General features: G+C 37.2%; 1 long non-coding RNA gene across 1 annotated transcript; it reads left to right on the top strand.

The window, feature by feature from the left end:
* Positions 1-38,035: 38,035 nt before the first annotated feature.
* Positions 38,036-47,308, top strand: LOC135298224 (uncharacterized). The gene is made up of 4 exons (XR_010360236.1): positions 38,036-38,166; positions 38,281-38,355; positions 39,892-40,104; positions 46,555-47,308. It is a non-coding gene; the product is annotated as an uncharacterized LOC135298224 (long non-coding RNA).
* The last annotated feature ends 24,781 nt before the right edge of the window (positions 47,309-72,089 follow it).

Raw genomic sequence — 72,089 nt, 5'->3', positions numbered from 1 at the left:
ATCTTTCATTTTTCTTCAGCAGAATCTGACATAATGCTGTTGCTATTTTATATTAATTTCTTCTATTTTTTTCTAAAAATAATGAAAATGAAGATTTACATTCCCCTCTTCCCTAGATTTGGACTTCTTAATTGTTTCATATTCTGAAATTAAATGGGGAATCACATGTTCTGTGCTTTTTTTGGGAATTAAATTCCCTAACACAAGGCTATATTTTCTATTTGTTGAGTAACTGCCTACTCACTTAGGGAAAACATAACAATAGAATAATAACACAAAGCTGTTAGAAGACAGTCCATATATGCTGTATTTGGGCACTCATTATGCTGCATATACTAAAGCATAATTGTTTTCATTTTAGTTTGCCCTATGTTTATACGTATAGGGAGGGAAGAGCCCACGTTTCTGCATCTATAGCAAATGCATCTCTGTAAGTCCAGGTGAAGGCTGGATGGTCAGCCAGGAACTTTGCTCCTCTACCTTTGTATGATGTGGCCTGGTAAAAGTAATCTAGGAGAACTTCCAAATCTGAAAAAAAAAATCTGTCTCTGAAAAAACTCAGTGAATCAGGATTACCAAAGTGCATGACTATAAAAGAAAATCAGGGGAGAAGGAAGTTGTTTAAGTCATTGGAGGAGAACTGTGTTGAAAGCTCTCAAGGTTTCCTCAGTAATTACAGTGGCAAGACCCCCTTTATATTCTTCTAGGGCATGTAAATAAAATTTTTGCATGATCTCTTGGTTCCAACAAGTGGTTCCTTGAGAGGTACATAAAATATCTCTGGAGTAATGGTAGGTAGAAAACAGCCTGTGGTGGGATACAAAAAATAAGAAGTAAATCTACTTTGGGTAAGCTAAATCTTGTTTTCCATAAAAGTGACTGTTGAATGCTACTTATTATCTAAATAGGTTATCTGAGTGCAGCAACTTAGGTATAGTGCTGTTGTGGCAAATCCTGGTTTTCAATGAAAGATAAGATTGTGAGCCCTATAGGGGATCTCAAATGTACTTTTCCTGAGCTGTCAGCATCCTTTGAGGTGAAAATAATTTCAGACAGCTAAATGCCTTCATGTATGTGAGGACTGTTACATTTTGGCCCAAGAGAAAATAACACTGGTAACTAAAAGGGGTTTTTCTGTGTATTTGTTACTTAATGTTGCTATAGGACTCAACACTGTCAGTCTTTAAACATATTTATTTTCTGGTTTTTTCTCTCTTATTTCTCTTTCCTCCTTTGACCTAGTTTTCATAACTGCTCTTCCCACCAAGAGAATCCTTCTACCTGCTTCAGCACTGTGATGAAAGTCATGTTAAGGTACTCCTGACATCTGTCCCTAGTGGCTAAGTACCAAACACAATTGTGCACACATTTGATCATGTGTGATAAAATGCTATGCCTTTTCTTCAACTCCAGCCTCAGGTTTGATTAAGGTCAAAGTTAAATTTAGGAGAATACTGCAAAGAGGAAAATCTATTTACAAAGATTCTGTCTTACAGTAAAATATGTTAAATGTGATAAAAAATATATGTGATGCATCTTGGTTATTTTCCCAGGGAAATGTAAAGTAAATTGACCCTCATTACTCTTGAGGGCTTGTGTAAATTCCTGTTGCCAGGTCTTGGCTGCATGGAGTGCTGGCATTGTCATCTTGTATGATATATCAGACAAGTTCAGTGGTAGTGATGAAAACATATAACAACATTACCTGGCAAAAAAAATTCTCTCTCTTTTCTGAGATTTCTGTTTTTAATCATAGCTCTTATCACACCAGTGATGTGTCTGTGTGGATTATAATATTGCAGTACCAGAATTAAATGAAAGAGCAGGCTCAGTACTGCGGCACATTCAGGGAAGCAAGTCCAGATGCTGGCTGGTTTCTTTCCAATTTTGATATATGCAATTTCTAGTGAAGAAATCAGGACCATATTCAAGACTCTGAATGTCTTCAGTGTTCAAAGAGGCTACTCAGGTTTTCATCTTATGCGTGCCTTTGGTTATACAATCTTGACTGAGTTACTTTTGAGTCAGTCCTTTCAAAAAATTAAAATAAATAGAAGATGTTTGCAACTCTGAGAGTGAAGATATGTCTTCACAAAATTATAGAGGCTAGACATATTTATATAGCTTTTTATAAGTAAGCACTAATAAAGAGTACAAGGAAAGATAGATATTCTAAAGAGTGTCTGAACTGCACATGTTTACTTTGATGAAGGGTCTGACATCCTTGGAAGAAAAGTGAACTAGAAACTGAATGTGACCACAAATTATTAGCAAAACTCCATTCAACCAAGAAAGTATTTCAGCCATGCAGTATAGTAATAGCTTCCATGACTACTCTACATTTAGGGGAGAAGGTGCTTGACATGTTTAAAGAGTTTTGGGTTTCTCATCTGAATTTTCCATTACACTTGATAAAAAGTTGACAGATGAATTTTTTTTAAGGAATAAGTTGTACAGAATTTCATTGGAAATTACTATGAGAAATTCTTTTATTAGGCAAGAATACTGTATATTGTGAGAAATTCTGAAAGTACTGCACATGACAAAGAGACTTGGTTGTTTTCTACCATTCTGTAGCAATTGCATGAATATATACTGGGCTATTGCTGTCACATTTAAGACAAGAAAATAGCTGTCTGGAACCAATGAGAAAAAAAACTTATTTGGTTTGTTATTGGGTTTTTGTTTTTCTATCTTTGATTAAAATAAGAAGACGCAATACATTAAAGGCTAGATGAGAAGTTTTGTTTCTAAAACACATTTTTGTACACATTTGTCTTTTACAACTTAAAATGCTCAGCCCGGCCTTTTGGTGTTTTGATTGCCTCTTGACTTTGTCAGGTCCAAACAACCTAAATGACACTGAGCTGTCCCTTCACCCTAGTGATTATGTCATATTGCTGAAAGTTAAGGGTACCAAAATCTCTCCTTTGTACATCAGTTTGCCAGTTTGGTTGTTATTGCTATATTATCCCTATCTATCTATTCAAAACAATGTCCAGGAATCCCATCCAAACTCAGTGATCTTGTAACTCTGTACAAAATATGTTAGCTATATAAGAAATGGGTTGTAGTGGAAATGCTAAAAGAGATATAATGTCCTCCAAGTACTTGAAGAAACCAGAGCAGAAATGTACTTGTCAGACTCTGAAGAAGCAATAGGAAGACACCAGCAATATAATTTCTGCAGAAAAGGAAAATATTCTATGCAATTCTGTTTTGATGTTAGATGAAATCACCTCAGAAAGATAAATACAAATGAACTGACTTGCATTAGGACCTACAAGACTTCCTGAGCTGTATGGCTTCGTGATATTGATAAACAACTCTGAAAAATTCATTTCATGCTTATCTACTGTAGCAAAATCATTGATTGAATTGCTACGAAAAAGATAAAAACTGGGTTACAGGAGTGCCAATACAACATGAGGTGCAGATACACAGAGGTTTGTGTATTCTGATATTGTTTTATCTGTGACCTTGTCTTGTGGTTCCTTCCTCATGGGAGCAGGAGCTGTGATCTCACACTGATTGCCAGATGGCAACAGGAAGCCCAGAGCACATGTACTGACAAACAGTGGGGAAAAAACAGCTGCACAGAGTGATCACACACTGCCAGCAAAGAGGCACTGAGCTGGAGCCCAGAGAGAGCATTGAGATACCTGCCAAGTCTAAAAACCCAGGTGGGAGCAAGGGTCTGCAGTTCTTTTCCAAATGACACTAGAAAAAATGAACAAGCTTTGACATGTGCTCATAACAAGGACAAGTAGCTGTGAACTTGCTGTGCTCCTTATTATTCTCTGTAATAGAAAATTTCCAAAGAGGCTAAATATGGAAGTTATATGATTTTGTATGCACATGCGTAGGGCTTCATTTTCTAATAGTTAAATGAACCCCAGAGAGCAGCAGGGCTCATTTGTGAAGTAGTGAATAAATACCTAACAATCTCCTGTCTGTGAAGTGAAAGTCACTTTCTTAACAGGCTTTGGTCAGACAGTAACTTTGTCCTATCAGCTGACACTTCTGACAGGTGACTGTTGGTTTATTATATCAGGCATTCCAGGAAGATAATGTTTGTGAAGCTCAAAACAGGCCTGGCAAAATAGAAAAATGTCCTTATTTCTCCTAACAGGGCTGCTCACAGTCATGAATTACTATTGGATGTAGCCTTTTCCTTTTTTGTGGACTTTGTCTTGCTTCTCCACAAATGTACAGAGAAAATTAAGAGAACCAGAGAAGTCAAAGGGAAAGCTTTCAGCCATTGTGCACCCTTTTCTGTGTTTCCATTTGGTTATCCACATCTTATTCTGATGTCTTGAATCCTCACTGCTGTTGTATGTGTTAGTCCCCTGTTGCTCCTGCCTCCAGGAGCATCCAGATGATGTGCTGTCATGTGCAAGACTATTTTTCTTATTGCATGTTTTGGTAGTCTGTTATGTTTTTGCAGACAGCAGTTCCCAGAGTTTCTAATTGGCTTCTTCTAACATAAAGGATATGTCTTTCCTTGAGCTGCTCAGGTATTTCTGTTTGGTTCTGCAAATGTCACCAGGTTTGATCAAGCAGAAAGAAGCATGTGACACTGGAGTGGTATTGCTGTCGTCTGGAGGGAAGACTTTGTTCCCTGGAAGATGTGGTGCATGAAGATATTACAAATTTTTTTTTCTAAATCTGCCGGTACTTGACACCTGCAGTCTGTCTGGAAACAAATCTTTAATGCTATTAGAGAAAAGAGACTTGTTTTTACTTTATTACTTTTTAAAAATGTGAGTTTTATACTGTTGGAAAAACATCACGCTAATTCCATTATAGCTAGAGAAGAAGCCTGGGATAGGGCAGAGGAGGGAAAACGCAGCCATCCCAGAGCTTCTAGAAAAAGCGATTTAGGAATGCTTTGGGGAGGTCATTTGCCTTCTGGAAAATTTTCCAGTTTCACTATGCTCATTTACCTAGTCTAGAGTGGTCGATTTCCCCTTGTCTTTTACTTTTGGGGCTGACCTACAGGTTGCAAAGGATCAACCCCAAAAGATTATGTGCTTGGTCAGATACAAACTCCTGCTGCATGTGTTGCTGTGAGAGGTCAGCACTGCACAATTGGGAGAGCACACCTGTAATTGTCCATCTGTGGCCAAGGAGTCAGCAGTCAGGAAAACTGTTGACTGCCTGAAGCTTTCTCTTTGTTCATGAGTCAGATCCCAGGTTTCATTTTTCTGATGAGAGAAGAAGCAGAGAAAGAGCTCCCACTGCTTTTGTGCCCATCCCACTTGACATCATCCTAAAGTTTTATGTTATTCTAAGTGCTGATTCAGGCTGGATTTCAACCCATCGCCTAAAGGAAAAAAAATTGTTTCTTTCTAGTACAAATTTTTGGAGCCTTTTCTTTTGTTTTCCTTTTCTTCTCACTTAGGCAGCCAATACAACTTGAGATAAGAAATTAAGAATTGCTTTTGCCGAGAATTTGCACATTTCTTTAAAACTGAACCTACACATGTGAGAAGAACCAGACTGCTCTTATGCTTGTAAAATTTGTAGGCACAGTCTTCATTGGCTAAAAACTAGGTGCATGGAAACTTTTTGATCACCAGCAGTCTAAACTCAGTCCTTACATTGGATATCAGAATGGATTATTTTACTCATAAGTACTACAATCATACTCTACCTTGCACATGTGTAACCCCCACAGACTTAGCTACATTTCTTCAAGTGTGTCCAATGGAAATTTTCACAGCAATGCTGTTGTTCCAAAGGACAAACCATACCTAACTTTTCTATTATCTTATCTGATTCTGCAGGATTAGCCAGATAGGGCTTTGCCCCTAGGGCAGGATTACATGATGGGATGTACATCTGGCAGGGTTTTGATGAGAAAAGCAATTTCGTTTTGTGTTGGTCATTTACTTGAGTTCCTAATAGTAGTTCAAATTGTTCAAATTTTTTCAGGTTTGAAGCTCAGTTGTTTGGAAGTTGTTTTCCAGCACTGAAAAACTGTACCAGTACAGTATGATCTTGTCAAAGAGATAACAAGCCTCTTTGCTAGCTGATTGAAACAGAGTGAGGCTGCAGGAGTTGCTTCAAGACTTCTCAGTATTCTTTTCAATGTTGCTTTGCCCAGAAAATCAGCAAAAGTAGCTTTTGTTGAAATGGAATAATTACAGCTTTCAAACTTCACGTGTCTTTTAATAAGACTTGTCATTTTCTTTCCTAATAAGCTGAAAGGAAGAAACCTGTGGTGCTGAGGGAAGCAGGGCCAAAATGGGAGCAGTTGTTGTCCCCTATTGCCCGTTTTCCTGTCAGGATGTTAAAGGCAGAGACAAGACAGGAAACATGTTGCTTCAAAAGTGAGCAACTAGTGACAAACTCATGGCTCCCAGGAGTGGGACTCCAATGTTGGAGTGAAGAGTATCTTTTACAAGGACTTCAGTACTTGGAGAGCACCCAGGGTTAATTTAAGTGTTCATTATAAAAGACTGCTGGTTAAAATAACTTTTTTTTTTTCCTTTTAAATAAGTAGTGGAAAAGCTAATGTAAACTAAAAGAATTAATCCTCTACAAAAGCCACTTCAACAGTGCTTTAGCATGATTGCTCATTTGTTAGTAGATTAACATTAAAATTGACATAACTGAATTCAGTTACAGAGCCTGGGCTTATATTTTGCATTTTTTTTCTTGGTTATTTTTGTGTCTGTTTGTCTAATTATATCTAGTTGGATTTGTTGGTGGGGTTTTTCTGGGATTTTATTTTGTGTTTTTTTTGTTTTTTTTTGATAAAGAGAAAATACTTCTTTTAGACTGTATTTGTTATTATTTTAATCTCCCTCCAAATCCTCCCCCTTCCATTTATAAGTCTTATGCCAGAAGAAGCCAAACAACTTATACAAACAGCTTTCTCATACAGACATTTTCTTTGGCTAAATAAAAGGAAGCATTTTTACAGTAATCAGCAACAAATTGGATAGCAAAATTCCCTCTGTTATTGAATTGCACACCCCAAATGTCCAAGGACATCTGGTACAATTAACACCTTCCTTCTAAGAAGAAGAAAGTGCTACCTCCAGCTCAGTGTCTCTTTATTGCTCCTAGCTACAAGGACATGTGTGACAACTTCTCATATCCCCTCATGAAGATGACATGCTTTATCAGAAAAGCCACCAGAAACCCAACAATCTATACTGTGTTATACCCAAAATTATCTAGGTTGCACAATGAACCACTAATCTCAAACTGCCCTTTCTTGTTTTTCAGTGCATTACCAGTGCAGAATGCCCTGCATTTTCTCACCAACTCAAATGTTATTTTAACTGCATTAACTGTAAAAAATGCACTTCTCATATTAAAAGGAGAAATTCAAATGCCAGAGTTTAATTTTTTCTTTGGGGGGAGTGTTGACACACTTTTGCCAAGATATGCTCCCCCATTCTTCTCTTCATCCTGAAAGCACTGAATGCAAATGAATTTCTAGCAAATTACTATTTATTTCTCACTGCAACAGCTTTGTTTGTCCTTACTGAACATGTGTACACAGAGATTGTTCCTCAGTTTATCTTCCATAACTTTGTATCGTGCCCATCAGGAGTACAGTTTTGGAAGGGGATGAAAGGCAATCATCCCTGTCATAGGAAAAGTGGAGAGGACAACACTGAGTGAATTTCAGATCTCCTCCTTTCCCCACTCACTGGTGTATCTAGTCAAGGGTCACCACGGCACAAAGACAAGGTAGATGCTGGCTGATGGTTTGTTGGATTAACACGGATCTCTGCTGCCTTCAGCATCCTGTTGGAGGTGAGTGTCAGGGGGAGAGAAAAGCCATAGTCTTGCTTTATAGGTTTGTTAATTAACTATGAGGGGTTTTGCTTGATTTTTTAAAATGTGTTGTTTTTTCGGGTTTGTTTGTTTGGTTTTTTGTGGGTTTTTTTGTGTTTTATTTTTGTGGGTTTTTTTGTTTGTTTCGTTTGGGGTTTTTTTTTTTTTTTTGGTTTTTTTTTTTTTTTTTTTTTTTTTTTTTTTTTTGTGGTGGGGGGGGAGTGTTCTTTAGTTGTTGGTTTGTTATTGTTTTTTTTCCCCCCCAAATTTTAAAGATATGCAGGAACTACTTCCACTAAGTAAACAAGCAAGCAGGACCTCCACACATCCACTTTAGGACAAGGAGAGTGTTTTACTCTAGACCTGTTTTAAGAAGCTGAAAGTGGAGGGAAAGCTGTGACACATTAAGTTAATGCAGCCTAGGAGTTATCAGAAAATTTACTTTTCATTGGCTTTATGAAACTAGGGTGTCCCTTGCTGAAAAATTCATCAGTAGCTCTGTATTAGTACAAATGAAAGCCTGTTGAAAAATCCTTCCAGATATGTATACAGTTTATATTCCATCTTCTTCCCAGTTTAAAGCAATTAAAGGAATTTAGTTCTGTACAAAGTTAATGCATACTGAGAAGCGTGGGTTTCTCATAATCTTAATCATATTTATTAATTATTGATTTTGAAAATTCTCATGGGACATAAAAGGTAATGGTATTTCATCTAAGAAGAGTGTAGATATTATGACACTGCAGAAGGCTTAAGTACATGAGCAAGAGTTCAGCTGTTAACAGATTCTACTAGTGTCTGAGAAAATGAAATTGATTGGCAAGTTACCAAGAAAAGTCTGTATCTGTAAGTCAAATGCAAAGACTAAACAGAATCAAAAAGAATTTGGCATTTTCTTCTATCTTACTTGTGAATATACTAAGAGCTGGATAAGTTATCATTTAATCTTTTATAAGTGTATTTTGAAAGATATTTTAATAAGCTGCCATTATAAATGATAGGAAACATGAGATAGATAGGGATTGCTACTTGTTGATGGTTATTGATGGGCCCAGAGGACTTACATACACAAATGATTGTGAGCAAGATTTAAACAGGCTCTAAATTTAGAGGTATAACAGAGTAAACTGAAAATGGTATCTCATACTTAATGTCTTCATATGCAAGAGTAAATATAATGCTGACAAAGTGAACCTTGCTATTCTTCTGTTCATTGATGAAAATTCCTTGGATCAGATTTATATCTGATTGATGCCAAACCCCAAGATACAGGTCTTCTGAGGCATGGAGAGGGATGCTTGCTTTCCCCTTTAGTGGAGCTGGTTGCAACAGTCACGCTCCATGTTTTGTTGTACAGCTGATTAAACGTGTCATTGCCTTACTCAGTATGAGGCTGCATCCTGCCTTCTGCTCCATTTCTTCCAGAAATCCAAGATTAATACAATGTACTGAGAGGAGATAAAACCTGAAATGATCAACGGTAAGATCAGAGGTATTATCACATAGGCAGTGGAAGATTTTATGCCCAGAGGACCACTCTGATTTTGTCACCAGACTGCACAGCACAGACAATGCAACTCTCTAAATGGCTGAACTAGACTTGCTGTGACGTCTCCAATTTATATACCCATTAGTTATGCTTTCTTCTTCAGGCTTAGAAATTTTTTTCTCGGCACCACTTGAATTTTCTTTATCTTTAATATTTGTTCCCCAATTTGCTTTGACAGCCTCTGATAGATAAGGGTTTTAAAATACAGTGCTATTGTATATATGAACTAACCCTACAGCCAGGTGGGATTATGGATGAGACTTCTGGTTTGTAAACTCCATTATTTCAAGGTGTGTTTGCAGATGCTATGGAGAAGTAAAAAATGTAGAGAGATGAATGCCAACAACTGGAAATGCTGATGCCATTAGGTTGGGGCAGGCAATACTTTTTTCTCTTTTTCACTCTGCCAAACACTTTTTGAGGTAGGCTGACTTTAGTCTGAAGCTGACTATTACTAAGAATGTTCTGAAAATTCTCCAAAGAGTAACCAGGTTTCTGCCCCTTTCTTAATCATCTCAGTCTTTGGAAAACTCAGTTAGTTGATTACACCTTTCAAAGGTAAAAAGCCAGGCCTCAAGCATGTGGCAAACCTTAGTTCTCACCAAAAGGCTTCTACTTATGTTCCAGGGGACAGCTGAAATTGAGTTCTACTGAACATGTTTTCATATCTAAATTGAGGCCTGCTTGATCATATTTTCATGTCTAAATATTACTTAGGTATTTCTCCTGGAATTTACCCATTTTTGATGTTCAAAGATGAATGAAGTAATCACAGAACATATAAATGCTTTCTTTTTCCTTATTTCCCAAACTGCTTAGATGATACTAAGCTTGTTAAAAAACTTTGGATGGTTCCCTCCTTCAGTACCTGATCTTGAAGGCAGAACTGAGCATCTTTTCATAATGTTCTCTTCTGCACTCTATTAATAATAAACAATGATTTTTCACTCAGCTTCCATTTCTAAATTTTGCGCTGTTTCCTCAGTCATACTGGAAAAATGCCTCATTTTTTTATTTTCTTAGGCTCCTTTTAATTTTTTCTGGTGTTTTTTGGGTTTTTTTTTGTTTGGTTTGGTTTTTGTTTTGTTGTTGTTTTATTTTTATCTGTATAGCATTGGAGACATTTCTCATGAGCTGAATTCTGGTAAAAGCTAAAGTTAAATCAGGCTAAAATTCTCTTTAGGTAGTACAGTTTCTTGTGGAGTTATTGTAGGTAAAATTCCTCCTGCATTCTTCAGCTACTCTGAGTTTTTAATGACATTTTTCTGTAGACAAGTAGCTTTATTATTCATTTTTTGGGGGAAACCTGAGACTGGGGGGAATGTTATGAAAAAGACAGCAGCACACAAGAATTAAGGAAATCACAAGAAATTAAATTCTCTGTAAGTTATAGTGTGTTAGTGTATGTGTCTTTCCTTCAAGCTGAGTTTCAATGTTCAGTCTAAAGGAGAGTTCATTTTTCCCTCTTTCAACTGCATCTCCAGAATTCCTGAAATAAAAGTCTTGTTTTCACAGCCTGAATGCAAGTGACTGCTTTTGTAATCAGTTTTCCTGCCAGTGGGCTATGACTGGCCCAGTTCACTAAATTTTATTGGTATAAATTTTATTGATTTCAGTGTGAATGTCCACGTGGGCCAGGGCTGTAGATCAAAGCATAAAAATCCTGTGTGAATGGGGTATGCAGCCTGTTCAATGCCCTCCTATTTGTTCCCACACGCTGCTTGACAATTCTTGATCTGGTCACAGATATTAAATACCGGCAGTTTTGCATTGTGCTGGAGTTGTGCTTTAAGGTTTGATGAAAATCAGTATTGAGCAGATTGGAATACTGTTTAGGAATGGCATTGTAGTTACTCCTTTCTCCCTTCCCTGTACTTCCCAGTGAGTTAATGTCTCTTCAGATGCTTCAGCATACGGTGTACAATTTTGAGCATATGTGGGAAACTGATGTTTCATATGTACTGGAGTAGTGATTTTTCCCTCTGCAATGTCTTTATACATTCATTATCACCTGATGTGTGTTTTATTGATGTAAGTGATAATTTTGCAATGGAGAGATACAGCAAAATGCAGAGAAAAAAAATCTATCAACTTTATGTCCCTGTGTCTCCCTCATTCATCTCTTATCCTAGGATTTCCATGAGGATTGAGAATAATAATGACATCTAAGAATCTAACATAAACAAGACTGCAATAGTGCTTTGTTCCCTCTTTGTTTTACAAAGAGAGAGTATGTAATGGCTGAGCTGAAAGATCCTGAGAATGGAGGAGAATTGGTTTGTTCTTGGCTCCTTAGATTATTTCAGCAGCTGAATTTCTTATGAGTGCAATAAAAACTGTAATTAAACATAAAATGGGAGGAACAATTCAAGCTGTTGTAATCTTGTAAAAAACAATCCTAATTATCTTACTGTTCCTGGCCTCTCCTTGGCTGCAAATTTCCTTTTCTTGTTTTTTCTACTCCCCCCACCCCCATTTCCTTCTCTCCTTCCCATACATACTCTATATTACACTCTAATATTGTTTTGCCTTTCTACAGTGACAGAAGCACACAGAACTTCAGATCTCAGGGCTGCCTTGGAAGGTTTAATATTAATTGCACAGATCATTGTTACTCAGAGCACAGAGCAGCATGACTGACAAATCTGGCTCAAGAGCGATTTGAACAATTTCTTGTTGCAGTGGTGATTATGGCATGGAACATTATGTAGCTCATTTAGGATGCTCATATTTAGGAGAATTTTATTATTGTTTAGAGCAGTTTTTAAAGTGTTATAGAAAGAAAAAATAGTTCTCATTTCTGGATTTCAATTAGACTAAAAAATGTTAATGGTTTACTTTTCTCCTCTTCTAGCCACCATTAAAACTGGTGCCCCATTTCTCACAGGAGAATGGGATGGTTTTGTTAAATATCTTCCTTTTTTAGGTATCAGAATAAGGATTTTCCTTAGTTTAATGACCAGCCTAGGGATAAATTCTCTTACTAAGCCCAGTCCAAAGAGTTCCCAGTTCTTAGTTCTGAATGCTTAAACCTTGATTTGAATCTTAATTATATTTTGGCTTGAACTTGAGGAACACCAAAGTTGCAAAAATTAAGTGTCTTTGGGGCATCCTGAGGATGCTGAGACTTGGCTTGTGGATAAGAAATGAATGTCTGGAGATCAAATGAAGGTCTGGAGATAATTTCCCTTGTTTTAATAAAGTCTGATGATCACAGCATGCAAATACCACCTTTCAGGTGGCTTCCAGCCCTTCCACTTTTACCAGAGTACAAATCAACTCAGCCTTTAGGCTGTCCTGGTTACCTATTTTTTTTCCCCCTGGCTCTTTGACTGCTGTTGTGGCCAGTAAAGACAACACTTTAGCCATACATTTTCTTTTTCTGCTTGTAGTCCTTATCTTGGTGGTTGTGATTGATGGACCAGCTCTGGCTCCCTGAAAACTATCCTGTACACTGGGTTTGAAGGTTTGCTGAAACAGGTGCTAAAGAATATTGAGACTGTATTAAAAACCTGGATTGATGATACAGTAAATTTGCAGAGTCTTAAAATATCTCCTTGCATGCTGTAGATTCTGTGTTCAGTAGTTCTGTCTTTGCAGCTTGTCTGTCTGAGGGGCCATCCACATGGGGATGTCTGACAAGGGAAGTCTGAAACGTATCAATACGTTTTGAAGGGGCCAGCATATTGAAACCAATGAAAATGAAATCTTGCTGAAGACCACAAAGAACCATTTAGTTAAAAGCATATCAGCCAGAGGGGAAAAAAGATTATGTGACAAGGTTCTCTAGAAGGAAACAGAATAAGTAAGGTCAATTGAAATTGCAACCAGCAATGTTGGTACAAGCGTGGACCTTATGCACAGGTAGACTGTCTAAAAGTTAATATTCTAATGGATTTGTGGGATACCTTATTGAATTTGCAGTGGATTTTTAAACTGAATGTTCTTTTCCAGCCTCATGAATAGAGTGATAATACAGCTTCTGCAGTGCTGACCGTCATCTTTGCTTATTCATATCTTATGCTTTCTGGGTGGTATTTTCAGGCACTTGAAATTATCCTTTTTGGAAATATTTTTAGAGAAAACAATGGGCTAACCATTCTTGTTTACAATATATAATAATTAATACATTCATCTACATATTTAATCTCTACAGTATAGAATAGGTGTTTACAGCCAAACTTAAAGGGTATTTAGATCATGAAACCAGTGATAAATACTTCACTGTGTGTTAGAGGATATATCCATTTTTAAAAAGATCAGGCTGACCCAGCTATAAATTATTAGCTCCTATGAACCAAAGGTTTAGTAGATTTGCATGATCTCTCTGTAGTGGATGTTACACAAAGCACTTTTCATTTAAAAATATTATTCCTGGTGCTTCTTGAAAGGAATCACAGAATCAGAGAGTGTTCTGGTTGGAAGAGACTCACAAGGATCACCAAGTCCAACTCTGAAGTGAATGGCCCGTATGGTGATCAAACCCAGAGGCTTTATTATCACCATGCTCTGATGACCAACTGATCTGTGAGCACAGTACAGCAGTTTATGAACACATTAGCCCAGTGAAATGCTGGTGGAGCACTTGCACTCTGAACATTAATGCATCTGATACAATGAAGCTACTTTACATGTTTCATTCCAGCTGCTTTATATGCTGTTCTTCCTTCTTTACCTTTCCTAAGTGTTGGAAGCATCTGGTTTTATGCAGCTCAAATATTGATAATGAATTTTGGGTTAATATTTTAAAATTTTCATAGAAGTATAGAATTTTAATTTCAAATATCATGTGATGAAGAAAAGACTAAAGTCAGGAAACTCTTGATTGTTTTTTACATATTTATATCTCAATTGAGAAAAAGTTTCTCATCTAAGGTTGTGGGTTTTGTTTTCTTTTTGATAACTTCAATTAAAAGAAATTAAAATGCACACACATGCACGCACACACACCTCCTCCCCATCCCCATTAGCTCTAGGAAGCTAAAGAAAATGAAATTAGATTTCTAATTCTCACTAGGAAACTCTAGATTGGCTGCTTCTCCCTCTCTCTTTTTCTGTCGTTTGTGCTTAGAACACTTTCCTTCCTTCCTTCTTATGGTCTTTTATTTCCTCTAGTACTAAATAATGATAATGTATTTTTGTGGTTTTTTTTGTTTGGCTGGTTTTTTTTGTGCGTGGGGTTTTTTTTTGTGTATTTTTTTTTTTTTTTTAAAGAAATATTCATGTAGTCCATTAAAGTTAATGGTATTTTTTAATTTATTTAGAATACTGGGCTGATGACTACATTTTGCATGTGAAGGGTTGCAGTAGGTATGACTCTCTTTGTGGGAGTGGCTTCTCCCCTTAGAATTAATGGTGGTGGGACATTCAAGGGTCACTGCTATCTTGCCTTACTCATGGATCAGAATGAGCCACAGAGCAATGACAACATCACAATAAGTTGACTTTCTCTGCTTTTGAGGCTTCTGGAGAACAAGTATTCTTGTGGTAATTTCTTGATAATCTTCACATTTAAAATTATTTTTCCCTTTCAGAATGCGATGGAGTATATATTTTTTTTTCTTTAAAGTTGTATTTTTATTGTCACTGAAAAACTCTCTTTAGCTGACATAAATTCCACCACTGCTTTTTTCTCCTCCCTTTCAGAATTGCTGTATTCACAATTTCTCCCTTTTCTTTTGACTCAGAACTAAAACTATCAAAAAATCTCAAACTCCTGACAAAAAGGTTGGAATTAAATTTTGGAATGTGATCTGTATGTGGAGGTCTTACTGTGTTGCCATAAATGCAAGGGAAAGGAAGTCAAAAGAGGACCCTTATGCCAAGCTGCATGTAGGTCAGCTTTAAGGTTTATTTTTGGTTCTCTGAAAGGGATGACAGAAAACAGTGTTGTCCTAGGAATAGGAGGTCTGGATAAAGATTATAACTTGGAGGGACATTTCTCCTCTCTGTCCCATAGAAAGAATGATGCTGACAATAGGCAGAGTTATTGGTTATTCTCTTCTGCACTTTTTTGCTATTCCATGAGTTTTGGTTGTTTCTTTACAAGAGGAAGTTCTTTCACTGTTGTTTTCAGGAAGCTGAGTGAAAATGTGTGAACTAAAACTTGCAGGGAAACTCAAGATCCCCTTCTGTGCTGCAGGTATTTGTAGAAGCCTGTGACAAGACCACTGTGTTTCTGGTTCCATGTTTTAGTCTGTTTCCTGCTGATTGTCTCATGTCATTTTGTAATCCTGAGATGCTACTTAATACATCTCATAAGAGATCCCTATCTTGAGCCTTTACCTTATTTTTAACGTTCTCTGTCAGTTGTTATAAAACTTTACACTACAAGAAGGCTGTGACACCTCTCGAAGGATTTTGCTCTTTGTTACATTCTGTTCTGTACTTTCTCCCCACCCTTGGCTCTGTACATAATTGTGCTAATGGGCCTGGTAATGGTGAGACTACAATTTTAAGGGATCATAGTGATACAATTGCATTGCTGAAGATAGGTGTGTTGTTTCTGCCTCCCACACCTCTGGGGTCTTTAGGGACCCTTAGGAGGCTTTAAATTGTGAGGCATGAATAGCAGCACAATTTTGAAGGCAAATGGCTGTCATTTAACTGTGAGATCTGAAAGGCTCATTTGCTGGACTTAGAAGTAATGGGTGGGAAAGAGAGTTACTGGTGAAGCCAGCCTGAAGGGGCTTATTTAAATTGCCTGGTTATTTTTATGCACCTGATTGTAATGAGTTTGGTTTAGTTTCATTACTGGATGTATGTTATTGGATTCTGGGGGATTTTCAGTGTTGCTACATTGTTTTCCCTTTGAGATTTCCAAGAGTAGAATATGAAGGAAGAAACTTTTAAGGCCCTATAAAAAGAGAACTGCGTGACTCTAGAGTGCAAACATTGGGAAATGGTTCCTTAACGTATAAAGTTTTCTTTACTTACGAATCTTTGAGTCACATTTCTAAATGAGACTATTCAGGCTTTGTGCTTGCCTACTTGCCATGGACCACAGCAGTCTGGTGTCCACACCTCTATTGAAAGAAATTACTTTGAAACTGTACTAATCAATCCTTCAAATGTTTTGATAGATCAATAAAACTACTTTCAGTCTCTAATATGTTCCATAATCAAAATGTCACTTTATTTACTCAAACAATCAGATGTGATGTAAAATATTAAGTGCATGAAGGCACAAATAGTGCCTGTGGGGACAAATTCAGCTCTTTCTTTTCCAGCTACGCATCAGTTACTGATGATTGGGGGTTTCCTCTGAGGATTTCTGGGTATGTATGTTTTGTAGTAATTGTTTTAATGAGCCAGCTCTATGGCCTCAGAAGTCACAGTCACAGTGGTGGGGTAAATAATCCCTTTCTTGCACTGGCAAGAAAGGATGGAATTTTCTCCTCTTTGAGTGAGGGATTTGCTGCATATGAGTGTTGACTTACCTTGTGCACTGTATGATATATATCTCAATGCATACAAGGCTTTATAGATGACAAGTCAGATAAAACGAAATGGAAAGGAAGCAATGTGGAGCTAAGAGTGAGGTAGGACCTAGATAAAGAGAGTGCTTTCTAGTTACCATCGTTAACTTTTTAGCTGTTGTAACTGTGTACATTACACAGAGTTACGAGGATCTTTTCATATTCACTTAGCCAAGATGCAAATCTTACACCATGAAAGATGTCAAAACCATCATGGCAGAGGTATTTATAATCCAGCCAGTTTCTTGAAATTTCTGTCTGCAAGAAAGAGTCTTTACAATGATTCCCAAATTATCCATTACTAATTTTCTTACATTTCCTTCTGCAGTGTCAGGAATAAATTGAAAGCAGATTATCCTGCTTGGGTCTACAGTGAAGTACCTTTTGCTGCAGCAACCTAAACTGTTATGAACAACAGTGCATTGATGAGAAAAGCTACAATTCTGATCTATAAATGGCAGTCAGTGGATATACATTTTGCTTTAGCTGTACTTGAGAGTCCAATATGAAGCCCACATGGAGCATCAGCTCTTGTTTCTTAAGATCAATTATTTGATTCACATATATGTGAGGGTTTATATATATATAGAGAGAGTTGTATTTTTTTAAAATAATACAGATTTTTCATTAAACTGTATGAATAATCTTTTAACTGCAATTCCCATATCAATTATACCAAATTTATACCACATAAGATCAAAAATAACCTGGAAATGTGGATTTTTTTTTTTGGTAGCTTGAGAAAAACATTCATTAAAAGGTATTAGCTGCAAGTGAGGATGAAGATTTTGTATGAGATTTTTGTCATTACTATTTTTTTTTCCCCCCATCATAATCACCATCTGATGACTACAGCAGCATATCTGAGACATGGCTGCATTGTGGAGAAACAGTCAATCACACCTATAGTGAATGCTTAGCTTACACCTAACAGAAAGATTTTCTTGTGGCCCAGTTCTTCAAAGAGCATTAAATAATTCAAGTCTGACTGACATCTTCTATTCTACAATCTGCAAAATATTTTAGCATGCTTCCTTGCTTACAGGTAATAAGAATCCAATATGTCTGAAAAAACCTTTGGGCAAATCAGTAGGGATTGTGTAGGGTTGCATCCCTTAAAGTTGTGCTAATTGCTTAATTGATATTTTAAAGGGAAAGCTGCATTTATTTACAAATACCTTGAGTTTAAAATTATGTATCTTGCAGAACTAGCACTTAGTGCTATGGGTAGGGAGTTTGTTTATGCTTGTTTAACAGTAAAACCATTCAGTGCATTATTGACCAGATGATTTTGAAGCAGCATACCTCTGGGTGTTGTTCAAATTGTGCTTATTTTGTCATGTCTTTATGACTCTCTTGTACTAATTTTTTTTTTGTTATTTTGGTAGAGATTTGTTTTTCAATGAGTTAGAATAATCCTACCATTTAGTTCTCTTTTTTGAATTAACATCCTGCAGTACCACAGACTGACATCTGAGAGGTGGATAAATGTCTCTCCCCCTCAAGAAGACATTCTTCATAGTTATTTAACCAATACAATTATGAAGGAGTAATGTTTTAAGAGCTGTGACACCAGCCTACGGCAGTGCGTTTTTTTAACTATATAGGGCTGTTGTGGTGATTTGTTTCTTTTTTCTGCTCTTCACATAAGGGCCCAGTCTTTGTTTCTGTACAAGAGAACATAGGCTCTAACACAAGATATACATATCATAGGAGTATGTAATCAGGTCTCTCTCAACATTATCTTGGATTAGTTATTAGACAACAATCTTCTCTAGTTCCACAGGTTTTGGGATGCTATGGTGAGGACTAGAGCTCGGGAGCAATCTCCTGGAATAAGCTGTCAGAACAGATTTTAAGGTAATACCTTGTTAAGTTGCACAGATATATCTCTATTTTAAATGTATGCATGTAACTGTTCTAAGAATTAATTTTAAAACTTCTCAGTGTCGAGAGCCGTAGTGACTTTCTCTTGATGCTTTGTCCTTGGTTGCCAGTGCAAGGATACAGGTTGCAGTCCATCTTATTGGGCTCCTCTCCAGCACCTGGCATCCAATTTCTACAGAGCAAGGAGACTTATTTCCAATATCAGTCAGATTTTACACTGGTGTTGTCTCATTTAAAGTGTGCTAAACTGTTGTGAACTCCTAGAAGTTACCAGATTATAGAGTCCCCTAGCTGCCAATGGCCCTTCTGTAGCAGAGGGGCCTGCATCAATCAAACAGGAAGCCCATCTTTACAGAACCACAGAATATTCTGAGTTGGAAAGGACCCACATGACTACATGGCGTTGTTCTGGATGTTGTGTTGTGTCAAAATACTTGCAAAGTACACAGAGCTGAGGGTTGGAAATTTACAGATATTGAATGTGTGAAATTCTCTGCAAATATTGAGGGGGCAAAGCAGTCACATTCAGATATGTATCTATAGTTCTTTCAACAAGATATCAGGAGTGAAAGTTAAGTTAATGGGTTGTAGCAGAAACTTAATTTTCTTCTTTCAGAAGTCATCATGTATCATTAAGTTGCCCTTGATTTTTAAATGCTCCAAAATTTTTGATTGAGTTGTTAAATCAAAATTTAGGGATGCTATTGGAATGTTGGCTCTCCCAAGACTTTCCCTTTGAATCACTTCCTGCTGGGGCCAAATGATCCAATATTCGCCATCTGCTGATGATTATTACAGAATGACATTTGGGATATTGCAAAATTAACTCTTCTTATGGTAGTTCATCTTGTCTGAACAGAATTAATTATTCTGTGTTTGTTTGGGGTTTTTTTTTTTGTTGTTTAAAATTTTGTGACCTGTTTTAAGTCAATAATAATAAAAAGTCAATAATCTTTTAACTTCAATATTGCTTCAGTCAAGCAATTCTAGAGGTAGTGACACTCTAAACTCATGGCTATTTTAAAAGCTGGGGTTTTTTCTTCACCAATAACAAGCAAGCTAGCAAGTGACTCCCCTGCTAAAGAAGCTCTCAATGTCGTTATCCAGACATTCTTTTCCTGAGTACAGAATCTCCATTTTCTTGGTGTAAAATTAGGTAACAGATTTTTCCTCTACATTCCAAATAAATTCCAAAAAAAATGTCTGGTGAATCTTTGCTTTTTAAGTACAGTCTCATTTTCTTTATCTTGTTTTTTCATTTAATCCTATGCTGAGACACATTAATGAGAGCAGAGTTTTTAATCAGAAATTATTCTAGTACATAGATATACACTTGGGTTATAACTGTAAAATATGCAGACTATGTGTCACCTTCTTGTATGTAAATTTTGCTCTAGCAGGAAGAATCAGATTATGCGCCATTTCTTAACTGAGTCTGAGAGTTTTGGTGGTTTACAGGACTTTTGCTGCAGTTCTTCACAAAGGCAAAATTAGCTCTAAGCACCTTGTTGGCAGTACAATACACTTTGGTTTGTCAAAATCATTGCATACAGTGATTCTTATCCACTCCTGTAACAAAGCAGGATCTAAAATACTAACAGTTATTCTGTTTAGTGCTGTGTCTAGGGTAGGATTTAATATTTTATAGCCAACGTGTAGCATTGATATGTGATTATATTTGCAGAATTTTGTTTAGTCTTTATCAGGTGTTGAATTTATGGATGCTATTGAAGAGCTGCTTTATTTCACTGTGAAGATTTATGACCCAGATCCCCAGTAGGTGTAATTCAGTACAGCTGAAGTCAGTGGAGCTATATTGCTTTACAGAAAAACAGTTCTTGAAGTTTGAACTGGGATTTTCTTTGGTGTTGCAAGTATTTTACTTCTACCTAGGCAGAGAGTAGTTTTTAATCACTGCTTTGTCTCATCCATTGGAATATTCTGCTAGGGGCTGTTTTCAGGTGTTACTCAGCCTTTTGATAATGTAATTTTAGAAAAGATTAACTCAATGTGTTGCTATAAATAATACAATTTATTACATTTTAATGCTAAAAGACTGTAAGACTGTAAATATTTTATTAGTGATTCCAAAGTCAGAGATCATTGTTTTACTGGTTATTTCTAAATTTGATGTTTAGTTTGATCTTTCTAATATTTTTAATGTTGTGCTGTTAGTTGGACAAGATTTTTTTTGTAGATAAATGATGGCTTATCAAATATATTATGCTTAGGAATCTTAAAATAAAAAAATTGCATATTAGTCTGTTCATTTTCATAATTCTTCCTTCCTTGTTTCCATAAACTGTTAATTATTAATTTATTCAAGTAAAATAAAGAAAACAACCAATAAAACCCCAGAACCAAAATAAAGGAAAAGCCCCAACCAAACAACAATAAAAAACAAACCAAAACCCATCACTTTTAGGAAATGGGAAGGGGTGTTCCCCATTTTTCCTTTCCTCCTTTTTCTTTTTATATTTATGGGTCAGATCTGATTCAGAATGCACTTCATGTCTGTTTTCTATGCTGTTTTGAAATATTTGTTAACTGCTATGCATAGAGTTATGGGTGATAAAGCTTCATTTGAAAATGCCAGGTAGTTGAGGTGCACTCCTTTCCAGAATGAGCAAAATGTCTATAAAATCTGCTAAGCTTGATAACTGAGCAAACATTTTTACATAGTCCTCAAGGCAAGTGGTAATTGGAATTTGTTAAAATTTTTATTGAGGGGATTTTTTGTGTGTGTGTATGTGTTGTTACTGTTGGTAAAAGAACTCTAGGACCTAAACAAATTTTCTTCTCAAATACACTGCCTTAAAGTTGAGAAGGCAAAGCTCCAGTTTTCTCTTCTTTGTAGGAATATAATTATGCATTTTGAATATTATTTGAATTGCACTTTTCTTGTAACCTGAAAAATCCTGATAGGGGTGGTTTTGTTTTGGTTTATTTTTTTGTTTATTTGTTTGTTTTTAATTCCGTTGATAGATATTTTTGTTTGGTTTGGCTTTTTTTGTTTGTTGGTTTGATGGTGGCTTTCTTTGGTTGTTTTGAGGGGTTTTTTTTGCTTCTTTTTTGTTGTGGTTGGGTTTTTTTCCTTTGTTGTTGTTGGGGTTTTTTGGGTTCTTTTTGTGTGTGTTTGGTTTTTTTCCCCTCACCTTAGCTTTTCAAACAAACATCCTCCAAAATATTTATTTCTGAAATGAAGCAAAAAACACCCTACGTATTGCTTTCACCAAAATTATACACCTAGATCAGTCACAGAGTTTAAAACATTGACTAGAGCAGTGTTAGGCTGCTAGTGCTGTTGGCACACTGGAACAGTTCCAGAAAGAGTGCCACAAACATATTCAGCTAAAAAATTTCCAGAGATTCCTGAATCTAAATATTTAGAATGAACAGTAGTTAATGAAAACCAAATTTTGTGACATGATTTGTCTAGTGGATTCAACTTTGCTGTTCTGAGACCTGAACTTTGTTTCCAGCTTGCTAGAGGGAACCGTGGCATCCACAATCCAGGAAAATAAGGTAGGAAGGATCCTGTGTGCCCCCTTTGTTGGGAAAATTACAGGAGTTTTTTGGTTTTGTTTATTCCAACAAGAATTGTGAGGTACACAGTCTACAATCCATGGTAGCAGAAACATCTAAATTTAATTTTCAAAAGATGGTGTCATTCTTAACCGTTTGCCATATTTTGACTAATGGCCATTCTGGTCAGAAGGAGCAGCCTCAGCAGCATTAGAAAGAACTGTGTGTCCTATCTGTACCTCTCACTGTTCAAGTAAAGTACATATAACAGAGCAGTCATGGAATCACAGAATATCCTGGTTGGAAGGGACCACAGGGATCTCCAAGTCCAGCTCTTAAATGAATGGCCCATTCAGGGTTTAAACCCATGAGCTTAGCATTATTAGCACCATGCTCTAATCAACTGAGCCAAAGTCTTGATGGGACATGCAAATGTGTGATGTGGCCTTGGAATGTATCTCAGCATGCTAATTAGCATGTTAAAATGTAAATTTTGTATAATTTATAGTTTTTATAATTTAAATATTATAATTTAATATTTAATTTTATAATTTAAAATTTAATATTACAAGTAGCATTGCTGTAGTAATCAGACAAAGCTGTGGATCAATGTGTTTCAATGTTTAGTGTTCTATAAAAAATTGAGCATAAAAGTGAAAGTTACTATATAAGTACCAGACAATGTACCATGAATGCAGGAGGAGAAGGGGTCAAAATGAAGCAGTGAGAAAATATTGGTTAAAATGGTAAGTGGAACTTGTGGTATTATAATACCCTAATTATTGCTTTAAATAGGCTTTGAAACAGATGTAAATTTTGTGGTGGGGTTTGAAAGAGAGTGGACCTGATTTATGGATGTTTTATGAAGAGCACCTAGTTGATGAAATAGGAGAAGCTGGAAAGAGATGCAGGTATGAATGAGCAAGTCACTGAACCACTTGGTGTTAATTAGAGATGTTATCTGAAGTGAGTCCTTTGTAGACCTGGGCAATAGAGGTAAGTAGTTTTATCTTTTATCCTTGTCTGGGTTTAACCCTAGCTGGCAATTAAAGTACCACATTTGCTAACTGCCCCCCACATCAGTGGGAGCAGAGTGATAAAGAAAATGTAAACCTGGAGAGAGATAAGAACAATTTAATAATTGATACAAAATAGAATAAGAATGAGAATAAGAACAAGAATAAATGCTGTTGCTGCTAATGATAATAATTGTAATGATTAGGAGAGAAAGAAAGTAACAGGATTCAAGAGAAACAAGTGATTCACAATCAGTTACTCACCACATGCTGACTAATGCCCAGCCTGTCCCCAGTCTGCAATTGGTCCCACTTCTGGTTACTCCCCCAGTTCAAATACTAAGCATGATGTTCTGTGGCATGGAACACCCCTTTAGCCAGTTTGAGTTGCATTGACCATGCTCCCTCCCAGCTTTTTTGTGCAACTCCTCACTGGCAGAGCATAAGTTACAGAAAAGTCCTTGATTTAGGGTAATAGCTAATTAGCAGCAACTAAAACATCAGCGTGTTATCAATATTATTCTCATACAAACTCTAAAACCACAGTACTGTAGCAGTTACTAAGAAGAGAATGTACTCTGTCCCAGCTAAAACCAGGATAATCCTTTAGAGAAGTCAGACCCCATCATGGGATTGGAAGTCAATAATGGCATAGCTAAAACTGTGATTTAAGAAAATTATCATTGTGTTTGGAAGTAGGCAGGGAAGCATGTGTTAGCCAAGCCCAGAGACAGACAAGATGATGGTATTAACTCTGTGGATGGTTGGGAAAGCAACACGTTTGAGGTGCCACCTATTCTCCAGTAGAGATCACTGTATATGTCTTAATTGCAAAAGAGTGTAAAATATTATTTTGGACAAACATGCCATCTGAAAAGGAATTTTGATCTTTATAGATTTGCTTGTGATCAAAAAGAGCCCTTCTTTGCACTGCCATTGCATTTCAGACTTCTGCTCCAGATAAAGCTGCAAATAATATGGGTGGTGGGATTTTTGTTTGTGGATTTTCTTGTTTCATTTGGTTTTGTTTTGCTCTGTTTTAAATAGAGTTTTCTCTGTAACTGATATTTTTACAGAGGTTTTCCCTGAGAAAGGATCTTGGGAAAGTACCAGCTCAGGAAGTACCACTGAACTCAGAAATATATATGAACTGTGTGCACTGCTCCTTTAGGGTGGGTGTGTGTGGGAGATAAGTTTTCCAGCTGTGACAAGTTTAGTCCTGCTGGCCAGAAGAAAGGGGATACCATAGCTATGAGGCAAGGAAATGGTGCAGTAAAGCTGCTTTGTAGCATGAAGCACCTAGTGTAGATCACCATTGTACAACAAAGAGACACAAACTGCTCCTGTAACTTGGGGTCTGGCAAAAGAGAACTTCTTTCTGCATGTGCTCCCCTCTCCTGTCCCATCTCTCTGGCTCACAGGGGGATATGGACAAACAACTAGTTACTTCTGAATAACAAAAGGTGTGTGTTTGGTGCCTACTAATTTCCCAGCAGCAGCTTGCAGGCACATGTCTTGCAGTGAAAAAGAAATAATTCACAGTAGTCCCACCATCAGTGAAAGAGGGCTGAGGGCTGGCTGACCTGCTCTGTGTATTCCAATGGCTGTGTGTTTACTGAAGAACCATGGACTGGCTGTAAATGCCAATCTCAGCTTATACTCTGCCCAGGTGTGTTTTATGTGAGGCTCCCTTCTCATCTTTCCTGCTGTCTGACTGTAACACTGTTCACTTTTGGCACAGCATGACACATGAATCTCTGCCTGGGCCTTTATCTTACAAGGGGAAAGACAGGAAGATTTGTGTAATTAAGACTGGCTTATGGAAACTGTGTCTGCCCTCATCATGGGACAATAGATGCTGGGTAATTTCCTTCCTACTTCTGTGCTTAATTGTCCCATATGTACAGTACAGATGATGAAGCCAAGCTCCTAAATATACAATTCTTTAACACCTGTAGATTTAAGAGCAGTAGAGAGCTGCATTTTGACTGTTCACAGACTTACAACAGCACACTTACTACACAACAATGTGGAACACTTGGCATCTGGAAACAGGCACAAGTACTCTATTACTGAATGTAGAAATATTACATTTCTCAATGTATTTATGTTTATCCTGTTGGAGGTATTTTACAAATCAAAAGAGAAGGGTCGGGCTTTTGAAATGGCATTAAATTAGGCAAAGTGCATTCTGCATTTGGATCACATCATATGGTTCTCATATAATCAAATTAAAAAAATATACAAAATATGTTCTAAATTCAACAGAACATATTTTTCTCTAAAAATAGTGTATTTGGAACTAGGAAAATCACTTATTCAGAACACTTGTCAGGATCAAGAAGGGAAGCAATAAGTTGCTTAAATTATAAGAAAAATAGTGCAATGCATTTATTTTATCATAAATTGTTTCAAGTGTAAACAATTTCTAGTGATGGAAATTTAGAAAATACAGAAGAATAAATAAATTTGATTTATCAAAGAATTTGGGAGGCCAAACGTGCAGCACTTAGAAATGTTTTCTTGAAAAAGTCTTCTTAGATGATAACTCTGATCTTGTTGGAAGTTGGTGTCAGTGATTCTCTTGTTTCGGTTCAGGCCTTTACTCTGAGCAGGTCTTTCATTTACACTTCCAAAAATTTCTAATTGCTGAAGAAAATTCTCTGAATGTGAATACCTTCTTTTCAAAGATGATAGTGGAAAAGATAGCTATCCCTGAGTCAAAAGATCAGAGCAGTCTAAGTGCCTACTTTGCTAAACTGATCCATTGATAAATTAACATTTATGTTCTTGTTGTCGCTTTTTTTCTTTTCAGACTTGCTGCTTTTTGCCTTGTGTTTTCATTTCTTGATTTGATATAATTATTCAGAATTAATTCAACAGATACCATTCTGCCATGGAATGTTTCCCATGAATTTTCAAGTTTCAAACTCCCTAGATACTATGTAGCTTCTTGTTTCTACTTGCCCCTTAGACATTCAATAAAGGGGTATTATCACTTCTCTAATGCAGGCTTGCTACTTCAAATTTTTGCCACGTGGACCTTTATTTTCCCTTGAGATGCTTTTTTCCAAAATTATTTTAATTCTTTAATATTTTTATCCTTAAAAGAAGAAGTGTGCCTCTCCTCTTCCTTCAGTCTTTCTGTAACATTTTAGCTCCATGTTCAGGATATTTTTTTGACCTTTTATATCTCCTACATCTAATGACATTTGTTTCATCAGCTTTAGTAAAGATGAATGACCTTTTAACTCTTTAAAAAAAAGCAAATCCATTTTCATCTTTCTTTGCTCTCTTTTCTTGTTATAGAAGTAAGCTTTGCTCTATCCTTTTACTTGCTTTAAAGTCTTAGAGTGGAATCCTGGTCCTTATTAAGTTTAGGGAAAGATTTCTCCTGCTTGTAGTTGAGCCCAGATTCGACTACTGGTTTTACTGTGAAGGCAAAATTGTTGCCCAAATTTTTAAGTAAAGAGCTAGTGTTTTTAGCCTTCTTTTTCCAAAATAGTAAACATGTCGGTTTTAATATTTGGTCTTGGTAAATGGTTCTATGCCTAGAAGAACAATTTCAGAAAAAGGGACTAATTGAGACTGTCATCGGAGTTAGAAAAAAGAGTTTCCCTGTCAATTAAAAAAATAAGTTAAATGTCAAAATCTAACTCTTTATTCAGAATTGGGAAGGGAAGCACTTTAATTACACTTTATGTAATGAAACATGACTAATTCAGTTAAAAGAAAGTGTGCCTGGGATGTATCAGATTTATGCACAAAATCATGGTCTGCTTTTTATGGAGAACAGAGCAGAGTCTCTGCTTCTGGAAAATAACCTATCCAAGAGGTTATTTTGATATATGGCAAGGATTGCCACCCAGAGAACTCCTACCAGGGAAAAAGAGAAGCTGTGAAGTCAAAACCCAAGCAAAATGACAGATTGACTAAAGAACAGAGTAATGAAAAAAATAAATGTTTTCTATGTTCTAACTATACTTTTTTTAATGACAGAATATCAGTGGGTAACAGCTGAATAATCTGGCTCCTAAATTCTCTTCAGTTTAAAATTAAAGGAAATTTATAGTTATCCTTGTTATAAATTTGTATAGTTTTAGCTCATTTTAATGGCTCTCAGATGAAATTCATGGTTATCTTGCAGGGACTCTGACATCAACAAGTGTTAATTAATCTCTGTGTAACACTTAGCTGTCTATGAATCATGAAGGAATATTTTTGCTCTGATGTCACTGGGTAAAACATATTTGGAGCTGGGTTTTATTTCCCTCTCCTGTCTTATTTCCAAGTAAGATTGATAAATGATAAGAAAAATCTCTCTTTTATAGGGAGTGCTTTAGGAGTTCTTAAAGTAAACAAACTTTTAAGAGTAAGACACGTAAGTGCAGCATGTCCTGTTACATGGTATCTACCTCTCCAAACACATATTGTACATAGCAGCTCAGCATGCTTACAGAAAGCCATCTGCTCTTCAAATGCAGTTCTGTAAATAGATTTCAGTCTTCTAGACCTAGAGTATGCACAGATCAGACCCCCACAGAACAATACTGATTCAACAGAAACATGATGGACCTTGGAGCTGGGACCTGCAAGGAACAGAGGCCGTCCTTGTGCCCCTTGGGCTGTGAAGCCAATGGGATGCAGGAGTCCTTCTCTCTCTGTCCAAAGCCTGTGTTAATTGGTATTTGTTTCTGTTTCCTGTCCTCCCTTTCAGCAGTTTGTAGTTCTTTGGAAACGGAAGAAAATGCTCTTTTCCAGTGCTTCAGTTTACCACCTTCAGTGATCTCAAAAATAAGAACAAAATTCTCTTTCTCTTTAGTAAAAAGTGGAATTATTTGCAAAGCTTATTTGTGCTTTTGCTGCATCCTAACAAATATAACCTAACACTGCAAATATTTTTCCCCAGTTAATTTGATATAAATAGAAAATCCTGTAAAGGAATGAATTTATCTAGTAATATTTAACCATGTGATCAGATCCCGATTAATTCACTTGTCCCTTGGTGTCTTGGGCACATGAAGCAACTCAACAAGGTTTTTGTATTAGTAATTTATTCTGTGATGCTGTCTTTGATTTTTTTTTCATCAAATAGGATCTTTTCCCGTATCGTTCCTCATCTGTTAATAACAAGCAGTCCATGGTCTATAACTCATGTTGACTTATCCTCATGGGAGACTTGCTTGATTTCACTCCCAAGAGCAAATATTAAGATGACATATTATTAAGGAGTGTTAAATATTTAAATTTATTAGCAGATGGGATTTTTTTTCCTGCTCATCACAGAGTTGTTTATAGAAGTACAGCATTATTAAAAATTCAGTCTTACTACAAAAGGTCTGGCTGAAATATGACAACAAAAGTCCATCTTTGGAAAGAATGTGCCAAGGCCCTTAGGGCTATACTAGGGCTTTACTTTGATTCATCTGTGAGTTAGCTGCTTCCTCATCTCACCTCTGAACCAAGCAGCAGATGTCATCCACCTTAATTCAGCTCCTCCAGGGAATATGTACTACTGGAGTTGTGTCCTTTCATTTTAAAAGGATTTTTCAAAGTGCAACCTCTGTTACAGACACAACCAGTGTTATCTCATTGATTCCAGTAACCACCTCAGTTTGCTTTTGCTAGATGGCGAGTAGAGAGCACAGGCTACCACAGGATTCTTACCCTTGCAAAACCAGCTTCACACATCCCTTTCCCTTGTTTATATTAATATGGAGGTCCTAGAGGAAGCCGCTTGCTCTTAGTTTATGGTTCTGGCAGCAAGTTCAGTTTTGTAAGGGAAAATGCAGGAGGTTTGCCACAGGGCTACATTAATCATGGATCTTCTTAAAGCAGGTTCCAAGACCTCCTTGCTCAAATGCCTCCAAGCACAGGAACCCCTTGTCTTTAGACACTGCCATGAAATGGGGGTAGGCATCAATATCAGTAAGGCACAGCAACCTCCAGATGCACCTGGGGAGTCTTGGTTAGTCCCCAGATGGGACAGTGTGTTATCCAAAGGGCTGAATTAGCATGTACTTCGTCATGAAGCCAAGCAGCCTTTTGGAAGGTTCTGGTCTCTTTGGCTTGTCACCATTTCTTGAACTTTTCATGGAGTCTTACAACTTTGTTCTAGTAGCAAGGTGGACTGTGCACTTCCTGTGCACCAGAAATTAGGCTCAGTGAACATAAATGACCTGAGCATGTAGTTCATCTTCCAAAGTGAGGAATATATATGAGATTTTTTCTACTCTGAAACCCCATCTCTGCTAGAAGTGATAACTTCAAAGAAGAGTCATCCACAGTAAAATTTTCTGGACTCCAGTAAGTATGAAAGTAGACACCATGATTTTTTTTTGGTCTTAAACAATAGAGCATTAGATTGTTTTTGTGCAACCAATTTTTAAGGCCACCATTCTGTAAAGTTGCCACCACTGCCAACCATTTTATAATTGTCCTGACAAGTTAAATGGATGAAGAAAAGGTGGTGATTTAAAAACTGGTTTATTTTCTGAGTTCTGTGAGTGTTTAGGTGTTGTCCCATGTGTCCAAGAGAATAATGTGTAGAATAATAGCACTATATTTGAAAATATGATCATGTTTTCTGTCTTCCACTATTTAATGTATGTTGGCCATAGCTTTGCATTTAGTTGCATTTAAGTTTGGCATGTGTCCTCCCTGGATTACATTCTCAAAATATAACAGGCTGCATTGCTCCATTGATTTCACTGGAGTTATGACAATTTATGCATCAGTCATGTAGGAAATCATAATGAAGGGTTCATTCAAAACCAGAATTTAATATCTCACAATCCATCCTTGCCCTCTGCCCTCAAGAATAAACTGGAAAGAACTGAATAGATAATTTTTTATCTTTTTTTTTTTTTAATTCACCCAGAATACTGAAAACGTGCCTTACTCTGGGATAGATGATTTGGGTTTAGTGTAAAATTTTCACCACCTGTTTGCCATTTTTCCTCATGCCTGCTGTCGGAAATGCATCAGGAAACACAAGTGAGCCTAATTGACAGCTCTGTGGAGGCGAAGGTAGGCTGTGACCTGAAATGAGGACTGTTCTCATAACGAGAGACAGCTGAAAGATTATGTATATAGAGCTACTAAAATAGATTCCCTGGATCTTTTTCATAAACCAGCAGATGGTAGCAGAGTCTACAGATCTCAGAGAAGGAAAATGTACCTTACTGTAACTGCCCTCATTCACTTGCCATTAATCTTTACTTGTCAGCCTCTTGAGTGCCTTCTGTAGTGCTGACCCTGAAATTGCATCATTTAATTTGTAATCGTATATTGCCAACATTTCCCCTTTGTATCACTTATCAGCTGGGTTAATTCTGCTGTGCTCTGGACCACTATAGCTATATAGGATAGCTATAGGGGCCTCTGTAGAAAAAGATATTCATAAAATGGAATAGAGACAAGAAGAAAGGCTGATTTGCTAGATGGAAAGGGGTGAGGGAAAGAGGAAATGAGAGGAAAAAGATGCATGACCATGGATTTGTTTGTCTGTTCTCTTTCACCCATCCCTGGAAGTCTAAATGGCCTGATACTATTATTTAACAGTTGCCAGAGTGCTCCTTCCATAGCATAAAAAAGCACAGATGTAACACAGGTTCTGTTTATGGAGTTTCTTACTTGAACAGAGGTGCTGCATATAGAAATGAGCCAGAAGAGTATGCTTTCTGAGTTGAAGCCAGCATGTGTAATGAATGCGTGAGAGTATTTCTAATTAAATGGGATTCATGGTGTGTTTTTGAGAGAGGATTTGAAAAGGGAGGCTGAATGCTCTAGCTTGTGATGACAGGGAGGGACCCAGTGTCTTTGATGACTGATGTATTTTTGCCTGCTCTTCTTGTGACTCTGCCCAAGGATGGCAGGGCTCAAAAGTTCAAATATTGTCAACAGTTAGTCATGTTGAAAGTGTCGTTGAGATGTGAGTTACATGCTGTGACCCCGCCTGAAGTGACTGTTAAAAAATTGCTTTCAGGAGACACTGACAGACTAAAGAACCCAACATGCCAAAATGATTAAGTCAGATGTACCATTCTATCAACTGGTCCAATTTTTCCTCTGAAGAATTAGCCACAGGATAATAAAGCACCCTGAAAACTGCATCCATAGAGAGAGAGTATTAAAACCAGCATGCCTGCATAACGGATGCAAAGTGCTCTGTTCTAATTTGGTTTCCATCATGCTGGAATTATCCCCTCTGTGGCCCTGAAAAAAAAATACAAGATTTCTTCTTACATTGCTCACACTGACCTTAGTGAGAGTCAAGAAAAGCCTTTCTTTTTAGAGTTGTTATAACATCCATAGGCTCTAGATGGTACTATGTAATTGCTCTTTTGGATCTTGCTTTTTGTGATGGTTTCTTACCTTTTTTTGGCATCTACAGAATGTAGTGAAAACAGAGCAGAAAAATGAAATCAGCAAGAAACCTACCAAATAAAAAATAAAAGGGTCGCAGATTTTTGTTTCAGACTCCATATTTAGATTAGCTTTCTTGTATAATGGGATAGATTGTGTAACAGTGCTTAACACACTGGATTCGGGTATTAATGAGTTATGCTGTCTGGAGCCAGTGTTTTCATTACATTTACTCACATGAAAAGAGAGAAGAATAATGTAGGGTTTCCAAAGAGTTCTAAGTTGTTTTGCTCAGTTTTGTGTGTGTACAACGTGCATGAACATTTGTGCATACCTCGGACACTTCAATGGGGACACCCAAAGATAACAGCTCTCTGTCACTCAGGTGACAGGGTCCTGCATGGAAAAGTAGGAAGAGTAATTACACACCACCACCAAAAAAAAAAAAAAAAAAATCTAATAGCAGAAATTGTTATCTATACACATTTTGTCACGACCTCTAGCTCCAGAATCATCTGTAAACCAGAGCCCTTCACCACTCCTGGTGACATGGGAGACACACACACTTTTACAAGAGAGGGGTGGAAGTCTCTAGCCTATTGTGTATCCCATTTTTAAGGAGTGCCTTACTGAGTTCAGAGACACAGTAGGGTAAATAGCTATTTTCTACAGAGCTGCATTCAAATATATCTGAGTACATAATAAATGCTGTAATATGGATTTTTCAGACTGTTAAAGAAAAATAAAATACAAGACCGAATGCATGTGCTTCCCTAGAAATTTTAATTCAAAATTAAGTTTTCCTGTGAAACTCTTCACAACATAATTGCACTAGAACTCCATGAAACTAGTTGAGAAAATAAGTGAATCACAACTGATAAATTTTATTTTCCATATCCTATTTTACCAGATTTCTGGCATTTATTACTCTTAGATGAGCTCCTTTTTATTCTTAATCTACGGTTATTAAAGAACCTACAATTTCTGACAATCAGCCTGAAGTACAAACTTTAGTCTGACCCCAGCAAAATGAAGACACACAAATCAAAGAAGAAAATTCAAGGAGTAATTCAAATTTTATCCACGGAAATTTCTACCAGAGATTAGGTATGTATGTTGTAAGGCTAATCCATGAGTAATCAGAGAAGAGGAATATTTATTTGAGACAAGGAAGTGTCTGTGATTATGTTAATATTATATTAACATTTTCTTTAATTGTCTTTTCATGGATGAGCAAGAGACAATACTTGCTCTCTGTCAATGGTTTCTGGAAGTGTGGGATATACTTTTCCAGCAATGTGGAAAATGGCTTACATATGAATAAAATCAGTCCTCTTCTATCTTAATCTCATGAGCTTTGACTCCATACCTCCACACTTGCAAGTTCTGTTGATTTTATACTTACCTGTCTGACAGGTGCAATATCTGGGAGCCTTCCAGAACACTTTTAGAAAATGTAAGTAAACAGCTGCCATTGTTTCTCCAAGGATTATATGTGGGTTCAGAGTAATGTTTGGGTTTCTGATGTATGCAGAGCTGAACATGTAGCTGGAAGATTGCCTGTTCTTTATCCCTTCTGTTTTACTTTGCCTCCCTCCACCCTTGACTTCCTCTGTTGAAGCAGTGGCAATAAATATCCCACCATCTTATAGCAGGTGGAATTAGTTTCCTTCTTACTCAAGCAGTACAAATGCAACTTTTGATAATTTTGCTTTGTTTTATTCTCTGTCATTATGAAATATATATGTGAAAAAGTTGTGCACAAAATATTTTCCATTTTTCAGTTTTATTAAAAAAAAAAAAGCTTGAATTTTGATTAAAAACCTGAAAAATAACACATTTTTCAGGAAGTAACATATAAATAAGGGAACATGCAAAAAATACCCAGAAACTTAGAGGAAAATGAAAATGTGGTGTCTTCCTGGGTACATGTGTGGGCACCAGCTCAACAGCTGTTCAGTTGAAGAATGAAGTGGCTCAATGTACCAGTTTTGTTGTCTACTGGGGAGTGTTTGAGCTGTCCTAAATCACATGCAACTGGCACAAACCAGGAAAAAACCTGACTAACTCATTCGTCTTCCAGTTTTCGGCATGGACTTTGCTGGCTGTTTCTTGTCCTAACTGCAGCAAACGGAAAAGCTGTTGATCAGAACTGCAAATGAAGATCAGTATTAGGTGGTTGCCAAACATCAGCATATGAATTTGTTTGATTCCGGATGCCTGACTTTGAAGGCAGTGATAAAGAAGAAAGGAATTAAATAGGCTGAAAGAATTAAAACTGACAATTACTCGAGGCAAAAATGTAAACACTTGTAAGAACTGTTAAAAGAAAGAGAAAAAAAGATTCACAGTCATCTCAAAAGTGCAGAATATCAGTTTTGTCACATTCTTTGAGATCGAAAATGCCATTGAATGAAACTTTGCCTACTGAAGAAGCATAGAGTATTGTTTGATCTTTCAAGGGAGACATGTTTGATGCTGCTGACATCAAACCTCAGCTATAATAATTTAACTATAATAATTTAATCTGTGTTCAAGGTTTTTGAAGTTCAATTTTGTTAATTCAGAAACAATGTTTAATTTGCATTTGACAACAAAATAATCACATATTTGTGCCATGAACACAGATTTTATCTGTAAGTTTACATGTGGTTATAGATGTGTGTACGTGTATTTTATCCATGTATTCATGCAGGGAAAAAATAACTTCATTCCATATATTTAATATTTAAAGAGTGACATAAGATAGTGAAATCATTCAATTGATTAAATGCTTTTCTCTATGCGAAGAGGTATTCATGTCCATTCTTTTCTGCACAGATGTAAAATCCTGGAATTGTTATACTGGATCCAAAGTGCAACCTACTTGGTTTTCCTTTCCACTCCTGGCAAATATGGAATGCTCCAGAGAGAAATGGGTGAAACACTATCCACAACTTTGTGAAAAAATGCAGTCTTAATGCAAACCCAGAAGCACCCTCTCATGTCTTTGCTCAAAATTCTAACAATAAACTCTTCAAAGCAGGAATGGTCTTATTAACCATACTAATACCCCTTCCACAGGATCACAGAAATTAAGGGTGTAGGAGGTGAAAGGTGCTGTAAGTTATCCTTTCCGTCCTCCAGGCAGATCATCTAAGTCCTGTGCCTTTCTTCATATACCTACAGATGTTACTGGAAAAAAAAACCAAACCAATAAAAGATATGCATTCTACAGCCTCTAAGGTGAAAATTTGTTTTAGGGCTTTACTAGTCAAAAGTCTTCAGGTGATAATGTTATAATAATAAAATGATAATATTTGATAGTTGGAGGCAATCATGAGATAAACAGTAGGGCTGGTTTCATGATGATTTTTCGATTTATTTATTTATTTATTTTATTTATTGATTTGTTTCCCACAGGCAGACCAAATTGCTTCTCCTTTTACCAACCATCTTGTGTCTTCCAGTGCGGCATAGAGGAGCACTATAGGAGAAAGGGGAGTAAAACTCTTAATGACTGCTCCTCAGTCAAAGTCACTGGAGCCATTGAAAAGGGTGGCGTTGAGGTGCTGCGCTCTGTGCTCCTCCCCTAGGAAATTTGGAAGGGAGAATTGCCTGGTGCTCCTGCCCTAGGAAATTTGGAAGGGAGAATTTCTTGGTGCTCTTGCCCTAGGAAATTTGGAAGGGAATGTGAGCTGCATCAACTTGGAAGGTACCATGTTGCAGCCTGGAGTAGTTTTCTGTGTGTAATGAAGTGTATTGTTTGGGGCATGGCAGCTTCTAAATTCATCCTTCCTCAGGACCATCATGTAAAGCTTTGGAATATTTGTCACAGAGAATACTGGGTTTGAATGGGTTGGCAAAAGCTGGAGAGATGGCAGTGCCAGATGAGGGAGGAGTTACTAACAGATGTTTGCAGGAGTTACTAACAGGGTCTGCAGCCTTCAGGGAATGAGGAGTAAAAGGTGAGCAGAGTAAAACAGTCCCAGAAGCTCTTCAGCAAGGCTCTAGTTTTCTTTTACCACATACCTAATCCCTTTGAAGAACTATTCTGCATAGACCTTCATTGCTAAACTCATTATTTCAAGTTTGCAGTTTTCCCCCTGCATTTACACGGAAAAGTGCAAGTGTGCTAGGTGAGGTTTTGCAATCTGCCAGGTTACTTTGAGGGAAAAATAAAGCTTCTGAAGCAAGCTTTTGGTGTGAGAGCTAAAGACTGACCTTTATTGAAACATCTTAGTAGATACAGAGACTTACCCCAGACAAATGAGGTGTGTTTGTGCCTTGCTTCCTTCCTGCAGCTGGAGTTTGCTTTTGTTGATTTGGGATAAGTAAATAAGGACATCACAATTGCAGTTTGCAAATGCCCAAATAAATTGTACATTTCTCTGCTACCATGTGTTTAACTGCAAAGGTAGTAGTTATTTCCCTGTGTTTTTATCTTTTCATGATATTTCCTTTTAAGTGGCAGAAGACTTAAAAATGATGGGCTGATACTCTCTTGCTGAATTCTGTCTCATGTGCTTTATAGTTCTTCTTCCTAAGGCAGTATGAAATTCTCTGGCTATTTAAAAGATGGTGTGCTTGGTGTAACAACACAGAATTAAACTTCAGAAAAACATCTGACACCTACTGAAAAATTCTGAGGCTGCATCGAGCCTGCTCCGTTTATACTACTTATATGGAATAATATTAAAAATTAATGTAGTTAATTAGGAAAAGTAAATAAAATGCATCGTTTATTAAAGTGCTGAATGTGGATCACTATTAGAAGTTGGGGAGTCCTAAGGTCAAACTCTGTCTACATTTGGATATGATTCCTTTAAATGAAGCGCTCGGTGCTTTGAAAATGTTGTCAGCTAGCTTGATAGACAAGTAAGGAGCTATTATTTCTATCATGTCCTCTGAGCAAAAGCACTACTCTCTACTGACATCCTAAGGATAGAAGCACAGGCAGCTTATGATGATATAACTGTTTGTATAATGTTTATGTGGAAAATAGAGACTTTTCATTTTGGGTGCTACTAAGGGAAATTAAATTCTTTTCCTCAAGAAAGAAAAGAAATTGAAATCACTTTATGCCTATAATAACAGAAAAGAAGATTCCAACTTGGTGCCTTTTTGAAGGTCTGGGGGAAAACAAAATTTCAGCAGCCTAATAAATTGTGTATTTTATTATTTGGCATTCCTCAAATAAAAAGAACATGAATGAAAAGGCCTGACCTTTTCACAGGCCACAGCAGAGCTCTGACAATCATCAATACTCACAGCTAATACTTGTGCAATTTAAGATCTGCCGTATAATGATACATTTGTAAACAATTTTTTTCCTCCTTTCCTAGACATATATGAGTAGCAAACTACTGCCAGTAGGTATAAAAATTAAGTATCACTTTCCTAATGATTGTTATCCTCAATGCTATTGTTAAAGCTGTGTGGAACTACACAGGGAAGATGATGATAAAGGAGCCAAGAAAACAGGCAGAAGAGAGGTGGCCTAAACACTGCACTGTGGTGGCCTAAACACTGCACTGATCAACTCGTGCTACTTTTGATGTTCTTCAGACAAAATATACTATGGAACTTTAGGAGTATGTTGTGGTAGAACTAGACTATAAGAGGCATTTTAAAAGCAACAAAATATGAGAACTGAAATGAAACATGATGTGCTGATGGAACTAGGCATCTAGCAACGTCCAGATCGACTGTCAAGCCTGGAGAAATTCAAAAGTGCTTTTCAAAATAGAAATCTGCCCTTGCCCCTGGTTAGCCCACTTTTCAATGTTTCTTTTTCTTTTTAATGATTACAATGCAATAAAGTTTTTATTTTATTTTTTAATTATGTATCTTCCAGTTTCCCTATAGTGGAAATCAGCAGCAGCTATTTCAGTACCTGCACATCTGGTGTCTCATAAAGGAATGTGCCAGAACCATCAGAAATGTTTAAAACAGTGCTTAGACCAAACACCAGCTATCAATTCAGGTACAGAGAGAGAAAGAACCCAATTAGAAATAACTGTGGGACCAAACTCTAGCAGATGTTCAATTACCCATGCTACCTACCTACCTTGCAACAGACTGGAGGTGCAGTTGGTGTTGTATACATGCATTGTTTCAGGACTGGTTTAGAATTTCCATGTGCAGTGCCATCTGCACTAACACTCAGTGGTCCTACCACTCCCCTGCAGCCATCCTGCAAGGGATGTCTTGTTGCACAGTGTGTAATTTGTGTGCAGTTTGCATTTGTCTGCAGCAATGTGCTTCACAAAGAACCAAAGCATGGATTTTTGTTGGTAAGGATAGTTGAAAGGTAATGGGCTCCTACCAGTGTTCTTCAGCAGATAGCCTCTAATTTCTTATCTGCAGAAAGGTTTACATTTCACAGATTTTAGTTATCCATAATCAACATGGAAGCACAGCTTGAACTGCTGACACCTGCCAAGCTCAGGGCTAGGTAAGGCTCTCGCTGCCCTACCTGAGAGGTGTGACTGCTGCTCTGCTATCAGTGAGCTAAGAGCTCCAGCATAAGGAGAGAGTGCACTTCCCACCTTCAGCTGGACTCTAGGTCATTCCAAGGAATAATTTCCATATTTAGTCATTAACTTGATCTAGTGATAAATTAAAAAGCGTGTTCTATCCTAGCCAGAATAGAAAAATTACTTTTTTTATCCCTGCACAGCTGCAACTGAGAGAAACAGAAATTAATATTGCTCCTAAATGTGGATCTAGACTGGAGAGATGCCAGACTAACAGGGTAAGGGTGAAAGCTTTCTTGCTTTTGACAGGAGAAAGGCTTTAAATTTACTTCCTAAGCTGATGGGTTTTGAAATGGAGTTCTGCAAAGCTAGCAGAAGGGAATTAATTTTTATTGCTGAAATTGTGTGTGTGATGTTGGAAAAACAGCCAGTCTACAAAAGAGTGCCCTGTCAGTGGAGTATAACAGTTGGCAATGAATGAGTTACAGTTTTTTCCTCCTCAAAAGCCTAGAGAAAGACTACTGTTTACACCAGAGGAAAAGCTGTAGATTGATAAGTAAGTAAAACAAATGAGGGTCCACAACCTCTCCTTTAGAAGGTGTAATATTTTTAAGTAGTTTTGAAAGAAAATGCTTCTTTTTTACCGTACTTTAATATTCCTGAGCCCAGAGTGATAAGACACATCAATCCTTACTCTCTGATAACCTTGGACAAGTTTCCTTTTAGTTTGAGAGACTTGAAGAACTTTAAATGTGCCTTCAGGGAGTGCAAAAGTCTCTCAGGGGCTGGGAAGGATGGAGGGTTTTTGCTTTTCACGAAAGGGCCAGCATTCACTGTTGATGACTGTCAGTAAAATTTCATTACTGTGGGCTGTTCTTTTGATTGTCCACCGCTGTCTGAGTCCCTAAGAGAGCTGAGTCTCTAAGAGAGCTAATGTGTGAAGGTAAGTGATTTAACCTCACAAAAGTAGGAAGAGAGTTGTTCAGCTTAAATATGAACAGTACTAAATCTTCCCTTGACCTTGGTGTTGTCCTAGCCATGGGGTTTGTCGAAATTCAGCTGTGCATCTCTGCATCCACTTCTCTGCTCTCTATGTTTAGATCCACTATAATTCATGTGGTGGTTTTCAGAGGTAACTGCATGTAGCACAACTTCTAAGGCATGGCCATCATTTGACCTCATATCTCATTGATTTTCACTGTGTTTAGTTTTGTTCAGAACAGGCTGGTGCGTTGTGTGCTTTCACATCAACTTTTACTTTCTTCCTTGCTTTCCTGTGATTTTATATGGGCAGCAACTAGAAAAGAATATTTGTATGAGGAAATTTTATGAACATTTCACTAGAGAAATGTACAAAAATGCAATTCCTGCCATATCTAGATGAGATTGAAAAGGAAAATCTATGTGTACTCTTGTCAGTAATTATTGTGTGCAGTTTCAGTGCTTCATTAGTGTCTTAGCACTATAAGACAGTGTTTATGGGTAACAGTGGAAGCAAAGCTGAAGACAATGCAGCAGCAGGCAGGAGAGAGAAAAGGAAGAAATGGGAGATTTTGTCTGATGGTGGCACTTTGGGGCCTGAACAAAAAACACCCACTTCAAATTGAGAAAAAGCAAATGCTACATAATTAATAACAAGGGAGAGGAAAATCTTTAGTGCATTTTAAAACATTAAAGAAAAATATTCAGAAACTAGCCTATTGGGAAATGCAATTTCAAAAGTGGTTTTTTTTTTTGTTTTTTTTAAAATAGCAAACATGCCTGAAGTCCTCTAATCTGGATGTTTGGTTTGGTTTCTTTTTTTAAAAATCTAGTTGAAGTTGCATGTCTTATACTTGGGTTTGTGTATGGAGCAAAGGGTGGAAGAAGAATTAAACAGTTCTGAGTTGAGAAAATAAAAAAATCCCAGGTCTTCAAAAGGAAAAGTTTCTTCACATGCAGAAATAAACACCAGTGAGAAGAATAGTGAACTTGGTACTTCCATCTGAATCAGTAATAAAGATGCCCTAAGAAAGGAAGATTTGAAGGTAAGGGATTGCTAGTGAAATTTCTGATACAATTTTGCTATCATTCATCAGTGCTTTCTTTAACTTGATGAGCTTTTCCAACAAAAAATACCAGAATTTAGCACTTTGCATATGTTTTTCAGATGAAATTAAAATGTGCCGAGTAAGTACAGCTGAAGCTGGTGGGAGTTGTACAAGCTCAGCACCTTTTGAGATCTGTCTCTGTGTACACATTCACTGTGCAAACAGCTAATCAAGTTTCAAAAGCGATAGAAAGAAAAGTTTATTCTCCTTCCTCCAAAAGCAGTTAATTTCCTGCGATCTATTGAGTCAAATGATGTATTTACAATGCTCAGTTCCTCACTTAATCAAAACTAAACACTTAATTTTACACTTCATATCTCCAAAGAGAAGGGTGAATAATTTATAATGAATAATTTTATGAATTTGGCCTTTTTCTGTTCATGAATTATCCACAAGAGATCAGGACTTCTCAGAGGTACTTCCACTCAAATTGATTCACTGAATAATTCTTGATCTGCAGCAGTTTGTTGTGAGGCTTGATATTTAAGATTCCAGCTGTTCTGATTGGACTGTTAGGCAGATATTGTAATTGCCAACTCAATGTGTACATGTCCTAAACCAGTGCTTCCAGGCTGACTCATTGCAACTGCTTCAGCACTTTTTATCACTTGATCTATTTTTTGTTTGTTTGCTATATTTTAGAAAATTACTCTCAGGAAGCTTTTTTTAGGAGTCATTGAACGCAAAAGTTCCATAACGTAGCGGAAATTATCTGTTAGTGATCCTGATGGAAGGAATAATAAGACTGAGAAGTAGCTAATGCTTTGAAAGTCTTTCAGGAGGACAGTGCACTGTAGAAAAGTTCTTTGGCAGTGTTGAAAGCTGAGGCAGAACAGAGATCTCAGGCTCTACAGTGCAGCACTTGTGACTATCTAGATCAATATCTGTAAGGTCAATGACAGTCCCACAGCAGAGCTGTTCTTTAAATCAGTTTTCAGCAATGGGCTGTGATTACAGTGGAAGAATAGCCAGTGGATGCTCTTGTTCCCAAAGGTGTTTGCATGCTTAGGATCAACTGTGTTTAATGTGTTGTCTCTTTTCTGCTACTGGTTATGGTATCCCAATCCAAGCCTGTTCAGTTGTCTGTGAGGAACTAATAAGGGCTTTGGGGAAGGTCACATTTTTAAGATAAATGGATAGACACTAATTCACATTTTGGGTTTTGTAACCAGAAGAACAGATAGCCAGTACACTCTGGAGCATGTCAGTATCTTTGTGTTTCCACTGGCATTCTCTTAAGTCCTGTCATGTAACAAACCATCATGTAAACCAGGTAACTTAGTTAAATAGATAGATTTATTCTTTGCTCCTCAATCCCTTTTGTGATATCAAAATATTTAACTGGATTATCAGAGCAGCACAGTTGGTGACATAGAGAGTAGTTAATATAAGATTTTTAATTTGTTGATAAGCTCCAGAGAAACAGATAATCACCCATGTAGTTGTTGAAGATATAATTATGAATAATTTATATCCCTTATGGAAAAGGGAAGATTTGCTGATTACACATAGACAAATTTTTTGCCAGACATTTTCTGTTTTAGAGGGTTGGCATGTGCCTGACCTACGAGTACATAAACAAGTAGCATCAAACATCAAACCTAGCAAATGATGCAGCTACCTCAGTGTCTCAGAACTTGAGGACAAAGATTTAGACAATTCCTACAGGCCCATTTAGATTTAGCTATCTTGTGCCTGTGCCTTCATTTAATGGTTAGTCTTTTGATAGACTCTATATTTGAGCAATATACAAAAAAAATAAAAATGTTATGTACTCCATATTATACCTAAACTGTATTCCAGATAATGATCTTGGCAGGCTTTCTGTCCTCTCTTTTTCTACATTTGAAAAATCCTGCCAGCAAAACCTGCTGGATATAGATTTATGCAAAATATTTGAATGGGAGGGAAAGGGGTGTGTGTTAACTAGACATCCCCCTTCAACCCATTGCTGTGTGATTCGGGGAATTTTAAAAATCTAATTTAAACAGCAAAAAAGAGAACAATCAGATCCTCAGTTAGTACAAATTAACCCTTTTCCTGGTTTCCAATTCCTCTCAGTTCTGGAAAAGTTGGAAAGTTTTTTTCTCCTATGTAAGCAAAAATCTTATTGCTCCAATAGTTTTGTCATTGCAAAGATCAGCTGTTGAACCAAATACCTCATCCTAAGCTCTAAAATTATTGGTTTAGTATGATTAAATGTATTCTAAATGCACTGTTTTAGTGTGATTTTCCATGTTTAGAGCATAGTCTTTCATGGGATGGGAGCAATTTGAAAGCAATGAAATATGTACATGTTTGTGCATCTAAATGAGGAGGTTAGAGAGAATAAATTTATGATGTCCAGAGGCCAAAAGAGGCAGCTTTGAATTAGAAGACCAATAATGTTTTTACCAGTTAATATTGAGAATAACTGATGTGTGACAAAGTGAATATATTTAATTTAAGATGGAAATATTTCTTCTAATTATTATTATTATTAAGACATTATCTTCAGCAGAAGTTTAATGGAAATAAACACAGGCAGAATTTCAATCAACTCCCCCATCACTCCCAATACACACACTTGTATGCACAGATGTGTGTGCACACATCCAAGGAAAGCCTGAGCACTGACACCAGGGCTGTAACTGGTGGGCTTTGGTCTGCACATGGGGAAATAATGAAACTTGAATATTTTATGCTGAAAGTCAAAGTTTTTCCAAAGTATATGAATGGAATAGACCAGCTTGACAAAACATCTAAGGAAACTTCTCTGCAGAGCTATTATTTCTCTTTTTTATTATCTGCAGACAATTCCACTGCACATAAAATACCCTGACTTGGGGGCATCAGATCAGAGATCACCTCTTTTGCACCCAGCTGCTGAGGCTGTTGCAGTACTCTGGAGGCACACATTTAACCAAAGTAACAGGGCAGTGATCACTGCAGAGATATGGGAATTCCTTCTTTCTTCACTCAAAGAACTAAAGTTGCTATTGTTACAGTGACATTGAACTAATTCTTTTACACAGAAAGAACACTTAGTAAGTTAAAAAATGTCATTTCTCCTTTTACAGAAGAGTCTGATTCAAAGAAAGCAGTTCAGTAAACTTGCAACAAACCTGAAGAGTCTGAGAGTGCTTAAGTCATCACATGGAAGTGTGTAATAGGGCCTGGCATCAATGTTTTTTCATTGTTTATAAGCTCTAATAAAATCTGGAAAGCAAATGTCAAGAGCATAAATAAAATCATATGCAAATATACTGGCAATAATATTAGGACATTAGAAGTAACACTTTAAATATTCACATAATTAGATACTAACTAATCCTCATAACACATCTGTGCTCTGGGTTTATAAACATTACAACACTCGGGGATGTGAAAACTGGAGCAGAAGCCAATGATTTAAGCAGAGGATAGAATGTAAAGTTTTTCTGTTACTAACCCTTCCTCTGTTCTGGGTCATGCTTCCTAGAGCACTGGAAGACGCACATTCTCTGTGTTCTGACTGGCATTCAGACTGCATGACAGAAAGTTGCCTTGACAAAGGCAGGTTTTTCATGCTACTGTAAGACTTCAGGTTGTGATGGGTGAGTTTTATAGTGTATTCCAGGGTGTAATTCCTCAAATGGTGGTTTTACTAGTCTCAGAAGTCACCACAAGTGGTTCTAGTGTGGACTTCTGGCTGTTCCTAGAACTCTAGTATCACAGTACTTATAGGAGGGATTGTGAAGTAAAATACCTACTACATATTTCCTGACCTTCACACCCAACAAAGTTACTTTGGTTTAAATCAATTGATGCAATTGAAGTGTGTTTTGAATCTATACCAAATTAAAACCCAAGAAAATTGGCGTGAGGAGAGAGAACCCACTTTAAAATCAACTGGCAGCATTTCCCCACACAGGGCCAGCAGTGGCAGGATCTGCATAACGTAGATGTGTTCCATCTACAGAAGTGACCACCATGGCACCAGGCCTCTGAAACCCTCTGGTTGCAGTTTGGCCCCATTCTCCTGCTGAGTGTGACCGTATCCTTTGCTTGCATGGCATCTGGGTGAACATCTATGAAAGGTCAGGAATGCTTTTGGTCTGTGCTTCAAGCTTAGACAACTCTCTTATCAAAATGAAGAGTGCAGCTAGGGTTGATTTTCATCCTTAAAGTCTTGCTGCAGAGTTGGAAATTAGATGAAGTGCTGGGGTTGATTCCTAGCTGCAAATATTTGAAATGCATTTGGACTAAGATGATATTCAGTTAGCTTGGGCAAGAAACTCAGAGGCTCTCAGACTCAAAAGTTCATAGGTATTCCCTGACTAAGTGCTGGCACTTAGTAAGTGAACAATTTTCATAAAATATCTGCCATTTTTTCACTCTCAATGAAAAACCTATTGTCGTCATTTTTGTCCATGAAATATCTTGAAAGAAGAGTGAAAAACTTGCATGTATTTCCAAACCTTTTGAGTTGGAAAGCCTGTGGGTAGAGAGTGAATATCAAAAGTCAGTCCTTCTGGAAACCTTGTCTAGGGAGAAAATGGGAGAGGGATGGAGGCTAACTTATGCATTGTTATTTGTTTTTGCATGGTTGGAAGAAAACAAACTACTAAGCAGCCAACCATTTAGAGGTGCTGGAAATATTTACTATTTATAAAACACACATGAAGTCTTGAGTTTGTATAGCTTGCAAAAACTTTTTGTTGTTGTTTTTGTTGAGTTTCCTTTTTTTTTAATATGATAGTGATTTCTGATAAGCTTCTCACAGACAAGTACATTGAATGAAGATTTAGATGAAAACAAGCTGGGTTTTGATCAGTCCATGCGATGATTAAGAATGTCATTTGAACAAAACTACAGAAGTATGAGGCAGAAGACTTAAGAGCAGAGGAAATAATAGGAATGCTGAAGCAGTAACAAGTGCTATGTGATGCCTCCAGAGTTGAGACAAGGACCCTGGAACTCATGTCAAGTAGATTTGAGCTAGTGCAGGAATTCAAAGTGAGAAGCAGCAGCATTTTCCAAGAGAATATGTAATGGAATGAGGCCTGGAAGAAGGAAGCTGTAATGATCAAGACAAGAACATTTAAGAGAAGTGAAAAATTATTCAAGTGGAAAGGACAAAAGAGGAAAAAATAATTTCAGGGTTGCAAGGAAGAACTGCATTATTTGGTTGAGTAAACATCTTCTGAACAAACCTGAGGTTGCAGGTTTATTTTGCATGGAGCCCCTGCTCAAGAGAGCTCCACTGCTTTTCCACCTCTTTGAAATAATAAATGCCAACCATGTTGACTCAAATAATTTTCTAGAATGTTCCAGTTTTTGGGGTTTTTTTATTTCCCATTTTTCCTATTTTTCTTCCTGAAACTTCTTGTTGTTCAGTTTATCTTAATAGCCAAGAAGTGCTTCCCTACCTCTTCAGGAATCTCTGAATTATAGTTATTTGGTTTAAAAATATAGCAGTTTGTGAGTAGTAGAGGTACATATGCATGTGACTAACCAATATGTTTTTCCTAGTCAAATGATTCTGAAGTCTGCACCTGGAGTACTGACAGGAATAAAAGTCTGATGAACTCTACTCATCTTGTCAGCGGACAGTGACATATTTTATTTTTCCTTTATGTATTGTAATGTTTCATCAAAAAGGCAATTGGCAAAATGTGCTTCACTATTTGCAAGAACAAAAAAGATGTCAAATCTTGTTAATGTCGTTGAGCAAAACTGTGTGGATTTTAGGATTATATAGCTGCAAGTATTATGGAATTATTAATTTTAAAATCTATATATGAATAAAGCATCTGGTGAATGAATAAAAGTAATTTCTCTCACATGGACAATTTAAATACCAGCTGTCTCCATACTAAACCATATTTTCTCATAAAAGCTTTTAAAGAGTCTGTCTGATGGTTGTGAAATTCCAGGATTTATGGACAGTGTAAGGTCTGTCTATACAAGGATCTGAATCTTAGCTCATAATTGAAGGCTGCCTCCAATGAATGGTTCAAAACAAGTGCAAAAGACCCCCAGGAGAAAACAAACAATTAAGCTTTACAGACTGACTCCTTTTAAATGTTTTTTCAAAACTGTTAAAGCTTCATTTTAATGTCAGGGATAAACTTGAAGGGGATAAAAGAAAATGTGAAAATGTTCCTTTAATTATCTGCTGGACAGGTGGAACAATGTGACAGTCTGAGATCATACCATTAAAATAAAACAATATAATTGATAAATTGACATATTCTTTTATGATGGCTTTATCTGTACTCTTCATCCTTATCCATTTTCTTTCGGATATTACTGAGTGTAGAAAACTTAGCATGAGCTTCTTTTGAATACACTTTGGTGGTACTTTCTTCTTTATTCTAATGCACTTTCCATATTGACTCTTTTTCAAAATTTATGTCTTTTCAGAAAATCTAAGAAAAGAGGGAAAATCTTGGACAAGCCCTGGATTCTGTGGGTTGAGACTCTGAGATCCTTGCTAGATGGTGTAGGATGAATGGTCTCTGGGAACTTCTTCATTCAGCCCCAGTGGCATGGGTTTCTTGTGTGTTTCTTGATTTCAGAATGCAAAAACCCACAGCTGGTCAGAAAACAAAATTCTTTTGGGAAAGCCACACCTACAGGTAGAAAATTTGTTTGGAATTATGAAGGATTTTGAGTGCAAAACCACCCCCAGTAGTTTTTCCTGGTGAGTATACTTCTGATGCAACACAAAAATAAACCATGTTATTCATTATTTGCCACGGCAGTAATAGGGACTATGATCCTAGGACTTGATGATGTTGCACCTGTAAATACAATTTATACAATTTATATCTATTGTCACCATCTCTTCTTCTTGTGCTCCCTCTACTTCTCAAAATTTCATCTTAGCAGATCTCATGTCTGAGTTCATCATGTTATGAACAATGTCCGGTTTACTTTTACTATTTGAACGTGAAATTGTTAAGGCCATGTATATTGTTCACAAAAAATGACTGCACAACCTTGAGTGTTTTCTGAAAAAAGCTGGGAGAAAAAAAAGAAAAAAAAATTGAACAGATTTCCTGTTAAATTGCCTTGTTTCACAATTAACATTGTTTCATTTTTCCCTCCATAATTGTGTTTCATATTCTAAAGAAACAGCTAATGACTAATACTAAAATGGCTAATAAATAATTGATGTTCAGCTTTTTGCAGATTTTTTTCTTTGCAGTACATGCAGAATTTTCCTGTTCTCATTCAGAACAAAGCCAAATCTTGCAATCCCAGTAACCTACTTTCAAACTTATTATATTAGATTAGAAAAACGTGGAAAAAGGTGACTAGAGAAACAACCCACATCCCTTGGGATCTTCAGTCATGATTTGAAAATATTAGGCATCAGAGGTAGAGACACAATATGTGTGGTTTCAATTCAGCCTATTTCCAGCCATATGCAAATTTATGCTTTATTTCACTTATTTCTCTTCTAATTCTGAATGGGGCATAGGAAAAAGTTAAATCCAGAGGGGCTTCAAAGAGATTCTTAAGATTTTAGGGAACATAAAGTCCTGATTGATTCTCTTAACCACCTTGAACACAGAATTTCCCACATAATCCTTTATGTTTGTACAGCATGTGTTACAGCAGCACTGAGTTGCTGCCCCGAGATACTGAGTTGCTATTTTGGCAAGTAAATCAGATGCACTTGTTCCTCCAAGTGTCAGTGTTCAAAGACAGGAAAGATGAACTAATTTTCTTAAAATGTAGTGCTTTAAGTGAATGCACCAAAATATTATGACCCCTAATTCTACTGAAATTTTCTAAGTGCTTTCTGCAAAACATAGTGTAATGACATTTGCATTTTACAAGGAAAGTGCATTAGTGACTTTTATATGGGAAAGAGAGGTTAATTCAATTCTGGACTGTAATGGAGGTTAAATGTAAAGCTTTAATGTTCTGGAGTTCATCCCAAAATAATAATTCAGCTAATGAAATATTTCATTTGTAATTCAACCAGACTAAATGGAAGCATTTTTGAAGCTGTGTCTACAAGAATTGATTGCTTAACACTTATGAGCCAGCCTAAATCTCAGCACACTTTGGACAATGAAGCATGTTTTAGAATTGTGAGGGTGTTTCAATATCCTCCTAAACACCATATATTTAAAAGCATGTCTTCAAATTACTTTATAGTGCTGAATTATCATTTTTTTGATGGACCATTTATAGATCTAATACGTTCCTTAAAACATGGTATGATGACTAGCTAATGCTGAGCAATATTTCCCGAAGTAATTCTGATTGAATTGATTATTAAAAATATATATATATATATATTGCAGCTTTAGCTCTTTTTTTTTTTTTTTTGGTCTTCACAAATCATTTGTGAAAACTTTTTGAGCCTAGAAGCATGTTCATTATTCATAAATGCTTTTTGGATGGTTTGAATTAGAAAAGAGACTTTATATTGTCTGTGATCCACTGAGCTATTCAATAGCTGGGTTGTTTTTTGTCACATGTTTTTTGATGGTTTGTCTAAATTGTAGAAGGCAAGTAGTATGTAATAGATCTGCTCTTGCATAAAAGCCCTGACTTCCATGATGTTATGGGTTTGGAGTGAAAATCTGCCCCTTATTAAAAAACATTGTCAGCAAAATTTATCCACAACATTGCAAACAACTACGGATTCATGGAGAAAATATAAACATTCCTGAATTTGGCAGTATTTTGTTATTGAAAGCATACTTCAAAAACTGAAAAACATATATCTGTAATGTCTCTCCCCAAAGTGAAACCTAAATAACCAGGTCAGTCTTTTTCTTTCTCTCACTACCTACCTCACCACATCAAAAACCTCAAACTCAAACCCAAAACAAATGCAGGCTAATGCAGGTTATAACTCAAAGGCTCAGATTGATGTCTCTCTCAAAAAAAAAAAAAAATTGGACAACTTTTGGGATGGTTTGATCAATGAGTAATGCTTAATGTCTTAGTAAGTTCCAGGTACACCTCATGGGAAATAATTTATTATAAGGTAAAACTGGGATTGGAATATATGTACCATTCAAGCCACAGCACTCCCTGCCCATGTTGCTGGTGGTGTTCTGGGGAAGAGGTGCTGTGTTGGGATTCTGGAGGGGAGCATATACCTCTGCTCTGCCCTTGTGTCTGCAATGAGAGACTGATATCAGACACTGTTAGGTGATGTCCCAATTTCTTTTGTCTGGTTTCCTTAAGATTAGAGAAATATGAGCATTTAAACCAAAATTCCTGAAAATGTTCAAATACTTTCTAAATTTTTGGAAGTCTAGAAGTTTTTTTCCACTTTCCTAAAGCCTGTCAGGTATCTTTGTGACCAAACACTGTATTTCTCTGTTCAAAAGTTGCATTTCTCCCTCTGCTCTTATTCCTTTCAGTAGCAGTATTAGTGGTGACATACAGCTCTGATTCATCACCTGGTCTAGTAAGATACAGCACTTCTCCCTTGAAGCCTTGCCACACTTGAATGGTATTTGAAGTCTTAGGTTTTAAAGGCAGAAGAACTCATAGATTGTCCAACCTACAAAGGAGATTTCACGTGCCTGAGCTGGATCCAACTTGTATACATTATAGAGTACTTGACTAACCACCTTGCTAATGTTCAGGTCTAAACACTCTGCTTACTCAAAAGAGACCAGAGATGGGTGTGCCCTGCCTAGTTGTAGACATCTGAGTTAGATGGACAAACCTCTTTCCAAAATCCTTTCAAAGATACTTAGATTTGTTTTCTAATTAAGGTTGTGTCCATCTTTCCTATATTAGGAAGGCTTCTTTACCTGATTTTATGTCTAAATTTAGGCATGAACTATAACACGTATGATAGTTGAATTACTTTGTACCTTGTCGAAATGAGTGGCTTTCTGTACTTCTCATTATTCAAAGTTCTGTAACTTACTAGAGGGAAAGCAACAAGGTCTGACCTTAATAGCCATAGGGTTGGAATGGGTTTCAAGCGTTTTCTCCTGCCAACAGCCCCACAGGTCTCTGCTGCCCTAGCACAGTGGTTGATCAATTGGTATCCCCCACCATGGGAACCAGCAGCAGATGGCAGAAATCTCCTTCCTGACCCAAAACAATCAGAGCTGGGCATCTGCCATCGGAGAAACAGGGGAATAAGGGTAAGGATGGGAAGACTGCTGCCCAAGTCAGAGAGCTGGCATTTTTGAAGAAAGAGCTGCAGGCAAAATAGAAAATTCCTATGGATCTAATTCCCAGGCTGGCTATTAGCTGAACACGTTCATTTAAAAAATAACTTCTCTGTCAGAGCAATGTGTTTCACAAAGGCTTCTACTCATGATCTAAAGACATCAAGAGATGAAGATGGACTTTATATTTTTTTTCCCTGTGGCTAATCACTTTTGCAATTACAAATTAGTGCATGATTTCATATTTGGCTTCATTTCTAGCTATATCTTTTTATATCTGTCTTTGTTAAAGAACCCTTTAGCTCTTTCTATTTTTTCCCTTTGAAAGTATTTAGACTGCAATCATGTCACTCTCAGCCTGCCCTCTCAAAAGCTAAATTACTTCAGCTGTGAAATTTTTTCACTTTAACACAGTTTCTTCAGCTCTCAAAGTCAATTTTTATGACCTTTTACTTCACCTTCTTCTGTTTTCTAATGTCCTTCTCAAAATTTGGCCCCTTAAACTTTGGCAGCATACCAATACTCCTCCTATTTCTGCTGCTTACATGTCCAGGGATTGTAATAGCCCATTTTGTTACAAAACTGCCCAAGGAGCACGTTCTGAAATTCTTATCAGCTGTTCCTGAAAAAGCTGCTTTGGAGGGACATCTTTCCTACTCTATGGATGGCACACATATTCTTCCTTTCAGCTATATTCTGCTGTGCTTGAATATATTTAAACACATTTTGTTTGAGTAAGTCCAATTCTTCTAGTGATTGCTTCCCACCAATCTTTGTCTAAGGTGAAGATTCAATCCATGTTTTAATATTTATTCCAATTAATTAATCAATGAAAAAATGGAATAGGATCAGACTTATTGCTTAGTCATAGACTGCTTTGAAAAAACTCCCATCATCAAATGTTCATCATCTGAGATATATTTCTTGGCCCAACCTAGCTGTTATCCTGTCTGAAGTGTGCCATATTGTACAACGTCAATTTAATCAGAAAATTCCATAATGCTACAGCAAATGCTGAAAAAAGTGCACTTGGTCTCTGAAGTTACACTTAGTGATCAAACAAAATCCCCTCAAAGAAGGAAATAAGGTTTCCTTGGTGTGATTTTCTTTTAAGTTTTTTTTTTTTTTTTTCTCATTAAGTCTTTATTTCTCTATCTTAACACTTTATCAGTGGGCTCCTTTTTCATTTTTCTGTAATTTTCTTGAGTTTGATGTCTGGGTAGCTGATATACTGAGCTGCTGCTGAATGGTTTTCTGTTTGAACCCTGATAAATAATGTTCTTCCAACTTTGTGATGTTGGAAGCATCCAAAAATTGTTTTGCTTTAGTAAAAAACAAAGGCCCTACAACCCCATCCAACAATAAAAAAACCCCAAACCCAGGGAATAGATATTTACTTTGATGAGTCTTGTTCATATTTCATCAGGATTAAAATAATACAAAGAAAATTTAGATATTGTTTTCTTTTTGATGTAGTGGTTGTTTTGTTTTGGTTTTTTTTTTTTTGTTTTGTTTATTTGTTTGTTCTTAGTTTTGGGGCTTTTTAGTATGTAGTGTTTAGTACTCCTTTTGGTGACCAATATCTTGTACAGTATTCTTTACATATACAGAATGAGAATATTTAGAACATTCCAGATTTCTAATGGTCAGTGCTTCTGTTTCCACCTAGGAAATATTATCACATGTCTGTGAACATTTCTCTTTGTTTTCAGCAAGCACAGGCTGCAGGGAGGTGCCAAATCCATTTCCTCAACAGAGGCAATGCTGCTGCAGCTCCAGGTCCATGGGGCCAGCTGGGAGACACTGAGTACATGTTCCCTGTGGAAACACATCCTGTTCTCCTCTGGCTGGTTTGGATGAAAACCCCTTACTGGACAAAAATGTACCCATGTACAGAGATAAGTACAAAGCTGATCCCTGCAGTGGCCAGGATAAGATGCTCAGTCTGTCCTGTCACAGTTAGCAGTGTCTCCCGATCTCCCCTTGCTGCACACAAACGCATGCACAGGCAGGTGCATCCCAAAATAGTCCTCCCAAGAACCCTGCCATTGGCCCATGTCTCTGCAGGTCCATTAGCTTTTGGGGTGACCCCAAGAGCCCTTCCTGTCAGTTTGTCTGAGGGTCTGTGTGTTGGCACTTCTCCTGGGACAGCCTCAGGAACAGTCAGGACAGTGGGCTTCAAGGTCTTCAGCTTTGTATTGAGTCCCCACCACTGCTCCTCTGAGCTCTCAGAGGTAATCCTTAGTCCCATAACCCAGCACAAAAACTTCTGGTTGAAGCAGGGTTGATAGGACTAGGTTCAATACAGCTTCTTTATTCTTCTCTCCCTACTTTCTGGGATTGCTAGCTTAAATTATCCTGTTGTTTGCTTACACATGTTGTCACTTGCTGTCTTTTAGCTAGGCATCCTCTCATACATATAATGTCCCAAGTTTTTGGCCTTTTTCTATACTGTGGAAGTGAAGATTTTAACTAACTATATTTCTGGTGCTTAGATTTTTATTGATGTTGTTGGAGCTCCCTTCCAGTGTTGTTTGTACTTTTTCTTGGCTTTGGAAATTACTGCTTTGAAGTACTGCTTATCTAGTTGCCTTTCTACAGAGCCCTTTGAATCTGGCCTCTCCTGGCCCACGTTGAACACAATTGGATTGCTACTATTGATCTTTAGATAACAGCCAACTATCATTTTAATGATTCAGTCATCTGCTTTGTTATACAATAGTTGCCTCCCATGGTTTGGTTTTAAGATAGAGAAAAGTGTTATATCAAAAACTCTACTGATGATTTCCTGAAAGCATGCTGATTGAAACCTGCAGCCTGCATTCACCATGCTGAAGCCTCCAAAAACACATCACTTGTTCCACATCACTGGTAAGCCAGGATGAGTTCATCCCATTCTGTAGATTGGTCAGATGATCTGCAATCATCATCAGAGCCCACTCATTGATCCATATATGTTCAAGCTCCTGCTGTTCTAAGTTATCAATAATTCTAAAGCAAGTAATTGCCTTCTAAAATGAGCAAAATTCCAACCTCTTTTCCTTACACAGCCTTTCCCAAACAGGTTATAAGCTATGATTTAAAAATCCTAGACAAGAAATGAGTCCCACTAGGTTTCAGTGATGCCAATTACTTTTGATCAACAACAATTTTCAATAATTTTTGTTTACCATCTGTATTTCTACTGATGATATAAAATATGAGAAACTTTTATTATTTTCATTATATTTGCCACATTATTTCAAAATATATTATGCTGGATTTAATAGTGTTGTTTTCTGAATATCTAATTGTTTTCTGAATATTGTTGTTTGCATGTCTAGTTTTCAGACCTTTTTGAAACTTTCAGGTAGTTTCTAAAAAGCAAATTATTTACCTTACCAATGTGATACAGGTAACTTCTTCAGTATCACATCTTCCTTCAGGGAATGCATCCAGTATCTTCATTAAATCCAGACCGTCTGTTTAATTTGTACCTAGCAATCTTCTCAACAATTTTCTACCCTTTTTTTGCCCCTCAGTCTAGAAATATTTCAGAGAAGATCATTTGAGCCTACCTCTTAATCATCTCTTTTCCAAGATGTGGATAATTTCTCTAATATGTGTAATTGGCCAGATGCCAATTACAGTGTTCTGACTTCCATTTCTCCTTACCTCTGAATGAACTGGTTACCTTATCTCAAGATAATATCTCTGATGAGGGCTGTTAAAATTTCAGAGATGATAATGCAATGCAAGTGCAGTCCAGTACAAACAATGCCATGTTCTCTTCCTTAATTAAGATGCCTAGATATTTTGATGCAGAACATTTGACAATCTTACAATATCTATGAATTAGGTTGATTGCTTCCTGGGAATGTTTCTTGGATAACAGAGCTAATAATGTACCGACACTTTATGTAGTTTGCCCTATATATATTTAATGTATTTTATAAGATTATACCTCCTTTGAAAAGAACAAGAAGATGTGCAGTTCAGAGAACTGAACAAGAAATTTCACAATACAGATAAAAGAAGGCAGAGGGACTAAATGGGAGAGGGAGTATGGTATCTCATATGAAACTGGAAAAATAGAGAGAACAAAAATTCAAATATATTTTTCTACTATTATATTAATACTTGGGAGCTCAGTAGAGATAGTATTAATGCAGAATTTTGGAGGTATTTGCATCCAAAACAGACATTCTATACTCTTTCTGTGGTCAGTGGAGTTAAGTATGTATTTTTAGTACATGATTTCTCTCATCTTAAAGCAAAAGTCTGTATTTTATCATGTGACTTCAGTCTTAAAAGCACCTATTTTCTCCATGAATATCTTAGTTGTGAACACAGGGACTCTAAAGATAGGTGAGATGAATCCTACCATAGCTGATTAATGTCAAAATACTCAATTTTGTGAAACAGCAGTGCTACCTAAACACCTTTTCCTTAAGCATTTAAGTTGCCTGGAACTTTGTCCTAAAGCAAAACCTCACATAACTAGACTTCTCAGCTGCTGAGACAAGATATATTAACACTCCTCTATGTATTTTCCTGTTTTCCAAATTACTGTAAACTTACTGATTTAAAACCATAAATTGCATTACATAGCTAATATTTTATTGATTTTTCATCATACATATTGCAGATTTAGTTTGTTAATAAGTCCCTGGTTTGTACTGACTACATTTATTTTTCTAAGTGAACAAAAATATCCGTAGGAGAGCCTTGAAATTTAAATTCTTCTGCATAATTTAAAGCACCTAATATTATTGTAACTTAAATTTCAGTTTCTGGGTTTTACCTGTATCTAGCCCATAGGTGAACTGTTTTATGTGCCAGCTTCCTTATTAATTTATAAACATGAAGTCGGCAATGTCACAGAGACGAAGGATGCACATTAATGTCTCACAGCACTATCACTTCCAGCTGGGGAATTCAGTGTTAGAGTTGTTACAACTTTGTGCTAAACTCTCAAAGCTCTTTCTATTGAAGCCTCCTCTCTGTTTCTACCTGTTACTGCATGAACTGTTGCCTCAGTTTTGAGTCAGTAGGTTCTTCTTTTCTGAGAGTTAAAAAAAGACACTTACCCTGGGTTGGACAGCTCAGTTTAAAACCCAGAACAAACTACTTTGCCTCTGGAGATTGCTCATTCAGTTTTCTAAGGCAACTCAGTGGGAAGAGAACACATCATCTGTCAGCAGCCTGACATGCCACCAGCTCTTGGAAAGACTGTGAGTAAGAAAAGACTATTAGAACATGCCAGCAAAACTGGTTCCTAGTGTTAGGTTTGCCTGAAGCTAGCCATACCCTGTTGACTTTTGATGTGTTTATATTTCTCTTTTGGGTCACCACTGGGGACTACTGTGGTGACAGTGCTTCAAGAATCTGATTCAGAGAAATCTTTTAGGCCATTCCTGAACACTTGGACTAAGGCCATCTCCTATTCATCACAGGGGATACTTGTTCTTCTGACTGAAGGTTCACCAGCTCTTGTTCATCTGCCATATTCACCTGTACTTGCTGCTCATGCAGAGCAGGGAATCTCACCTGGTGGGCTTTAGTCTCTTTAATGGCTTTATGACGCTTGACAAGCCTCTTTTTATCTTTCTTCTGGATTTCTGGATCCCAGCACACCAGTAGTGTCCAAAGATGGTTTTAGTTTACTTTTGATAAAGTAAAGGAAGGATAGAGTAGAGGTTGGGACAAAGATGAAGGAGAAGAGACATCTTGGAACAGATACAAACAATGCTGTAATAATGCTTTCTTCTTTTCTTTTTCATCTCTCTCTTCCATCTCTAAGTATTAATCCCACCCAAAAATTATTGAAAGACTGAAGACAAACTAGCATCTTTATTCCAATACAAAGGATGAAGACAACGTCTGTTTCTGTATGAAGAGTATCCTGCTCCAGCACTGGCTCAAAAGGGGATCTGCATGTCTTCAACAGTTTTCCCCAGACTACATGGTGCTGTGAGTAAACAGATGAGGCCATGAAAGGCCTGTCTTGCAGATAATCCTACATGGAAGTGGCAGATTTGTCCAAACACCTTAGGAGTTGAGATGCTAGATGCTAGAGAGCCCTGAGCTAGGGATCTGCTGGACCTTGGTGAGACTCCAGCATGTGGTGATGGTGGAGTAGGCAGACTGACTTTCCGATCATGATCCATATATTGAGAGACTCCTCTTCCTTGCTCTGGCCATCAATTGCATGCATGGCACCAGAAAGACACAGCAGGTGTCAAACAGAAACTCAGAAGATATGGCCAGACAGTATGGTCTTTTCTGCCCTATCCTTCCTAGAAAGAGGTTGTTTTATAGAGGAGAAAAAGTACATAAGTCAGGCTGAGGTGAACCTAAGCTGGTTGGTGGTGGAGATGGATCTGAAATGAAGGGAAGGAAAAGGATGAAAGAGTTTGTATTGGGAGAAGACATGAAATCTGTGTTTCTAGCAAGAATTACACTTCTCTGTTTATGGGAAATGTTTTAGGATTAAAAAACTTGGTTACAGCATGCAGATTGCTAGGATAGATGCTGATCGACTGGGTTACACATAATTGTGCTGTGTGTCATCTTGACTACCTAAATGGTTGAGTCATGTCTGAGAACACGTATCCAGTATATTGGAGGGAGCAGACACTGAGCATCCCTGTGACTGATTGTTCCTGAGTCAGCAGGCCTGCAATGTGCTTCCTGACAGGGCAAGGTAAATGCCATCAGATGACTGAAATGCCAAATGACTGAGAAAGTTTGTGAATATATAAATACAGACTTCATGGGTTGGAAGGGAGGCAGTGTGTTTGTGTGTGTATGTATCAGACAGTGTCTGCAGTCTGTGCAAGATTACTTGTCTGTCAGGTTGTTTAAGCTGTGTGGCTCCCCTCCAAGCTGTGCCACAACCTTTGGACAGTGACTTTTCTTTTATGGGTTTTTCTATGGAACCTTAAATGCTAGCTCTGATGAATGCAAGAGAAGAAATGCTTCCCCTAGGAGAGGTGAAGTAGGAATTAGGTATTGAACAGATGAGAGTTCACGGTGAGCTGAGCATTTGTGGCTCATAGTACTGAGGACTGTAACTCACTGATGGTAGCTCACTGGAATTACAAGTGATCACATAGCAGCCGTTCATCAGTGATTCTGATAATTATACCAGAAATCACAGTTTTCTGTGACACACTTGGAAATACACCCACAACCATTAGATACATTTCCACACATGTGAGAGAAAACCAGTACTTTCATCTGTTCTTGGGCCTTCCATTAGTAAGAAACTTGGTTTTGAATTTTTCTCTTTGTCCTTGCTTTCAATTTTCTGCCTCCCTCCCTCTGCCCCATATACAGGAGTGTTTCCTCACTATAGTTCCTTGGCTGTAAGTAAGGAAAAGGGCTGCCAGTCGGTGAAATGGAAATTGCACCCTGAACAGCAATGCCTATAGAAGGGATGTGTTGGGTTCCTTTTGATTTTTGCAGACTCAGTTGCATGAGGAATACAGTTTTAAGATTCTTGCCTCCAAACATCCTTTTTTGCTCTGCACTGTATTGGAGTGTTTGGGAAGAAATGAGACTCTTTCTTTTCTCCATCTGTAAGTCTATCAAATATGCAACAAGGTAGAAAAGAAACAGATGGATAACACGGTGATTTGGGGATATGTTTACAGGCAATTAGTTATCACTGTGGATGCATTAATTGTGGATTTGTGCAGGAGGACCTGTGTAGTTAAGAACATTCCAACTCCCTTTTCTCATATGTCTGGGATTGCAGCTTGAGGTGTGTTGGGCTAACGTAACAAAACCCAAAATGCAATATTGTTGATGTATAGGAAAGAACATAAATAGTCACACTCTTTAGAGAACTGGCACTTCAGTGCCTGTTTGTGCACTCTTAAGTACAATGGATTTTCAGCCCTACTCCATTTGTTTCATGTCATCTCATTGTACAAACTGCAGCCAACAAGCTGATTTTGGAATGGGAAAGCAAATCCTACCCATTTTTCAGCGGACTTCCATTTGCCTCCTCAAGGTACACTATACGTGCAGAAAAGTGAGAATTTATGATTGGCCAAATTCAGCTATAGAAGGCCACAGAAGTCACTGGGGGCTTATTTATCTCTCCAAAGCTGAGAATAGAATTTGAGCTATTGGATATGTTTTTTACTACAAACACTTAGGTAATTAAATTGAACCTTTCTGAAGTACAGTGATTTTACTGAACAAGTTTTACCTTGCAGGGAAGAGCTGTTCTGTTAAGAGGTTCCATTCTTATGAGATTGAGTCAGATGGCTCATAAGACAAGTAATAAAAAAAAAATAATTACATCTCTTTGTGTTTCAAGATACCTGTAAGACCCAGCATTACAAATGCACTCATTAGAAGACAGTGACAGATTTAATAAGCATGGAAACTCCTGTGGCTGACAATAAACTTCTAGATCAGGAATTGGAAGTATATGAAAAGCAATGAAAGGAATACTGTTTTTAACTGTCACAAAGAAGTTAGAACACTGACAGTGCTCTGAATTCTACTGTCATGTGATTTTGTGCTACCACAGGGGGAAACAGATGCAATATCCCACTTCTGGAACAGCCTGTATGAAAACTCTCCAGCCCCACCCGACTAGAAGGTTAAATACTAATGTTCCCTAGCTAATGGATGTGGAATTACTCCATAGAAAGGAACTGATGCAGTCTTTACCTGTGTTTTCCTGCTTGGTCAATGATCTGTCTCTCACAGATGCTGCATTTATTTAAGTGTGACTGTGTGCAGGAAGGTGTCTTTCCTTCTAGGGCCAGTTGTTCTTGCCTTTAACAGATGTGGCTTGTGGCTAACCCCATTCCACTGAGAATGGGACTAGCCCTGCTTTTCCAATGCAAGAGGTCTGGGCTCGGGGTAAGAGAGATGGGAATCTCAGAGAAGCATTTTCTGGGAGAGAGTCCAGGGCATGGGTAAGAGCTTTTGTTGCACAGATGATGTTTAGTTGAACTTGTCTTACGAGTTGGTAAGAACCTTCTTGAGAGGTTTTGCACCTGCCTGGTCACTTCGGAGCGGTGTCTGTGGGAGTTTGAGAAAAGCCCAAAAGGTCTTTTGAAGGACCAGTGTTACCTGGGAGTGAGGGTACTGATCCTGACCAAGAATTAACATGAGGTGTTACCTGAAAAGGTGCTAACTGCAGGACTTGAAGCTTAACACAAAATGTTCTGGCTAGTCCTGCACAGTTTTTCTGTGCCTTACATACTTTGCTAAGGAAGTCTTAGTTTCTGACTAATATTTCCCTTTGAGCTCTGACTAATATCCTGCATACATACAGACCTATTCTTTCTTGATCAAATTTTATCATTACCTAAGGCAGGTACTGATTATGCTGTGTCTGTTTTTATCTCCACACTTAATTCATTATATACTGTATTAGTTTTTTATATTTGCCATTTATATTTCATTGTGCATGGGAATTCAGGCATTCTTTTATATGGCATGAATAACTGTGAATATAGGCTCTATGGACTTTTGCAGTGCACGAGTAAAACCGAATTTCATTTCTATATAGCATGCCCTTTCTGAATTTCACATGAGAAATACTTGTTCTTGAGCTATCCAAATGAGAATGCTTTGGCTTGGACTGCTGTGACAGGTCACTTACTCATGCTACTTGTCAGTGACACACTGATGCAAGTTGAAATGCATTGCCTTTTCATTTGTTTTTAACCTTAATCAAAACTTGTGTAGAGGAGGTATGCTGGCATAGCAATGAGGAGTGAGTCACTACAGTCCTCTGGTATCCAGAAACGAAATGTCAGTGCAGCTGCTCAATCTTCATTTCCTTACATAACTAAAGGCCAGTCAGGTCTTAAAATTTTCTTTTCTATAGAACTTCTACTTCTCCAGAGCCTCCACACACCTGAGTGTGTGGGGATTGTTTGGCTTGCATTTCAGCAGACCAGCACAAAATTTTAGTTCTTGCCCTCCTTCCCTTCCCGCTCCCCTTACTTCTGCTCTGAATCAGACATATTAATTTATTATTGTTAAAGTAAGTGGGCTGCTCTCACTTGACTATTCATAAAATCATATTGTGCCAAATGGAGCACAGTCAGTCATGTAAGAAATCATCAACCTGCCCATTTCTGCACAAATACATGTATTCATGTCAAAGTAAAGAGGGCATAAGTCATTCTGGCAGCTGAGACATGCAGTATACTGTGTGTTCTTATTGACAGAAGTATTTAGAAAAAAATAAAATAAAACTTGTTTCCATAGTAACTGAACACTATGTAACTCTAAAGATAAAGGGACCTGGAATTACCAAGACAGAGCAGCTGAGGTGTCTTGGGTACTTTTAATGCAAATGTTGTGGAGGCACACCTTCCCTTTCCAACTGTAGATCTTAAAGTACTGCGCAAACCTGGCATCAAATATTAGTTGTGTCTGTCACCCTGGAAGCTTCAAACTTCTTTGCCCGGAGCTGTGCAGAAGATGTGACAGCATCCATGTACGTCCTTTCTTACTTAGATCCACTGTCCTGGTCTTCCAAACACCACAGTGAAGATCTCTGCCTTCTTTCATCTTTCTTAAGCACCCTGAAACCTGAGTGTTTTGCTGACATCACTTTTAATTTTTCAATATATATTTTTTAATCTAGACATACATTTATTTATAGAGAAGGAAAAACGAATGCTAAGTTTAGAGACCGGGTGTATTTTTTACAAATTGGAAAAACAATTAAGCTGCCATTCCCACCTTCTCCAGTTCCCAGCACAGTTAACGTATTGCAGTTTGTTTCACCAAGGAAGTGGTCTGCAGCAGAGATGTTAATTGCTCCCTGTCATACAGTGAATCACTGGTGACAATAAAGTCTTTGGGAGTCCTGAAGCAAAGAGTCTTTGCTTATCAAAGGACTCCTCTGCTTCAACTTTTGAATATCTTATGCTTATCATAAATTTTGAAGCTTTTACCTTCAATATGTTGGACCTTCAGAAAATGGGGCTTTACAGTGACATCAGTCATGGAAAGGATAAATCAACCAAGATGGGTTTTGTAATTCATAAGTTTATAGCTTTTTTTTTTTTTTCTGGTTCTATTTAATATTTGGTATTGCATGCAAAATATAAGTATTTTATACAGTAGTGGGAAAAATAGATTTTGATAACAAAAAAATATGGTTTTTACTTGTACAATTGGAGTGTTGTGAAATGGCACTGAAAAGTTGTATCAAAAAAACCCACAAAAAAAAAAACTCATTAAAAAAAAAAGAGAAAAGTACTCTGAACAAAAAACCCCAGACCCTTACTTGAAGTCCACTGAACCTCAAAAAATTACTTCAAAGGGTTTGGATTAGACCCATGCAATTTTTTTTTTTTCTTCAAAAGTTGCATGTGAAATGGCTAAATGAAGATGTGACCCAGGGCTCTGAGTAGCTTTGATTTTGTTCTTAAGCAAAAGAGGCTGTAGGTATTGAAAGTCAGATGCTGTATGCCTCTTGAAGATTGTGCTACTTTTCTGCATATGGGAAAGAAAATATGCATATTTCTGTGCAGAAATGTTTTTTCATATTGAAACAGATCCTGGAGGCCAAATAATTTCAAGCTTTTTTGAATAAATCTTTAAATATTTCTTTCCTCTCCCTTAATGTTGTTGGAATTGTATATTTATTTATTTTCTAGTGTTAGCATCGCTTGAGAGAAATATGCCTCCAGACAGTATCCTTAATTTAGAAAATATTTAAATTCTAGAAATCTCTGCATATGTGGTAGGGTTAATAATGAAATCCAATTCAAAATATAATGATATATTTTTGAGTGCTTTCGAATAAAATTATCTGGTGGGTGTCAGAGTAAGGGAACCAGACAATGAACACTGGCAGTAATGGAATGAGGTCACCACAGTTGCAGAGGGAAGATTTTTGGTAAAATTCTTCTAGTTTAGAAAATAAAGATTAATTAGAAATGGATTTATTTTAGGAAGATACCGATATTGGCAACAACTGTGCTGTGAAGAAATTATCTCTGAATTTGCTGAGCATGCTGGTTAGAGAGAACCAGCCAGCTGGGCCTCAAATTGGACAGGGGAGAGGCAGGTTTCAAGGTCTCTCATGTCACTAAGATCTCTGTGTGATGTCTTCCCAAAAGAAACCCACCTCCTCGAAATAATTTCAGAGACTTTACTGTTTAGCCAACATTAATATAAAATTATATGTCACCCTAATATTTTTTGAACACATTAGATATATCGTTTTTAGTACTCGGATAACTGGGAACGTTTGTAAGGCCAATGATAGAACTGGCTGGGTTAAACACCCAGCATGGCTACAGATTGACCAGAGGGAAATGTACCCAGGGGAAATATACCCCATACCTCTGTATAAACACCTTCTTTTTAAGGGGCTGATGACTTACCTTCCTCTTGATAAGACTGTGATATTCGGGGAACAGCTTGCATCTTGGTATTTAAAAAAGGAACCAAATATTCCTACGGTCACCAGAGAGATCAGGTAAATACTTATTTTTTTTATATCTAGAAGAATGTAAAGAGCTGATGTCTGGAATAAAGCATTGACATAAGGTCTCATGCCTGCAGAAAGAAAGGTCTGTTTTGAAAGGTCTGATGACAGTTTTGTTGTGAATAAACATAATCATGTATCAGTCTCTAAAGACAAACCAACTTTGATGTGATAGAGATGATGTGGATGCTCCATCCCTGGAAGTATTCAAGGCCAAGCTGGATGGAGCTCTGAGCAACCTGGTCTAGTGGAAAGTGTCCCTGTCCATGACAGGAAGGTTGGAATTAGATGATCTTTAAGGTCTCTTCTCACCAAGGCCATTCTATAATTCTATGATTCTATGAAATTGCAGTGACAATGTCCTCAAAAGTGAGGTCTGGCTGGAAGGGGAAATTAAATTGCACTTGAATGTAGAAATTTCCATCTGGATAGGTAGAAGCTGGGAGAAACATTATGGGTGGCAGGTATAGAAAGAGTGTTCAGTGGGTGTGTGGTTGTGGTGTTATAAGAAGGAAAAAATGAGGACCTGTTGAAAATCCAGGGAGACAATACTTGGTTGGTTTGCTGCATTAAACTCATTAACCTACTACAGATGGGCCAAAAAGAGCCAAAACCTTTTTCTTTTTTCATTTGTCCAAAAACCTCTCCATTTAAATTAAAAAGGGCTTATTTCTGATACTTTGATAATGTGAAAATAGTAGAAATGATAGGTTGTGGTGTTGTCTGACACTGCGGGAAATGTTTAGTGTTACAAGCATGCACATTGGCAGACAAAAGCTGTGTTAGAAGTAGTGTTCAAGGAGAATATATGAATTTTTTAAAATAAACATATGTTAAATAGAAACTCTTCATATTCTCAAATCAAACAATCCTAATTCATGACATTTCTGAGATTGAGATTGCCCTTAAAAATTATCCAAATATGTGAAAAAGGCCTAATAAAATAGCTCTGATGATGCCACAAGGAATATTTTGTGCATTTAGGCAATGGAATGAAAAGGAGCATAAACTGAGCTGAAGAAAAAGTAAAATAGCATCTTTAAAACATAATTTTTCCCTTATCTGGGTTTTAAACACTTAGCTGTCACAACTATATTCATTCTTGTTTCATGATGTTACAACCTTGCCATATGCACACTTTAGCATTGTCTGAAGAATACAGAATATCAAAAAAACACCAATTAACAAGTGAGTTAATTAGTATTGACTACATAATTGTCCAATTTAATTCTTGCTGCTTATAAATCATCAGAATGTATTTTGAACACAGTTTTTTGCATGGAAGCACTCAAAAACTTAATAAAGCATATTTCAGCCCATGGGGTGTTTCTAGGCTCTTTCTGTGGACTGTCATCAACCATTTACTTATGAGTAATTGACCTTTGAAAACTGTATCCTATTATTTTTTCTTCATGATTAAATTACAAGAGAGCTCTAAAAGGGAAGGCAGATCACATATCATTGTGACCCTCCCCATGGGTTTGGCATTTGGTAGAGCAAATATTTATTGCAAGTGTATGAGACTTCTATTCCTGTGAATGCATCAATTGTATGAGGTATTTGTTGACAAGGTACAAGGTATATTGTTGATAGTGAATATCTAGTTTTTATTTTACTGAAAATTAGGAAAAAGTCTCTCAAAATTTATTTAGACTTGTGAATATGAATTAAATAAATCTTTGGCATGTTACTTTCAAGTTCTGCAAGAAAATAATCTGTAATTTTAAGAACTATTTTTAGTAGGAGGAGACACATAATCTATATTTCTCTGTTGTCTCTTGGACTTAAAATGCCAGTTATCATTTTGGAACTTGCAAAAGATCAATTTATCAGAGATATTGTCTTCAGATATTTAAGGAAGCAAAGGAAGATGATACCTGATGTGAGTGTTACCAATGGGCTTGAGAAGAGCAATAGAGAGACCTGAGAGACTTACACCCCTGAGTTGTTGATAGGAGCAGACACCAAGACAAGGTATGCTTTTAGGGATGGTCTTAAAGTAGGCTATGTTGGCAATGTTTTACATGGCATGAAGGATATATCTCTGTGCCTGATATGAGAAGAGAAAAGGGCAGCAGGATGATTTAATTTGTCTATTTTTAGTTAGGAAAATGCCCCAAGAAATTGCTTATTTTCTTCAAATGAGAAGTGCAGTTAAGTTTATGTAAGTAAATGTGCACATTTATGGATATTATTCTTAAATGAGAGCTGCACTTACTACAGGCTTGCAATTCTCAATAAGCCAAAATTTCCAGGTGGGCTGCTTGTGAACAGACCCCATGGTTTGATCTCCTAAGGCTTTGTGTCATCCTTTTTTGTCTGAAAGGATGCAAATACTGAACACACTGTAGTTTCTGTCAGAATCAGACCCATTGTCATATGTATTTTAACCTTCTCGTAGCACACTAGGTGGGATGGAGAAGGCTTTTTAAGGCAGGCAGGTGTAGGAAGTAGGAAAATATTTATTTGGCCAAATTGAAAGCAGGAGACTGAATTTTCTGGCTGATGAAAATGTACAAGGTATAATAACGAATCTAAAGTCAGTATAAAGAATGTGAAATGGGGAAGTCAGGAGTACTGGTAAGAAATCACACAGCACACTTCTTAACATTGGTATTGTTCTTTAATACAATTAAACCTGGTGTTATAGGAACACAGTTAATGAGATGGGTTTCTATTTTATTTTTTCTGTATTTGACAATTATAACTGGCTACAAGGGGGAAAAAATATAACTTTTTAAAATAACCATATTTATATCTTATTGAGGGAACAAAGATATAAACTTTTTAACTTATTTAAATCAAACATAGATCATCATCCTTCTGGACAGAAGAGATTGAAATATCATCCTTGTTTAATATCATAAACGGAAAAGACTATCATCAATTGAAATATGATATTTGTTTGGAAGAGCTGAATATTGGGTCACATTTTTCCTGACAAAATCAAGGAACTTTAATGTGATCCTTTAGAGATGAGTTTTCCTTCAGAAAAATCATAGCTGCTGGGGAGTTAAGATGTTGCAATATGACATCGTACACGGGCAGCACAGCTATGCATCAGTAGTAGAGATGTGCATAAACCAACCTTTTACAATATGCTGACACAAATGGATGCTGTTTTTAAATACTGCTGAATTTCCTATGGTGAAGAATGCGTGAATGGCAAAAGAATTCCTAGTGATGGATGGCAGAACTATGAATGTTAAAAAAACAATTGTGTTTTGCTTCTATTGTGTAAAGTGCTGGGCAACAGTCACAAGTGTTGTCTGCATCAGCTTTTTCTAGATACCTGTTCCTGAACAGCAGCAATTTGTTATGACAGCCTTTGCTATTCAGCAGGACTACAAAGAATCAGTCATTTGTCAACATGCATTCATACAGTTTACATACCAATGCATTCACTTACAGTAAATTGTGTGCTACAGCTGACAATTAATCTGCTACTTGATACACCGAGTACTCCACACAGAGCCTGTTGGCGCAGCTTTTTAACACCAAAAGAAATGTTATCTTTTGGAGTAACACACATACACTTTGCTTCCTCCTCTGGCATGTGTTTTAAAAAATGGTGTAGAAAATAATTGGTGCTCCTGCTGGGATGCATGCAACTGTCACAAAGCTGTTGCTTTATTGGGAGTTTTCCTTAGAAGGTGGTCACTCTGGGAAAGAAGGTACAGAAACAGTCTCTACTCTTCACAGCTACTCATTGAGATTACCTGACCTCAGGGCCGACAAGGGTTTGTTCTGTTTGCTGTGTTTCCTCTTTAAAAAGTTTCTTTTCTTTCAGGGAACAGAAGGTTTTTCACGGTATTTTTGCTTCAAAGAGTTCAGGGAAGGGGTTACAATTGAGCAGCTTGGTATAACACATATGTGTCTGGTTAGATGTAAATAAGAGACTGAAATTTTTGTGACTAGCAGAGCACACAACCAAGGTGTAAAAATCAATTTGCTGACCTGTGAGTTTCTCAGTCTATATAGAGCCAATTCTAACTTCTTGGCATAAGCTGTAGAGATGTGTAACCTCTACTGATTTAGACATCATTTAGAAAAAGATCAGGTCTTAGATCAGATCTTGTGTGTACATATATATATATATAGTAACAGCTTGAAAGTTTTGTTCAATCCTAACACAAGTAAAACGACTAGAAAAAACACAGTGGAACATCAGGGTATCCTTAATTTTTTCATTTGTTACTACAATATAGTTTTCATGGAAAAACTTCACCTTCTTAAATTTACTGGTGCCTTTAATATTGCTTTTAATAGTGCCACTGGACTCTCTTCTGTGTTGTGTCATTAATAATGCAGATTAAATAGAATGAGCTTTCTACAGCTGGCTTTGCAGTTGCATTTAAAATAAAAATGCATTATGTATGTAACTGCAAATGCTCTTTGTTATTACAGATTACTGGAAGTGCACTTGAATGAAGAGGAGATCTTCATACAGGAATGATTATAGGGCGGATTGAAGCATATGTACAATAATAATTTAAAAAAACCTTCAAAGGAGGAAGCTCTGCTAAGGTTATATGAAAGTTATCTCACTGTTTGTAATAGAACTTCTGGCACAATCAAAGGGGTGTTTATAGCAGAACTGTAGCACTATATAATAAGAAAAAGCATGTAATAGGGGATAACTGTGTGTCAGGGCTAGTGCCATAAATCCCTTTTTGATAAGATTCTTGAGGTAAGGAAGAGCAGAGATGTTCATTCAGAAAATGTGTGCCATGAAGTTCTTGTGGCTTCATCCATCTGCAAGATGTTAGAGGCAAGTTTAAGTTTCCTACAGGGAAAAAAACTCAGTGAAGAACAGATGATGCCAAATTTGGGAAGTGTTAAGGGAATGCCAGAAGTATACAAGAACATCATATTGCTAACTGTTCACTAAAGCTGAACATAAAGAAATATGGCATTGTGTGTAATGTGCTACCAACCTCTAGCTGACACCTCAGAGGCTGGCAAGTTGTAGTGGTGCTTATATCAAACAACAGCCTGTAGTGAAATAACCCATTCTCCTTTAGTTCATCTATTGTGTGGCTTTGCTCTTGATGCTCCCTCTGTGATCCCAGATCCTTGCAGAAGTTATTTTTTCACTGTGCACTGGTTCATAGTCTCATTTCCTATTCAGTTAGAAGAGGATTTATCCTATTCCCAGAAACTGAGGTAAGAGGAAAACAACTAATTATAGTTAAGAAGAGAGGAGCAGCAGGGCCATATCAGGGAGATACCATGTCTTCATAGTGTCTTGTTTTAAGAAGACAGCAAGCATAATTGAACTTGGATGAGTTAATTCTTTGCTGTCTAAGAGTTTTGGGAAAAAGAAGTGTGAAAAGTGTATATGTATTTTTATAAGGGTTTGAAACCTTCTCTCCAGTCAAGTTACAAGCACTAATGTCATTCTGGAGATTTCTATAATTTGTCTGAGTTCTCCCATTTGAGAGAACTTACAGCTCAGTGGAGAACACAGCTGAAGGGGGGAAAATGACATTGCTCCCCTGCTTCTCAGGGACATCAGTTTGTAGATGTGAATGTGTTAGAAATATTAAAAATAGAGATGATGTACAATCTGTTAAGAAAGATAACATTAGAACACTTTAACTCCTGTAAGCATACAGGACACAGATTGATATGTTTTCTGGTATCTTTATTTTTATAGTGTCACTGGTTCATCACTGAGGGTGAATAATGCTAAAGGAGACCCTATTGCAAGGTTACCTGTAACAGGTGGGCACTTTGGCAGATTCAGTAGACCTTGGCTCTATCCTGGAAAACATGCAGATCTTTATAATGTGTTTTTTAGGCTCTATTGATCATTTCCAGGTTATATTCAGTAATAAGCACTGACTGAGTGTCACTCAGACGAGAAATAGACTACTGTGCAAAAGAAGGGGAATTTGTTTCAGATGCCAGATAATAGCACCATTCTGCAGGATTTTTTTTAAGGTTTCCTTATTATGAAAATGTTATAACAGTAAGCAACAAATCACTCTGACATTTTGATTATTTGCATTATAATATATATTTAACTATTTGTATTATAATGATGTCAGTCATGGTTTACTTCAGTTAAGATGAGAAAACAGTTTCCTTTCTGAGTTTTTAGGATTCCGTGGGGTTTTTTTCCATCCTACTGTAGCTTAACAGAAAGTTGTTTCTTTCTGTGTAACTTTGTTCATGTTACAAGAGTTTCAGATGAGTCTCTCAGCACAAGCCAAGTTGATTTGCAGAACCCTGTACATCTCCATCTGGGCTGGGATCACTGTCAAATGTCACAGGATATGTGTGAGCTGGGAAGATGGATGTTCTTGCTTTATTCTTCCACCAAAATGCTCTGCTAAAGTGTTTGTTGAAGGGGTGAAAAGCACACAGTTATCTTCTGAATTTTGTTTGTTGACCTCTACTGAATGGCTCTGCAGGCATCTGGTGACCTCAGGATGCTTTGTGAAGTTAAGGTACACAACCCTCTGAAGAACCAATCTAAAGAGACCATCTGCCTTCAAATTATAGATAGCAAATATTGTGGTAGGGTTTTTTTCTGTATGTTTTTTGGGTGTGGGGTTTTTTTTGTTTGTTTGGGTTTTTTTGTTGTTTTTGTTTTGTTGTTGGTGGTGGTGCTATTTTTTTCTTTTTTTTCTTTTTGTTAAACAAACAAAGGGCTTTTCCAAGCAAAGAAAAATTAACAAAAATAATATGCAACCCCCAAAAAACCCCAAATCAAACATGTAATGAAAAATATAAATTGTAAAGCTGTTAATAATGTTTAGTTTATTTAAGGATTTAATTTTTTTCTGAGACATTTCTGACACTTTTCAAAGTAATTTCAACTGCACTATGGGGATCAAGGAAGTCTACTACCCGTAATTTTCATTTTAACTTTTCTCTAACATGAACTGAAAAAGAATAGAATTTCCAAAGCATTACTTACTATCTTAGGTTTCTAAACCTTTAGATGTCAGACACCTACCCAGTCATGGATTCTGCATCCAATTCTGAGTTGGACTATTAGAAGTGAAAGTTTATTTCCCTAAAGCTCCTGCATGTGTTTTGATTTCTTTTTATCAAGAAAAAATTAGTTTACTTTGTAGTAAATACTATAATAATATTATAGGTTGAAGGATGCAATGTAATGCATGCTATTTTTTCTATTATGTGAGTTACTCTTGCTTATGGAGGAAACTCCAGCACCAGTTACTCGAGTCACATGTCAGCTTTGGAATGACTGCAGAATGGGCTACATTTGTGCCGGATTTACTTGCAGCTATGGACAATGATTATGGGCCACATTTCTCACTGATTTAACTACCCCCAATTAAATGGCTTTATATCAGGTCCTGCATGTTTCTGTGACTCAGAAGAGGCCATTGTGCCAGAAAGCAGTAATTTTACCAAATCTTAGAAAAAGATGAAGGCTTTTTGTTTCTGGTTACACAATATTATGTTTGGGGCTAGAGTTATTTTATGCACATGCATGTACCAAAATATTTCTCTACTGGACAAAAAAACTTTTTAGGTGTTGGTGAAAGATCCTGTACAAATGTTGTCAGAGTAACCAAAGGAAAAATGCATTATTAAATAACAAGATTCTTCCAAATATCATAGAAACAGAATGGAAAAGATTTATCCTTCTTGTAATGAAGTAGGAAATCTCTCCTAATTCCATGACTTTCTGATCATCTACGTGAAAGGCAAAAATGTGGTAGAAAGTGATGATCTGGGAGCTTTGGTCATTATTTGTAATTTGGCTGATGTCTTGAAATGCCATGTGGTCTAAGAGCTGGTGAAAAAATACTTGATGTTTTATGAATAAATGTTAATTGTGGGCACAAATTTGAGTGCTGCTTTTTGACGTAACAGTAGTTATAAGCCTATAAACTAAGAAAAGGATAAACTCCCCCATATTACCAATTGCTGATTATGGTTCCATAATTTATCATGCTGAATCATTTCTGTAACATAGCAAATAAAAAGCACAACCACCTGCAATAGATTATGTTGATTCTTTTTGCTGGCAGATGTGAGAGAGCATCATTGCTCATTAGACGGTAAGCTTAATTGGTTTTCTCTAGAATTACATAGAAAATATTCTATGAATCTGATCACATACAGGGTGCTTACTTTCCAAATCCCTGAATTATTGTTTAATTGTTAACATTTTTGCAGATAGTGGTTATTCTCTGGGCTTGATTTATAGTAAAAATGTGGCTTTGTCCTTTATGTGGGAGGGAATTACAGATGAAAAGGTCACATGAGATACCCACTGTGACCTGCCTCCTTCATTTGGAGTCGATATACTTCCAGTCTGAGAATGGACATTTTAAAGACAGGCAGTTGATGGGGAAATTACAGGGAGTAGGAGGGAGAGGGAGAGAAGGGTCAAGCCCAGGTCCAGAGCATTCAGTAACAGGTGACTAGAATCAGTGTTCTGAGATTACCTATCTCCATTTTCTTTTCTGAACCACCACACCCTGCAGATGGGGGACAGCAGTTAGATCCTTAGGTGCTCTGAGCTCCAGGCTGAGCAGAGAGTGTTCTAATGCTCAAACTGCTTCACTTCCCCTCTGAAATGCTGTCCCATGGTGAACCTGAGCCCTTACTGTTGACTGGAGGTGGGGAGGCAAACCCACACCGAGGTGCTGTAGGGGGTGCCCGATGGGCGAGGTCACAGCTGCAGGGCCCATGGGCAACTGGACTCTCTCAGACTTTTCTGAGAGCCTCTGGCTCTGCTCACTTCTGTGCTCCAGTGATGCATCAGCACATGGTGGATGCTTCACATCCTGCTTCATGGAGCAGCTCTGAAGTGGTACTGCTGGGAGCCATGCTGGGATGATGTCCCTCAGGCTCAGTGTGGGGGGAGAAAGCAACCTAGGAGCGGGATGTGCCTCCCTGTCTTAGTCCTGTGGTAATGACAAGAACAGGACAAGACTCAGAGGGATATCCTGAACCATAATTTTCCTAACTTCAGTTGTGCTGTGTTGGATGGCCTGTAACAAACAAATCAAGCTACCCCTAAAAACCAGTGATGCAAGTTGCTTTTACTGTGCTTAATAAGTGCTCTTAGAACCTCACTGCCTGAGCCAAACACTCTTTGAAATGCCAGTTAGGGTGTATCCTATGTCATTGGGACATTAGGTAGCCTGTTTCTCCAATGCTAGGGATGACTGGTCTTACCATCGTCTCTTTCTGTTGCAAAGAACCCTGAAATCCTTTTAAGACAGTTTTCTCAAGAAGCAGACTTGAGCCATGTTTTTCAGGGGTGCCTGAAAACCATGGTCTTATTTCTTACTTTTGCAAGAGTGCTGTTACAATAGATTAATTTTCAACTGGTG

Source organism: Passer domesticus, chromosome 3 (assembly GCF_036417665.1).
Source record: "Passer domesticus isolate bPasDom1 chromosome 3, bPasDom1.hap1, whole genome shotgun sequence".
Taxonomy (NCBI): Eukaryota; Metazoa; Chordata; class Aves; order Passeriformes; family Passeridae; genus Passer; species Passer domesticus.
Note: the sequence above shows the minus strand (reverse complement) of the source record. Positions and strands in the feature narration are given on the sequence as shown.